This window comes from Euleptes europaea, chromosome 2, assembly GCF_029931775.1.
Source record: "Euleptes europaea isolate rEulEur1 chromosome 2, rEulEur1.hap1, whole genome shotgun sequence".
Lineage (NCBI taxonomy): Eukaryota > Metazoa > Chordata > Lepidosauria > Squamata > Sphaerodactylidae > Euleptes > Euleptes europaea.
In genome coordinates, this window is record NC_079313.1 from 62,717,346 (window position 1) to 62,779,038 (window position 61,693).

Genomic DNA, 61,693 nt, shown 5'->3' on the forward strand with positions numbered 1-61,693 from the left:
GGTGACATCTCTCATCCTCTAGGCATTTTCCAAGTGTTCCTCAAAAACATTGAAGGTAGTCACTTAGGTAGCTCCTGATAAGCCTTGTCCCCGACACCAGTTATGTCAACATATGGGGTACCCAAACGGAGAACCCTATTGTTCAGGAAAGATCTATATGTGTGTATTTCTTAAAGTCAAGGTGGTACCTTCATCCTTAAAGGAAAATTCTCCTTTTATAAGAAACAGTGAATTCATCTTCTTTTATCTATCCACAGCCATAACTTTTCAAGGAGAAGATGTGACGCATGTTCGATCTACAGGTTTTATTCACACTCATACGAGGCACAACCAATCCATTAGAGGGTCTGATGTTTCATTCTCTAGTCAGACTGTCCTGATCGAAGGGAAAGGGCAAAGTCTCGAGAGTCCACCAGTCATAATATCGGACAATGTATCAAACAGGCATTACTGCACACTCTACACCCTGCACAGCCCCTTTTCCTTCAGCATTCAATAACCAAGCCTTGGCAAGGGAGCTACATATACAACAATGCAGTCTCCCATGTTTACCTTAGTCAGAAAATACTGACTACATTACTTCAATTTAGTGGATGCACCCTTTGCACGAAGAGCTCTGCTGCAAATGGTGGAAGACTCGTACCCACCCAATAATGGGACACAGCTCTTGGAGGTCCTAATGTTGTAAGATGCCCTCCTCATCAGAGCAAGAACAAACCTTGGATTACTTACTGTGAAGGTTCCTTCTGCTCTGAGGTAAGGAGGGCATCTTGCCCATCCAAAAATGAATAAAATGGATCAAGAAGTCAATAAAACCAGTAGGAATCACTCAATGTTGCAAGATGTCCTCCTCTTCAGAGTGAGAACATCATGGGGAACCCTGTCAAAAGCTTCACTGAAATCCAAGTAAACAATGTTGGCGGCATTCCCCTGTAACTCAAGGATAGGCCACAGGTGTTATCGCTGCCCAGTATAAATTGGTTACCTCTTCTTAAAATAAACTCCCCATTGGCAAAACTAACATTTCTGTAAGCAAAGCTCATTACTAATAAAATGTATTCTAACAAGTTTGCAATTACAAACATCTGCTTATTTGCTATAGTTTCTTTGTGTTACCGGAATTCAGTTTAACTGAGAACAGTGTATTTCAAGTGTAAGGTCATGTTAAGATTAATCATAAATATTGCCCAAATATTCTATAAAGTTTAATGACACAAGATTCTCTTAAAAGAAACAGAAGTTCCAGTCTTAAAATATTCAACAATTGTATTTATATAAGCATATGTTTAAAAAAATACTTTAATAAGCTTTTCCAGAATTGCAGACAGGGAGCCAGGGAAGGGACGCGGGGATTACCAACAGTGCAAAAGTACTATGTGAAAAATTTATAAAAACTAATTTTGCAAATTTTTAAATTTCTTTCAAAATATCACTTTCAACTCATTATAAAGCCCAACAGGTCGACCTGTTGAATTGAAGGTTTGAATCAGACTGCACGCAATGCACTTCATGGATCAGGACACATCGTCCAACTGGACACAATAGTGCTTAAAAGTATACCAGTACTATACACAAGCTGCACTGACATTCAATTCAATTTGGAAACAAGTGGAAGTTTTTAAAATATTCCAAACTGTCTTGAAAGTTTCTTGGACAGGTTACTATATTACTAGATTTTAAATAGTACTATTAGTGCAATGTCTTATCAAGTTATAGTGGCTGCATTTAAAGAACATGAACAAAATATTGTATAAACATACCTGCATAAAGAAAATGCACATTACAATTAAATACTTAAAGAACAGCTGAGCATTACATATTGATTACGGAATGTCAGGACTTTTCTTAGGCATACCTTTAAAGGTAAGATTAAAGATCCAAGTAATTTCTGAACATGTACACAGTGCTATATTTTACTTACAAGCCTGAGAACAATATATTTATAAATTTCCTATGAACTGTTTTGCAGTCATTTCCAACTTGCAAAATATAACAGAAAAATAGGTTGCAAAGATTTCTAAAAGCATTGCACTGCCTTGCTCTGAAACATTTTCTAAAGACAATCTTTGATACCAGGCTGTGAAAACTTTGGATTCCCATATTAATAACACTGGGATTTGTCAACCATGGCAGCTCCTTAAAGCAATGGGATTTACAAGGGTAAGGATGTAATCTATAAATCTGCAAATGATGTTTACTGAGATACACTGATTTGAGCTGTAGACAGAATAAATATTAGCCCTGTAATGTGTTGTTACAGAATTCACCCATAACATTTCATAAAAACAGGGGGCTAAATTAATCTTTAAATAATTCCAGTGATGTCTACAATGAAACTACATCAGAGGTTCTAAGAAAGGTTATTTGGGGTTTATAATCAAGGACCAAACACTGCTGAAGGACTAAACATTCTGCCAAGTCCACCACAATAATCAGGCCAGTGTGGTCAGAACTTTTAAAGCAAGCCACAGGACAGAAGATCGAACACAAAAAATGTTTTTAATGAGTAACTTTACATGGCTGTATTTAGCTATCAACAGATAGATGTTGCAAACCTCCATCATGGCCATAATCCAATTACTTTGTGGGATATTCCTAACCACACTGTCAATTTTTTTAAAGAACATTAACAGCCCTTATGGTACTGCAAATAGACACATGAGTGTATCCATTCACATATGCAACAATTACCATTCACAGATTCTTCTGCCTCCCAAGAAGTAGCATGAGTCTCACTAAATTTCCTTGAATACTAGTACGGGCGCTGCCTACAAACCGCGCATCTGTTCCTCCTCAAGGCAGTCAGAATCATGTGACCCATTTCCTAATAGTACTGTGCTCACTGTAATGTAAAAATAATAATGTAATGTTTCAACTTGGCTAACAAGATTTAGCCCCATTAAAGCATTTAGCTGATCTGAAGGTTCTGTTATCATAAAAATAAATCTAAAAAAAATTATAAAAGCAAGAACACTTGTGCAATCAAAGCATCGAGCTAAACTCTAAAATCCCAAGTCACTATCTGTCACAAGAGAAGTTTTCAGTATTCATAACTGGGTGTGAATTTTAAATATTTAAATTTTTTACTGCTTTCTGAAATATGATTTACTTTTAATAAAAAAGCTTTAGCAAAATAAAATGAAGCTGACAATTCTTCTGAACATCTCGTAAAAGTTTACCATACTGTACAAGTTACGAAAATTACACACTCTTGTTTTTAGAAATGACACCTCAATCATGACTTAAGTATGTAAAAATCTTTCAAAGGCTACAAAGAATCTGGAAAAATACAGAATGTATTTTTATATCCAGATAAGAATATGAAAAGACATCACTGATGTCAACAATTTTACATATACAAACCTGACTTGGTTTATTTTAAAATATTTCTATATATATATAAAAATAGTTTTTCACATACAACTTTCAGGATTTACAGGTATTCCTTAACCATCTGATGCTTTCTCTTCCTGTGGACACACACAAAAATCAACAGCTACTTGCATTGCCTTTATGAATTTTATGTTACCCTTTTGATACATGACCTTACAAAATTTACTTTGAAGCTCACTACTTTGACAGTTCAATGACTTGAAGGTGATCTGCAGAGAACAGCATGTATAACAGATGTTTCCTTCACAGACTAAGCAGGAAGATCTGTTCAACAGAATGTTCTCCCATTCACTGCATCTGCATTACAGGATTAAAAAAGCATACCGTAACCTCATCTGGCCAAAATTCAAAAGCACTGAAAATGTATTTCAAAATCTCAATAGCATTATGTTATGGAATCTGAATCAGTAAGGTAACCTATCAACCCTGAAAATTTCAGACACCCCAAAAATACTCTAAAGAAATAAAACCAAACACTCAGTCATCCACAGTCTCCTGTTCTTCAAACTTTCCATGAGCCACTGGTTCTTGGAAAATCTCTGAGGATCCTGGACTTTCCTTTCCATTACTGTTGACTCTTCTCCTCTTTGCAGGCCTTTCATTTTTTTCTTCAAAATCATTTTCATTCTTTGCATTTGAATGAGCAAGTTTCGAATGGTTGGAAATATTTTCTGTTTCATAACCATTTGAATCAAAGTCCCCAAGTGGCATTTTTTTGCCAGTTGTTGGTCCATTCATGTGCAATCCTTCAATTTTTACTTCTTCTTTACTGGATAATTCACCAGGTCCATTAGTGGATATACCTACATCAGAAAAAACAACAACAAAAAGAGCAATATGAACTGTCAAAAGTCCATCGCATCAGTCTGTGCAACAAGTTTGATTTTTTTACATATGTAACAGGAAAACTCTTAACATTACGTAGCTTAAGCAAAAATATCAATGAACTTCAGCATTTCGGAATGGATCCAAGCTACCTAGAACTGAAATGATCTTGCTCATCTTCCCTCCCTGTGGTTCCCTGGAAAAACTACTTCTGAAGGTCAACCCAGGGGACTCTTGGGGATAACATGAGACGTGGTGTGTGAGATTGTGGAAAGAGGGAAGCATTGGAACAAACCCCCTCATGCTCTTGCACAAATGGAACGAAAGCTTATTTTTCCTATTTATATGCCCCCTTTCAATACCAAGATCAAGAAACCACAGATAATATAGAATCATAACCTAAACACAGATATAAGAGACACAATTAGCCAACAGCAGGTTAAACCTACACAGAAATCCATTAAATGACCCCTTACAAAATGTTCAGAATTGCTCAATTAACTACCAACCAACTAGCCAAATGCTTGTTGGGGAAAAAAAGGGTTTTACCACCCTCCTAAACACAAGCATCCCTCAGGAGGAAGGCATTCCACAAACTCAAGTGTAATTAATGAGAATGCCCTATTATGTATTGCCAGTCATCTAATTCTAATGGGCTTCTAGCACCTGCACCTCAACCAATGATGTATCTGGAGAAGCACATATCAGCAGAGGTGGAAAGCCAAACTGCAAAGGGGCTGCCAGTCAAACTGGAACAAAACAGGTATACTAGCAAGCTCCAGAAAAATATTAAGGCACCTGTATTGTGGACTAACTGAAGTCTGAAAACTCTTCAAAGGCCATTTCATGTAGAATATTTATAATAATCTAGGCTAGAAGTATACAAAAATGAGATTAGATCAGATTTCTCCAAGAAGGGCCAGAGTGATATACCTGGCGGCTTGTGCAAAAATGATGGAAGTGGTGATTTCCACCAGTTTCCCCTTATTACTGCAATCAAAGGGTTCCACAACATTCAGGAGCAACTAGGAACTATAGGGGGGGACTAGCAGAAATCTTGTCTGCAAACTCCCTGCACTATATTGGACCCAAGTCAATGTAAATGTTTCCCTGGTGAGTTTCCAGAATGAGACAGCACTAGAATGTGAAATCAATACACCTTACAATAAACATGGCCCCACCTGCGGTTACTGAAATTTGAAGGGGAACTTGCACAAGCAATGAAAACCGACTGTGCGTGGGGTGGGGAGGAGAGGAGAAGCTACCCTAACGGAGCTGCTGGAGAGCTGGCTGTCCACCCTCACAGCCTCTCTGCAGGCAGGCACAGCTGCCACCCACTGAGGCAGTGGTCTGCAGGCGGTGGCGGGGGGGAGTAGCAGGAATTGCCGCTGCTTCCCCACCTCCAAGGCTGCCAAAGCTAGGCGCACCATTTTTCTGCTGGCTGGCAGGCCAGAGGGAGGAACAGCAAATACTACCACTGCTTATCAACAAGGTGGCAGTGCTGCATGTGAGAGGGAGGGGAGAAGGAGCTGCCACTGCTCAGCTCTGAGGTCACCAGTGCCTCCACTCTATGAGCAGGGCCCCCAAGGTACAGGAGTTGCCACTGCTCCATGCTGTGTGAGCCAGGTGAGTGGGTAGACAGAGGTGAGAAGGAGTGGGCAAGCAGTGGTGGCACAGCCAGCAAACAGGCTGCCCAGTAAGTAACTAGCCCAGCAGGCAAGTGGGGGGAGGGTATGATTCCCCCCACCCCGCATCACATAGCTCACTAATACCTGCTTGTTCAAGTATAATTGAAGAATTATTTGCAACACTGGTTTGCACAATATTTAATTCCTATGATAGAACTTTAGCTCTTGAAAAATGTAACTTTTAAGATAATCACTGCCACTGTCTCTGTTCACACACAAACAGGAAAAGCAAAAAAGAAAAGAAAAAACGATCAATAAGTTCAAAGGCATTTTTACAGTTTACACAGTTGCATGGAAAATTCAGGCATAAAGAAATATTAAAATTTTAGATACCGTTTTGATTACTGTTGCTGGCTGTACTGTCTTCTCTCTCTGAATGGCTGGTGCTGCTGTTAGAATTTGTGGGCGGAGGGGAGGGAGCCCGGCTGGATGCAGCACTTTCACTTTCATCTAACAGACGGTCCATATAATCCCTTAAAATGCAAAGTAAACATTTGGCACTTCAGAAGGTGTTCTACTCAGAACAGGCTGGATTGATTTAATTACAGCCGCTTAAATTACCAAGGGGAAAAATGCCAATTTGAATCATTGTACTGTGGCTACAAACATCTATTGATTCAAAAATGAAGAAAACATCTATGCAACTTCAAACAAGACAAGTTTCTTAAATATTTAAATTCATATTTTTACTATTTTAGAAATGATACATACTGCTTATTTTTAGACAACATAGTGCTCATGACCCCAGATAGGGTGGCTTTTACAATCTATATTCAAGTTTTTCCCAACAGCCACTAGTTGGAAATAACCTGAGAAGGCACTTGTTTTCTGTGATACTTTCTGCTTTTGTCTGTCCCTTCTGCTTTGGCATAAAACAGCCCTGCCTCACCCTTCACCCCCAAAAGTAAACAATCTCAGCCAGAAGCAAGGGTTGGTAGAAATTACTCGGCACAGTAGGTTATTCAAATGCTTCCGTGCATAACTCCCATTGCAACAAGCCAACCCCTGCCCCCCAGTACCAAGACTTAATATAACTGCATACATGACTGTGGTGTATGACTGACAGATGCTTCTCCCCTAGTTTACAAAAAACAGCTTCCATACATTTCTATATGGCTCATTAATTCAGAGATTTTATGCATGCATTAAAACCAGATTTAATTTTAAACCAGGTTATTTAAAAAGAAAATTAAAGCTGAAACTTTAAACAAAATGAAATTTTCCATTTTTAAAAATAGTTTATTTTTATCTACCCTGACAACTATCAATGCAGCATAATTTGAACAGTTAACATATTTCTATATGTGACGTGCTAATTTAAATTATATGCAATCAAGTACGCATAATAAAATCAAAATTTACTGCATAATAATCAAATCTATACAGAATTTGATTACACCATAGAAGTTCCACAGGTATTTTGTAAACATTTTGCTGCATGGTATCTTCATTTGTTGATCTGCATTCTCTACAGCATAATTCTAATAAGGAAAACTTTGATGGAATTTAGAATTTAAAGCCCAAACAGCACACAATATATACAAATTTATTTTAGATTTTGTCATGTGCAAAACAGGCAAATACCCGAATGAATACAAATATACTATTAAGTACTGGGGTTAAAAATCAAATTTCACAGAATAAGTACATATAGTAACCTGGATCCTAAGAAACATGAGTGGAGCTCTTTTCCCTGAATAGATTTCCCCCCTTCCCTGCAGTCCACTGTGCTCCTTGAAATGCAAGCCCTACAGCCCAATCCTGAAAGGGGGGGTAGATCGGCGGCACCTGGGAGCACTGCAGCCATGGCGCCTCCACAGAGTCTATTCAGTTGCCATGGAGAAGAAAACCCTTAAAAAAAATAGAAAAAGGGCAAAAGCCCCATTGACTTTAGCAGGACTAAGCCATCATAAAAGGTAGTGTAGCCACAGCGCCGAGGGGTGTTCCTGGGCTGAAAGGGGTAAGGAAGCTGCCTAAAGGCAGCTGCACCCCCGGGAACGTCACCCTTGCGCATGCACTCTTCTAGGAGTTAGTTCCCAGATTGGCTGTGCTGGCAGCGGGGGGCCAGCGGAGCTCCGTGGCTCCCAGACGCCGGCGTGTTTGCCCCCAGGCCAGCGTAGGTGCCACTTTATTCCATGATCAAGTGGCACCTATGCTAGTGTGTGGTCAGGCCGGCTCCTAAGGAGGTTCGGCCCCCTCCTTCAAGATTGCAGCCCTAGGGGGTTAGTGGACCTGTGGGTACAGTGTGAGGTAAAGTGGTGAGGAAATTCCGCCTCACCCTCATGGAAGAAGACATGGAATCCAATCCTTTAAGAACTATTACCATATTTACTCAAAAGGAAGATGGCACTGATTGTATGATGACCTTCACAAAAATGTTATACAGTTAAAAAAAAATTACCATACATACTTGTAACTTGTACGAAAATGTAAGATAACTCCTCTTTTTCTTGATGGCAGACCTGGGAGGGGGGAAGCCGTCTTTCTTTTGAGTAAATATAGTATAGGAGTTTGGACCCCACTGCAACCTACTTCTGCTCCACAATGTCAAACTGTTTAGGAGTATGTAAATTGGTACCTGATTTAACCATCCAGTTTCGTACTGATTTTATTACACAGAAAAACAAAGAAAAAAGGGGACATGTAAACAACGCTGCTTACGTTACACCCGGATGCAGATTGTACTTCTTTTTACCAAATCGTGTTTGCTGAGCAAAGAAGTCATATCGTTCTGATTTTTTCCACATGTAATAAAATGCTACACATTCACCAACAGATCGTGTTCGTACCTATGAAAAGTAAGCAATACGACACTTACAAGTCCAGTCCTAAGCATGTGTAATGACTTATAGCTTACTCCCAAATACGCACACACAGGATTGCAGTCATAATCAGTTTTCTATCTATCCAATTTTTATTCTGCCCTTCCTCCAAGGAGATCAGGACAGTGTACATAATTTTACCCTCCTCCGTTTTTATGTTCATGATACAAACACTCATTTAAGACCAGATCTGCAGTTCTGGGAAAACGCAAATGGGATTCTCAGATATGTGCGCAGTTTTCAGGTAACAACAGTTATCAAATACACTTGCAGAAATCAACCAAACACCAAGATTCCCTGCCCTCTCTGTCACAAGCCACCACAATGCTTGCTCTATAAAGCTTAGAGTGGCAGGCTAGATGGTAGCAAGCAGCATTCTCCTGTTAGGAAACATTTAGTGTTATTTAATGGCTGTGCTGCCTCACTCTTTGATGTATAGCTATTTATTTCAGCAATAAAAAGGCTAGATTAAGAAATACTCTTTTACCTAAAATAGCACTTGCTATGCTATACACCAGGAACAACACTACAGTACCAATTTTTTTTTAAAAAAGGATGGATCCTAGAAAAATAGTTAACACCTTTGTTAAGGTCTACACAGCATCAATTCGTGGAGCCAGCTCATGCAGTTTATCATGAGACAGGAAAAAAAACCTGAGCGATAGGTTCTATCAAATAGTTTAGTGCTTTAGAGTTGACTGCCAACAGGCTAGTGGAAACCAATGCATACACTGAAGACAATGGCACAAAATGCTCATGGAAGTACAAACCTGCCAGTGTATTTTTTCATTGGCCAAAACCTCTAAGTAATGGTACCACAACTTAATTAAAGTAAAAACACATTTCCTGAAAAAAAATTAGTGAAAAAGTCCAGTAGGCACACTTCTTACAGCAGCACCAACATTAAGCAAAGAATCTAATAATCCTTGGTGGTAATCAGGCTTGAAGCTGGTTAGCAAAGTAGTTAAGCATGAACAGGTTAGCCTTAATCATGGTTAAGATCCATGCCAAAATTAAAGCTGGCAAAGGGATGAATAATGGAAGGGGAGCGAGTGTGCTATCCAGCAAGCGCAGAAAATAGACCATACTATTGAACCCAAGAATGACAAGGACCACAAATCAAGATTCAGCATCACAACCAAACACAAAGAAGATTGCCAGGCCATCAGGAATATGCTACTGTCTTAGGGCTCTAGTTTCATTATAGGTATGACCAGCCACATTATTCAAACTGAAACAGCTGGAAATCCACCAGAAAATCATGTTATGGACTAACGTCGCTCTGAATCTTACGGTTAAGGATGTCTGGCATCTGATCTTCATAAAAGAAGAGATTGAATGATTGCTGCTGTACAACTGTACTAGGACATGCACAGGTCCATTTCCAAATAGTTTCTTTCTTACACCCTTACATGTGTAAGAATTTTTACTATGTGAAATATGAGCCAAAGTTAATCCAAACCAACAGGAGAAAAATAAGCATTACATGCCACTGACAGTCACCTGACTCAGTTTTTTTATTAGCTGGATTTTTGTACTCAGTGCACTAACCTTATTTGCCTGAATCAAGTGAAAATCCTTTCCATAGGCCTTCAAACCTTGTTCAAAATTTCTACATTCTTCTTCTGTCCACACAGATAGCTCCTCTGAATTAAAGAAATATATAATGCATACTTTCATGACATACTCCAAAAAGGAAAACAAAACCTGTGACATATACTGAATCTTAATCATAAGGAACTAGTCCAGATATTTAAAATATATCTACCTTGCTATTCTGTGCCAAGACCTGCAGAGCAGTTTACAATAAACTACTCAAACACAAGACAAGAAAATCAGTAACTAATAAAATTTAATCAACAAGTTTGTGGACAGATTTATATTGGCAAAAGTACCCTGGTCCTAAACCATTTGAGATATGCTGATGACACTACATTATTGGCAGAAAATAGTGAAGATTTGAAACAACTACTGCTGAAAGTTAAAAGAGAAAGTGCCAAAGCAGGACTGCAGCTGAACATCAAGAAAACAAAAGTAATGACTACAGGAGAATTACACAACTTTAAGGTTGACAATGAGGAAATTGAAATTGTTCCAAAACTTTCTATTCCTTGGCTCCACCATCAACCAAAAGGGAGACTGCAGCCAAGAAATTAGAAGGAGATTGAGACTGGGAAGGGCAGCCATGAAGGAGCTAGAAAAGATTTTGAAGTGTAAGGATGTGACTCTGGCCACCAAGACTAGATTAATTCATGCCATCATATTCCCTATTACTATGTATGGGTGTGAAAGCTGGACAATGAAGAAAGCTCATAGGAAGAAAATAGATTCCTTTGAAATGTGGTGTTGGAGGAGAGTGTTGCGGATTCCATGGACTGCCAAACAAACAAATCAGTGGGTTATAGATCAAATCAAACCTGAACTGACCCTAGAAGCTAAAATGACTAAACTGAGGCTGTCGTATTTTGGTCACGTCATGAGACGACAAGAGTCACTGGAAAAGACCGTCATGATAGGAAAAGTTGAGGGCAGCAGGAAAAGAGGAAGACCCAACAAGAGATGGATTGACTCAATAAAGGAAGCCACAGCCTTCAATTTGCAAGATCTGAGCAAGGCTGACAAAGATAGGACATTTTGGAGGACTTTCATTCATAGGGTCGCCATGAGTCGGAAACGACTTGACGGCACTTAACACACACACACCCTGAAGTCCATAAGCAAAAGTAAAAGGTGAAAGCAATAGAATCAGAAGTCTAAATGCAGCGTTCCAGCAACTTGCACACAGAGACAAGGAGAACTATTACAATAACCAGTGTAAAGAAATAGAAGAGAGCAACAAAAAAAGAAGAACAAGAGAGCCTTCCATAAGAGCCAAGAAATCAAAGGGGAATAAAGCAAGGTTAGGCATGTTGAAAGATCAACATAGAAATAAATTAACTGAAAGATCAACACAGAAATACATTAACTGAACAGGACAAAATAAAGAGAAGATGGGAACAATACACTGAAGAACTATACAGAATATAGGAAAGGATGACAGACTCCTTCAAAGAAGAATTATTTTGTAGAAGAACCTGCACTTTTAGAAAGTGAAGTGAAAGATGCATAATAGCAACTGGGAGAAACAAATCACCAGGAGCAGATGGGATATCAATGGAGCGATTTCAAGTAACAGAACTGGAGTCTTTCAAAATCTTAACAAGAATATGCGAACAAATATGAAAAACCAAACAATGGCTATCGGACCATCACATTATTGGACCATCACATTAATTTCTCATGTGAGTAAAGCAATGTTCAAAATCTTACAACAAAGACTGTTACTATATATGGAATGAGAAATACCAGATGTTCAAGTTGGTTTCAGAAAAGGAAGAGCCACTAGAGATCATATTGCAAATTCACAGTGGTTACTGGAGCATATGAAAGAATTTCAGAAGAAAATCAGTTTGTGTTTCATAATTTATAGCAAAGTTTTGACTGTATGGATTATGAAAAGTTATGGTTGGTTTTAAAAGAAATGGGTGCGCCACAACATCTGATGGTTTGATGCACAACCTGTACTCTGGACAAGAGGCTACTGTTAGGACAGAATATGGAGAAACAGAATGGCCTCCAATTGGCAAAGGTGTCAAACAAGGATGTATTTTACCTCCCTATCTCTTCAATCTATATGCAGAACACATCATAAGGAAAGCTGGATTAGATTTAGATGAAGGTGGAGTGAAAATCAGTGAAACGAACATTAACTACTGGTATTTGAAATATGCACATGACAACACATTACTGGCACATTACTACTGATAAACACATTACTACTGATGAAGGTTAAAGCAGAAAATGCCAAAGCAGGATTACAACTGAACATGATCCACCAGGGAATTACACAACTTTAAGGTTGATGATGAAGAAACTGAAATTGTTAACGATTTTCTATTGCTTGGCTCCATCATCAACCAAAAAGGAGACTGCAACCAAGAAATCAGAAGGAGATTGAGACTGGAAAGGGCAGCCATGATGGAGCTAGGAAAGATTGCTGGCGACCCAAATCAAGATAATTCATACTATTCCCCATTACTATGTATGGGTGTGAAAGTGGGACAATGAAAAGGCTGACAAGAAAAAAGTTGATTCATTTGAAATGTGGTATTGGAGGAGAGTTTCATTGATACCATGGTCCACCAAAAAGACAAACAGGTGGTTTCTTGATTAAATCAAACCTCAATTCTCCCTAGAAACCAAAATAACCAAACTGCGCCTATTGTATCTTGGTCTCTTTATGAGAAGACAGGAATCACTGGAAAATACAATAATGCTAGGAAAAGTGGAAGGCAGCAAGAGGAAGCCAACATGAGATGGATTGACTCAATCTGGAAAGCCACAGCCCTCAGTTTGCAAGAACAGAGCAAGGCTGTTAATGATAGGACATTTTGGAGGGCAATAATTCATAGGGTCCCCATAGGTCTGAAGCAACTTGATGGCACTTCACATGCACACAAAGTCCATATGAGTACTGATCTTAGTGTTTGAGCTTGCATAGTGAGATAAGGCTTTGGAAGACTGCAAACACAATGGTCCTAAAAAGAAGATAATATTAGTGTTTACAAATATTGTATTTTTCACAATGTATAAAAAACATTAAAGAACATGTAGCTTGTTAGTACATAACATATTTCCACAAAATTTTCTGACTAAATTCCTTGTAAGTCATGCGGAAACTTACTTGCTTACACCAACTAGGAGAACCTATTGCACAGTGCTACAAATGACTGCACCATTGCTGAAGTCTACAAGGCAGAAAAGGGCTTCATAATGCCACATAAGCTTAAGCATGGTACAGATTTGAAATATTAAAGTAACATCGACAGCAATCACAAGTTGTCACAACCTGATACTTGGCTTATGGAAAGGAAAACATAAGTGTTCTCACTAGCACTTCAAAAGTGACAACATATACCTACCTCGAGCTGCCTTCACATTAAATTTTAATCTTCTTAGTGCTTCTTCTGTATCAAAATCGCATTTCACTAACTCATACAAGGCCTGGGAAAGAGAAAAAAACTATGACTGCCCTATCAAGACTGTTATTAAACAATAATTGAATACAACAGCCGAACAATTTTATTTTTGATCAGAAACTGTTTCTGCAGTAACTTTTTTTCTCCAATAAATGCAAAATTCTGAATTCTCCAGCTAAGATAGTTTGTTAAAATAGAAAAGAAATAATATTTTATCTATTTTTCTAATGTTTTAAGTTTTTGTGCTTGTGTCCTTGTTTTACATTGGAAGCTGTCTTAAGAGCAATTTAGTCTATTTTAAAAATATATATAGTTCTAAATAAGGAAGTTATGGCATGGTTTGGCACTCTATAAATGAGAATCAAGCTTGCAGTATACCTGATCTCTTCATGCACAATTAACGTCCCATTTTAGCACATGCCATTGTTTGCCATTACATCCAAATAGTCAAACTATGGTTTGCGCTCGCTCTCAAAATCAGGAATGAAAATGATAGCTTACAATCTTCATCCAGAGGGAATGGCAAATCATAGTTTGACCATCAGCATACAGCTGCAAATTATAGTTTGTGCTGAAGTGGAACTTACCATTTACTTATGTAGAAAAATTTTATATTGCCTCTCCACGGAACCTTACCAGGTAGCATACAATATAATAAAAACATGAAAATATGAAAAGTTGCTAATAAAAACTACGAACAGTCCATGAGAACAGATAATTGAGCACATTAAGATGAACACCAGTTTTCAGACTAAAAACACGCTATAAAAATGGTGTTAAAATTAAAATCCTGGGTAAACACAAATGCTTTGGCCTTGTGCCTAGAAGAGAGTAACAGGTGCCAGGTGAGCCTGAAGAGGAAGGGCATTCCATAGGCAAGGTGCCACTACTTTTATTTTATGTTATTTATAATCTGCCTTTCTCACTGGGAATCCAGGCAGATTCCACAGAGTGAGTCAATACAATCAACAGGATGGGACATTCAATAAACAATGAAGTAAGAGTTGGGTTGTAGAACCAACCAGAAATCTAAAAAACAGAATTGAAGCAAAGCATAAATGTTAACATGACACATAATATGATGCAAGATTACATACAAAGATCCAACTTACAGCAAACTATACACAGTAGTGTAGACCACAGTCCCTGATAATTTGTCCAAGTAAATTTGTGAACCATTTTGTATAGCACTGTCCTACTGCCCACATAGAAAAGCCCTCTTGAATAATTCAGTTTCACATAGTTTGCAGAAAGCCAGGAGAATGGAAACCTTCCTGACCTCCTCAGGCAGACCATGCCACAAGGTGGGGGCCACAACAGAGAAGACAAGTGTATGGGCAGTTGCTGATTTACTGAAAAACCCATGCCTGGTTGCCATGCTCCTCACCTCTGAAGGCAGGAGAGGGAATATGGAAGGAGGTGGTCCTTCAGGTACCCTGGCCTCAAGCCTTTAATGATAAGAACCAGAACTTTAAACTGTGCCTGGAAACAAATGGGCAGCCAGTGTAGACCTTTCAGCACCGAGGTGTTACCATCCCTATATCCCACCCGACAATAGCCTGACAGCTGCATTACAGACTAGCTCAAGTTTCCAGGTTGTTTTCAAAGAACCATCCAAGTCTTGGCACACAATCACAATATGCATGGAGACTGAGGCAAGGATATGAGGGAACACACAAAAGAGCTTGTTCACACAGCGCAAACTATGGTTTGTCATTTCATCTGGAATACAAGCCACAAAGTATTTTTTTAAGGCCACAAAGATTCCAGTGAGTTTTATATACCTGCTCATTGTCTTTAATATGAGACCCTTCAGGAATAGCATCTATTCCTCTCTCATCACCAGTTCGTCTGGAGGCTTCATTAAGGAATTCAATCACTTTATCTTCAGTCAAGTAATCGGGATTCCAGAGCAGCTGATCATTGTTTTCATATACTAAATTAGAAAGAGTTGACATTACATATTACCTTGACAAACTAGCATGTAACTTTAGATGTTTTCTAGTCCTCATCCTTTCAGATTAATGCTAAAATCATGCCATGCAGTTAGATTTTCCTCTATTACACAAGCCGGTCACTTAAAGTAACAAACAAGTAAAAAGCCAAGGACCATGAATGATGGACATAATGTGTTTTGTTAAAGCAAAGAAATCCCCAGAGGCCCTTTGCAGAAATGAAGTAAAAATGTACAGAAAAGAGTGGTAAGCTGCACTACTGCAGTCAAAGCTCTGCTCACAACCTAAGTTCGATCCCAATGGAAGTAGTTTTCAGGTAGCCGGCTCAAGGCTGACTCAGCCTTCTATCCTTACGAGATCGGTAAAATGAGTACCCAGCTTGCTGGGGGTAAAGTGTACATGACTGAGGAAGGTAATGGCAAACCACTCCATAAAGTAGTCTGTCTAGTAAACATTGTGATGTGATGTCACTCCATGGGTCAGTAATGACCCAGTGTTTGCACAGGGGACGACGTTTACCTTTTACCACTACCACATGGTGAAACTCTCAGGTAGCTGGTTTCTACAATTAAAGCTGGCAACACATATTTAATCTTACTTATCAATGAGTGGTAGAGTGTTAAAACACAGAGCACATCCAGACTTTTTTTGTCACAGTTTTCAGGGCAAGAGACATTCAGAGGTGGTTTGCCATTGCCTGCCTCTGTGTCATGACTCTGGTATTCCTTGGAGGTCACCCATCCAAATACTAGTCAGGGCCAACCCAGCTTAGCTTCCAAGATCTGACTAGGTGAGGCTAGCCTGGGGCTATCCAGGTCAGGGCCCATCCGAACATTAGGAACACAAAGAGTTCTGCCATCTTACATACAAAATATATTTTCCTTCACTACCCATGACAAGTAGTTTTTCTAGCACCCAAGCAATTTGTTGTACTCTTTACTGGGTTTGTATGAAGGGAAGATCCAGTATGTCTTGGTTTTGAGTCTCATGACCGCTCTGATATGGAAAACTCACCAGAAACTATTGTACCCATATTAAATGAAAAGTCACATTACCAAATCAGATTCAGACACCTTTATTACCATGTTCTGAGGTGTTAGAGTTTATCATGCCAAATGTGGTTCTTATATATGAAACTTAAGCTAAGTTATTCAGGAAAAAAATAATCACCAAGTTTGTATGAACTTTTAAATTTGATGAAATCACTACAGTAACATTAACAGCAACTAAAAGTTTACCTTTCTCATTCTCTTTGTATTTAGATATTCCAGGTGGAATTTCAGCTTGAAACATTGAGCCCACCATAATTTCCTGTTTTAAAAAAAAAAAGAGAGAGAGAGAGAGAGAGAGATTTAATGCTCCTTTGTAATCATGGACAACATTAACTAAAAATATAACTGAAAGCCAGCAGGAACAAAACTATTGAAAAAAATAGATGGAAGATTGATACAATTAGCAGAATAAAGCCACACATGATTTTATACTCACTGGCATGCATGTATAAGAAAAATGGGCTTACTTCATGTGAATATACCCAGATTTCTAAAAGCCATGACCAGATGGCAAAACAGTAAGTAGTTCAGCTACCAACGTTTTCAATTTAATGAGATTAATGGTCAATACTGAAGTATTATCAATGCCTTTTACAGTGGGAGCTAGCTGCCAAGAAACACGAATTAATTCCTCAGTGAACTCTCACAGCAAAAAACCCCTAAAACATAAAACTGTAGGTGACACCATGTTTCGTGGTGCAATGGACACAACAGTCCTTTTACATGCTCAACGGCTTCTAGGCTTACAATTCCAGGTTTTCCATGCATAAAGTTAAGAGCACTTTCTTATTTAGAAACAAGTGAAGACTCCAAACAAAGTGATATGGGCTATTATGAGCCGGCTTCTTTATCTTCACTTCATCAGTGGTCATACAGCATCATTTCCATATATGGCTGCATTTCACAGCTTTGGGGCTTGAAGTAGCAGCCTGCCATTTCTCAAACATGGAAATAGCTACCTGCAAACCTCAAAACTGGGAAATTTCTCCAAAGATTTGCAACAGTCGAGGCTTAGAACTTTAAAAAATCTTGATTGTCACCTTTTAAAACACATGAGAAAAATCTGCCACTGGTGAGAGGAGAGGTGAACCTCCTTTTTCTTGGAGCCACAGCAAAAGCACCAAGGGCTGATTTTCCCTATGCTTGAAAAGGAGAGTGTAGCCCTGTTACTCACCGAGAGGGCTCTTTCCGTTCCGAGGTAAAAGGGGCATCTTGAAGGTTGGGTTTTCCCGCCCTTTGCTCAGGGAGGCAGGACTAAAAACTTCTCATTTCCTGTCTCCTGGGCGGGAAAGCCTGTAGCTTCCACTTTTCCAAGAAGCCGGTTGCTAGAGACAGGAATAAAAAACTAGAGAAGACAAACATGATAACCACAACCAAAAAACTTGGTACGGTACATTTCAACATTTAACATCCTATCCACACAAACAAGACGAACTACTTGGTGTGGCAGGGAAATAAGAACCAGAGGGTGAACTACCCTGAAGGCTAACAGCCCTACGGTAAACAGTGGGCTGAGGTTTCTTTTTTGCATGTGCTGCAGATAACCCTTCCTAAGGGAAGGAGTGACTTTTGAAGGGGAATGTAGTGTATGAACTGAATAGGTCCAGGTTAACTAAAACCTGCCCCTCTAATACAGGGGTGGGGCAAGAGGCCCCTTTTACCTCGGAGCGGAAAGAGCCCTCTCGGTGAGTAACAGGGCTACATTCCCGCTCCAGGCAAAAGGGGCATCTTGAAGCTTGGGATGTCCAAGAGCAAATTGTATCCCAGGTGGGAATTAGTTTTCCCCTTCCTCTACCACATGCTGCAAAATTCTTCTTCCAAATGCCGCATCTGCTGAAGCGTAGGTGTTAATGCGGTAATGTTTCACAAAGATGGAGTTAGAAGCCCATGTGGCAGCTCTGCAAATCTCGTCGACCGACATTTGTCTGTTTGCTGCTGCTGAAGTGGCGGCACTACGGACCGAATGGGCTGTGATGCCTGCTGGTATCGGAAGTTTGCTTTGTTGGTAAGCCTCAGAAATGCAGCGCTTGATTGCTCGACTTAAGGAAGGCCTTGATAATCTGCGACCCTTATTTGGGGGTGAAACAGAAATGAAAAGATAGTCTGTCGTCCTAAAAGATGCTGTCCTGTTGATGTATGTTTTTATAGCTCTGCGGACATCAAGAGTGTGCCATGATTTCTCTTTGGGGTTAGTAGGATTCGGACAGAAGGAAGGAAGGTATATTTCTTGCTTTCTGTGGAAGGTAGAATTGACTTTTGGGGCAAAGGCCAGGTCGGTTCTAAGTACCACCTTGTCCCTCTGGAACAGACACAGTTCTTTCCTGATTGAAAGAGCCCCCAATATGGGAATATGGGAAGTGGAGGAAAGGCAAACAGAATACCTGGTGGCCACAGGACTAGTAGAGTGTCTGTTTGTTCCGCGCTTGGATGGTAGAAGCGGGAGAAAAATCTGGGGAGTTGTCAATTCTGATCCGATGTAAATAGGTCCACCTGCAGTGGACCCGACTTCTGGTCGATCAGTTGGAAAGCTTGATGACAAAGAGCCCATGCCCCCTCGTCTAGTGTCTGACGGCTGAGCCAATCTGCCTGTACATTCCGCAGTCCTTGAATGTGTTCTGCTTGGATGTGGAGAAGGTTCTTCTCTGCCCATCTGAGGATCTTTTCTGCTTCCTGGTGCAGTGTGGACAACCGGGACCCACCCTGCTTGTTGAGGTGGGCCTTCGTTGCTATGTTGTCCGTCCAAATGAGGATGTGTTGGAATTGAATGCGACTGCGAAAATGGAGTAATGCCAGGTACACAGCTCTTAGTTCCAGAAGGTTTATGTGATGTTTTTGCTCCTCCCGGGACCAGGTACCCTGGATCAGTTCCTTTCCTAAGGTGGCCCCCCACCCTTGGAGGGAAGCATCGGTGAATATCTGCGTTGGTTCTGGCAAGATGAACAACTTGCCTTTCCGGAGGTTTGACGTGTGGCTCCACCACTTGAGACTTGTCCTTGTTACCTGGTTCAGGGGAATGATTTTGTTGACCTTCTTGGTGATACAGGCCTGGTGAGGTCTCAGAAGCCACTGTAGCGGTCTTGCGTGGAGGCGGGCCCAAGGCACGGCTGGGATGTAAGAGATCATTAGACCCTGGAGACTTGCTAGAGTAAGAAGACGTGAGCTTTGTGACCTGGACAGTTGTTTTGCAAGAAGAGATACTTTGGATACTTTGTCCTCGGGGAGGATGATGGTGTCTTTGGCCATGTTGATGATGACCCCTAGTTGCAGTAGAGTCTGCGAGGGCTGAAGGAAACTCTTGGTGTAATTCATAAGGTATCCGTGATCTTCCAGGGTGTGGATGACCCTTCTGGTATGCAACAGCGACTGTTGTTGTGAGGGGCGCACACTAGCAGGTCGTCGAGGTACAGGTGTACCTGTATCCCCTCGCGCCGCATCTCCACTATGAGGGTCACCAGCACCTTGGTGAATACCCTGGGGGCTGACCCCAAGCCGAATGGGAGGGCCTTGAACTGGAGATGGTCTCTGTGATAAGCGAATCTTAGATATTTTCAAGATAGAGGATGGATTGGGATGTGGAGGTATGCCTCCATGAGGTCGATGGACGTCATGAATGATCCATGTTTCAGAGCCTCTATGATGGAGTGGAGGGTCTCCATCCTGAAGTGTTTTGTGGGGACATATTTGTTTAAGAATTTTAGGTCTAGAATGGCCCTTCAGTCCCCGTTCTTCCTCGGGACAGTGAAGAAGGTTGAGTACACCCCGGTGAACTGCTCTAGGAGGGGTACTCTTTCTATTGCGCTGATGTGAAGAAGGTGGTTGATTGCTTCCGTAGTCCGAAGATGCTTGGATTCCGATTGGGATCTTGGAGAAGGAACAAAGCGGTCGGGAGGGGTCGTGCGAAGTTCGATCCTGTAGCCTTCCTGTACCAACTGGAGCACCCAGGCATCCGCTTGGGAGCCCACCCACCGTGGGTAGAAGTGTTGGAGTCTTCCTCCCACAGGAATCACTTTGGCGTCACTGTTTGTTGGTCTTTGTGAACTTGCCAGTCTTATCTCCCCCTCTGAACTGGGATTGCTGGAAAGGTCGGTTGTTGTAGCGTCCCTGTCCCTGTCTACGAAAGGGCTGGTTGTGAGACCAGGATGGTCGTCTCTGGTCCTGTCTGAATCGATGAAGAGTATGTGAGGAACGAAAGGAGTGAGTGAAACCCTTCTGTTCCTTCTTGGAGGACTTAGGCATGGTTCGCTTTTTGTCCTTGGTTTCTGCCAACATCTTGTCCAGACGTTCACCAAACAGCTTTCCCTCTTGCAGAGGGTAAGAGAGAGGGACAGATTTAAACTTCGAGTCAACCTGCCAGGTTCTGAGCCATAATGCCCTGCGGATAGCCGCATTTAAGGACATAGACCTGGCCGAGAAGGTGAGAGCATCTAGAGACGCATCCGCAAGGAAAGAAGACGCTTTAATAACTCTTTCCATGCCATCTGTAATTTTTCTTCTCCTGTGAGTAGCTGAGAAATCTTTTTTGCCCATGCGATGGAGGCTCGGGCTATGATGGCAGCAGTAGCATTGGCTTGGATAGTGAGGGCTGTGGACTCATGTAACTTCCTGGACAGAAATTCCATTTTGCGGTCAAATTGGTCTTTTATAGTCCCAACACCCTCCTCTGATAAACCATCTGGGGTCTGGAGGGATGCTACTGGGGCATCCACCACAGGTAAGGCGAGTAACTCCATGGCTGGTGGAGTCATCTCATACAGTTTTTTGACTGATGATGGGAATTGCCTGTTTTGGGTGGGTTTGTCCCACTCTGCCCTAATAAGACTTACAAGTAATCAGGTAGAGGGACTCTCCTGCTCTTTGGGGCACCCTGTGGGAAGTAATCCTTGGTTCCCACCGGCCAGACCTTAGGTGTAGTCTCATCTGCCTTAGTTGCTGGTTGTTCAGAGAGTTCTAATGCAATTAGTGCCTTAGAAAGTAAGTACTGGTAATCCTCAGGAGAAAAAAGCCTAGGTTGTTCTTCCCCTGTAGTGATATCAACCTGTCAGAATTGTACTCTCCCTCCTCTCTATACCCTTCAGAATAGTTGGATTGGGAATCATCAACTTGCTCCCCTTGCCCTTGAGAGGCGCCACTGGAAGCCTTTAGGGCAGCCTTGGTGGGCCAGGGGCCAAAGGTCCGAGACTGGCTGCAGCAGGGTTCGCTTGCCAGGGACCTGGAAGGAGAGGAGGACTGCGCCCTAGGCTGAGGGACCTGTGGGGCCTGTAGAGGGGCGTTTGTCTGGCCTGCCTGCGGTCTACAACTCTTTCTATGACCGCCTCCATATCACTTAAAGTAAATACATTTGCCCCCGTCTGCAAGTTCCCGGAGCCCGCTACGTTACCATCCGGCGATCCGTGGTTCCTGCATGGACTGGAGCGGACCGACTGCTCAGCACACCGGGAGGAGGAAGAGAAGTCGGTAGATGCGGTCGCGTGGACACCCGAGCTCTGCTTTGGGTCCCGCGACCGCTTGCGGCTCTTGTTACTGGAGCCGCCTGAGCCTGCATTCTTGTGTTTGACCCCCACCTTTCCCGCCTTCTTTGAGGCGGTGGTAGGGGCGGCAGGCTCCGTATCCTCTGAGAGTCCGCTGTGGCGGCTGACAGAGGATCCCTCTTGGGATTGTGTTCCTGGAGCCTTGAGGGACTGATCGTAGTCCTTTAGTGAAAGTAAATAGTCCTCTCTGGGGACGTTCTTTGCCACGTCCTCCATTTTGAATGGGATCAGGCAAGAACTAACTGACTAACTTTTTTTTTTTAAACAGACGACGAAAGACGAACGGCACAAGGAGCACAAGGGAGACAAAACAGATACAACGAGGAAACAAACAAACAAGCTGAAGAGGTAAAGGCAAAGGAGCTCTGCTAACTGCGTGCTCTCCCCGCAAAGGCAGGAGGAAAAGTGGAAGCTACAGGCTTTCCCACCCAGGAGACAGGAAATGAGAAGTTTTTAGTCCTGCCTCCCCGAGCAAGCTTCAAGATGCCCCTTTTGCCTGGAGCGGGAACAGAGATTTTTAAAGGTCTAAACCGCCTTTGCAACTTTAAGGGACTATTTGTAATTAGCACACTAACAGAGGTGAAAGGGTGAGATTAGAAAACTGTTCCTCACCTCCTACTTCAGCCCCCAACTGGAGTGCTACAAGCAAACAGCTCCACAGCATTGGTAAACTGAACTTTAAGGCCTGGAGTGTTTCAAACCCCGTTTTCAGCTTAGCAGCATTCTGAAGCTTTTTGCCTACAGCACTCTTGTTAGGAAGGTATGCAGAGGTCTCCTCACCTCTTTCTCCATTCCCCAACAGGTGCATCACAGGCAATTTGCAGGATGGCACCTTTTTAAAGGGAGGTCAGGAAGGTTCCCGCACTTCTTTCATTTCACAGAATGTGTAGAACAGAATTGTTCAGAAGGACATTTTACAAAGGGAATAAGGTTATACTTTTAATGTCAGATATTTTAGGCAATTTTCATTGCCTTGTTTATTGTATGTACCACACTATTGTCCCACAATTTTCTTATACAGTAGCCCAACTTTACTGCATTGTTTGTTCTATGCATTATACCATTTCTACAGCATTTCTCTCAGTTTTTTCAATTTTGTATTATACCATTTCTACAGCATTGCTCTCAGTTTTTTAAATCTTGTTTTATTGCATTGTTTGTATGTATTATATTGTCATTTTTGCATTGTTCTCCAATTTGGTAATCAAGTTTTAATGACTGTATGTGTTATACTGTCTTCATATATGCTGGTCTCGGACCGTATTAAACTCTCTTTGTACTTTGTACTGTCTTCATTATGTTATTTACTTCATTGTGTATCTGCCTGGTTTTGCCCTGTTCTTTGTGAGGTAAGGGGTTACAGTCCTGTTTTTCAGTATACTTAGGGATTTTTCCAGACACACAAATCCTGCCCACTCTGTGACTAGCTGCACAGTGCTACTTTCATTAGCATGGAGGCCTTCTACTTAAACAAAGGGAACAAGGTGGGAACTTGAGACGCATCATGGAAGGATGGAAAAATCTCTACCCCACCCCCAAAATCTTCCCTCCAGTATTCTACAGTTCTTAGGGCATGAGCTGGCCAATTTCTCTTCTCCCCTTTTTGTTCCTTTAACTCTGAACTGTGAGCATTGAAGTGCATTCACTGCTTAGCAACACATTTTAATGGCTCCCCCTTCTGATTAAGCTATAAAAACCTTTGCAACTGCACCAAAAATGTAGAAGGTAGGGATGAGTGGCATGGTTTTGTTGCTTTCATCATCCAAGCAGGGGCCAGTCACTTTATGTTTAGATTTAACTTGTTTTTTTAGGCCTCATGGTAGCCAAGAAATTTTCAGGTGTGGGGGTATTAAATACACCCTGTGATAGGAGCCTTTTCAACATAATTTTCAAACTAATTACATATTTGGGGGAAGTTAGCACTGCTAAGTCTTGTTGTCTGGCCTCCTGTATAACTCTTAAGTGGGTAAGGGGAATTTTTCTACAGTCTTACAATGCACAGGAATTGTTTCCTAAAAACATTTCCTGTTCTGGATGAGGCTATTTATATTATGTGCGCAAAATGTTCATATAGCTTTACCAGAAGGCCTGAGACATTTACCTTTTTCCAGTCTTCTGAAGGAATATAATCTTCGTCTTCTTCAGATTCCTCTTCTATTTCACTATCTATATAAAAATTAATAACTGTTACTTAAATGGGATTAGCTGCCCTGAAACATATTCCTCCAAATAAAGTATATCCTAGTTACAGGTTTCTCAAAGCCAAATCTGGTTGGTTAACTAAGCATGGAGCTATGATGTCACAACCACCTCTATGTGACTAGATGTGGTAGGGACCTCCTTACCAGGTAATCCTGAGAACTGCAACAAGATTTTCTGCTAAAAAGCCTTACATACTCCCTCCTGCATACAAACTTTAAATATCTGAACTATTTACTGCTGCAGAGTTTATATTCACTGCATTTGGCTTACCTAAGAATGGCTTCATTTTGAAAGTCAGAAAAAGCATGTATTTTCATACCAGAACAGAAATGAACAGATCTTTTTATATCTTTAAATCAGACAGAAGACTGTTAGAAGCAGCCAGTTGATGAGGATGACCTTTAAAAATAATTCTAGCAGCTACCAACACTTTTGTTATTTTACCTTAAAGTCATCAGAAAACACTTAAGAGTTCAAATGAACAAAAAAAAAAGGATGGAGTCAAACACACCTGAGACAAAGTGATATGAGAAGATTATCAATGAATAAAAGAGATTATAATGTAAAAGAAGAAAATTCAGGAATGCAAATCCTACGGTGTGTGTGTGTAAAGTGCCGTCAAGTCGCAGCTGACTTATGGTGACCCCTTTTGGGGTTTTCATGGCAAGAGACTAACAGAGGTGGTTTGCCAGTGCCTGCACAGCAACCCTGGTATTCCTTGGTGGTCTCCCATCCAAATACTAACCAGGGCTGACCCTGCTTAGCTTCTGAGATCTGACGAGATCAGGCTAGCCTGGGCCATCCAGGTCAGGGCAAAAGCTTTTTACCAACCTTTAAAAATACATATGCAAAGAGATTAATCAATAGGTTAAACCACGTGTTAACCATCCTATGAACCCAAAACCTCTCTCTTCAACTTGATCCTATGGTTTCATATACAATGAAGGAAGCAAACCCAAAACATGGTCTCTGCTTGCTCGGGGTCCTATCAACCTTAAGCTATAACCTGCGTTTCTGATCATACTTGCTCCTAAATAAGTAGAACTGAACTTAGCGGAAAGCAGCTAGGGTGCAAGCATCCATACAGAAGCAGAAACATAAATTAATATTATTGTGGCAAATGGTCCACAGGAAACACCATAAACACTTTTTTTTCTTCTATCTCGTTATCCAAAACATAAATATTTGATTTGACAAGAAAACATTTCACTTTCCACAAAGAAATTAAGAGCACACTAACTGGTTCTGGAATTCTGTACCCTGTTAACAAGTACACTTTGGTCTAAATCCTTGTGACACCGCATTTCCATCAAAGAAGTGACTTAAGAATGAGTATCAAAATTGTACTGCAAGAAACCATATCCGTCTATACACTGTCTTTAAAATTCTAGCAGCTTAAAAAAGGTTTAATATATAACATGGGGGGATTAAAAAGCCTAGTGCATAAGCACAAACCATTCCAGATCCTGAACCACTGTCACTTCCCACATTTGTTCCAATTTCTATCTATACACTCAATACACAAAGTTCATATTTGCAGGCAACCCCAAAATTGCAGCTCTCATAGTTCAATAATGTTTCTAGTCCTCATGAGAAGCTAATAAACAAATAATAAATTCCAAACCTAAAACAAAGGTTGCATTCATTGGGGTGTGAGAATGTGCAGACATTCATGTAATATCATGAGTTAAAATGTTTGGAAACTGGTTAAGATTACAGCACTTAGTACTTGAAGAAATCACATACTTGCATCAAAGTATTTACTCCGACGTGGTCGAATTATCTCCTGTACGGCAGATGGTGCTGGGTCATCATTGGAGGACTGGGTTTCATCCTCCTGACCAGATGAATCCTTTATGGCCTCCTCCTTACAAAGAATGAGACAAACAAGGCAGAGTTACTCTTAAGGTCAAAATTTTCTTTGTACTGCAGATTTTTATTCTGTCCTTCCTCCAAGAAGCTCTGGACAGCATACACAGTTCTTCCCTCCTCCATTCTGCCCCCACAACAACCTAAGAGGTAGGTTAGACTGCCAAGGTCACCCAGGGAGCTTCATGACTGAGTGGAAATTTGAACCTGGGCCAAACTACACACCACATTGGCTTGTTTTTTTTACAATTATATTTTCCCACCCCTAAGTTTCACTGCCAGAGAGAGACATTTTACACATGAGAACAAGAAAAAGACTTGTTAATACTTATTGTAAGTTGTACAATTTGCCATATAGTTTGTCACTTAGACAAGCTGCTTTTTGACACAAGTAAATGGGCTAGTAAATGTGTTGGTATTTCTCTGCATGACATACTGGAAAAATGAAATGTATTAAAATGCATGTTTCTCAAAGTCTGAGACAGGGCACGATACCAAAAGCCATTAATAGCCTGATCAGAAGCAACAGATCTGCTTACTTCTCTGCCGGTGCCCTGTTGCAATTGTCCTGCAGCATTGAGTAACAGCCATGAAGTTTATCACAGCCACTGTAACTCATGAAACTACAGAACATTCCGATTAAGTGGCAAGACCGGAATCAAGGCTCTCTAACAAAAGCAGAAGGCGAGTGTAGCAGATTCACACAAAGAAATGCTTTAAAATGAGAGAAAATATATCAGTTTACACCTGAAATGCCTTATGTTATGCTTAATGATGCTAAGACACTGTGTTTGGGATGGGGTTAAAATGAATAAGACTATTAATATAAACTATAGCTTGTTTATAATTCTTAATGGATTTATTCTAAAACACAGCAATATAAGCAAAGCTTCTTATTGCAGGTGATAGGGGGAGGATAGCAATGTACTTTAGGAGCAAAATTTACCAGTATAAGCATGGAAGCTTCTCTGTAACATTTCACTTGCATTATTCTCTTTGCTGTGCTTACCTTCAATCTATTCTACAGTCATCTTCACAAAAATATGGAACTTTTGCTGTTGCATATTTTTCTCTAAAACCGCTTCACATTCCTATAGTAGTAAAAATAATGGCTTGGATCCTAAGGTGCCATGAAGCAGCAGCTTCTCCAACAGCATGGCTTTTTCATTTGAAGAGGAGGGAAGGGGAACTTTTGCTGATTTCCTCCCTTGTGTTGCAGGCTTCCAATTTGCACCCCAAACTGTTTCAAGTCCACTGACCCAAAATTTCGAGGATAAAGCACGATGCAGCAAGGAGGGGGGATGAGCAAGCTTCCTTCCTCTAGCATGACTCACCTTGCTCTGCTTAGGATCCATGCAATTGTTTTCATCACAAACCCCTAAGATAGCTATGTAATTTGGTACTTACCTGCATTGCCTGAGGCAAGTTGCAAACACCTATGTGCAATTCTCTGAAAGATTAACTGCCATCCCTCTTTTCACTGAGGACATGCCCTTGCACTATTTCTGCTAGTATGCTAGCCAAGGTGTTATTCTCAGTGATTTAAAGCCAGTCCTGGCAACGTCCATAGGGATGCACTCACTGCTTCCTCTGGGACTGTACAATGATAACTTGGATTGTATTTGAGACTGGGAGTAGACCTTGGGCTTGCACACTTTCCCTGCTGTTCTCTTTGGAAGTCAGATAACAGAGTTAAAAGGAAAAGCTAATGATTTCATTGGGAAGATCACACTTTCTAGTGACTTCTAGCTCATAAAATCAGGGAAATCCCATATTCAGCTGTAGGATGTCTCCTGTTCAGCTGTGTCCTACCTACATGAAGGGATGGGATGTAGGAGAAATGTAGAAGGGCAACTCTTAACCCAAGAGCATTCACCAAAGTCAAGTAACAAGTAACCACCTGACTCTTCCTTATGATTTACTGGCTCTTTAATGGCAGAGGTCTCCAAAAGGTACTTTGCTGGCTGCTAAAGGGCAGTTTGCACAGCCTCAGAAGACTTAGGAAAAGATAATGGGAGAGAATGCTCTCACAAGTCTCAAAGATCTGGGAAGGCTCAATCAACTGGCCTAACGTGTCTCTCTACGCAAAGGGTATGACAACCTGCCTTTAGTGGAAGGGGGGCAAATGAAATGTATTAACAGGGAACATATCTCATCATAGCAGGGGTTGTCAACCTTTTCTTTATACTTATATACAGCCACCAAAGCACTGCACTGGGTTTCTACAGCACAATCCTATGGTCGTTAGTTCTAGCTTCTCCTTCTGGCCTTTAAGAGACAAAAGCTGGGAATGAAAAGCACACTCCAGGTTTAAATGCTAGTCTTTAATGCCAATTGTACATACCAGCTTGCCACAGGCAAATGGCAGTCAACAGCATGGACCAAACTTTCAAATGCATAAGTCTAACTCACTTTATTTTCTCCACTGAAGCCACTGTTGTCATCATTATCTTCACCCTCACCCTCCTCCTCCTCCTCTTCCTCTTCTTCTGGTAGCGGTACAGTACCATCATAGCCATAAAGGCTAAGTAGTTCATGAATTGGCATATCACCTTCCTAACAAGAAAACAGGAAATTATCATAATTTCAATCTATAAAGTGTTTTCAGTGAGTTATTTTATACCAGTGTCCTAATCGCCAGGTAATAGAGACAACAGCGGAAACCGAAACTGGTCACTGGAGAGCAGGTTACAGGCTGAACACATGATTTCATCTGACTCAAAGACTACTAGCCCTTTATGACAGCAGACATAAACTATGCCTGTAGTATGACGTAGCAATGGCATGGCTGTCTATGAACATATGGAACTGCCATATATCACTGGCTCATCTAGCTCAGCATTGTCTATACCAGTGACTCCCATCCTGGTTTTGCAACATCCCACTGTATTCCCAATGATCAAGAAATACTATGAAATTCTCAAAAAGTCTCAAAATTAATTTTAATTCATTTTAACTTGAGAGAAGTATATGCCATATGGCACATTTTTCTGAGCAATTGTCAATATTGCACATGTATCGACTTGAACTTTAATAATCCTTGCTATTCTAATGAACCTTTCGTAAGGCCCACCAACCTCTAGAAGTTGAATTTCAGGGAACATAGCTGCAACAGGAAAAGGGAGCCTGGAAAATTCCATTCCTCAAACAGAACTTTTATTAAGTTGACATATGTAATTTCAAGCAAAATACCACCTGAATATTATTTCTTAATTATTATTTTTCTTTTATATAATTTCAACTTAATTTATTCTATTTAGAAGTTAGGTGGGAAATCACAAAATCAAGCAAAAAACAACAGGATGTTACAACTCCAAAAAGGCAATCACTGGTCTGCACTCAATAGGAAAAACTTTCCAGGGACTCAGGCAGGGAAGGGTCATTCTCAATTCCTGCTTCTTACAATTCTTCTAACTGGTGAGACCAGGAATCTAACATGTGCCCTACCACTGAGCCATAGCCTTTCCCTCCCACCTCAATTTTTCAAAAAGTTAAGATGTGGTCACTGCAATATCTCCCCATGGCATGACTCAGCCCTGTTTTTCATACAGTTTTCTTTCTACTGAAATACCAGGCAATTGCCATTCCTACATGCAAGAAATGCAAGAGGAAACAGTCATTCCGTGGGGCACTCTTCCTGATGTGGGAAGGCAGGGCAGTAGCTCAGGGACTGATCGCTGCCATTTGTACTGAACAAACAGAGGCAGGCAGAGAAGAAGAAACAAAGGACAGCCTCTTCCTCAGCGGTTAGTATCAAGGTTAACACACAATTTACAGCTACCTAAAGAAGATGGAGAAAAATGAAATTACTATAATGTTTAGCTACCTCTGAAAATCATCTGGAAACTTCAGCTCATCCAAAATGCAGCAGTCAGACTACTGTCAGGAGTGGGATACAGGGATTGTATCAACCCCCTGTTAAAAGATCGGCACTTGCTGCCCATTTGTTTCCGGGCACAATTCAAAGTACTGGTTCTTACCTATAAAACACTAAATAGTTTTGGGTTAGGGTACTTGATGGACCATCTCCTACCATACTGTCTAGCCCACCAGTTACGATCTGCCTCACAAGGCCTATCCTCTGTGCCCCGCCCCCCGCCTTCAAAGGCGAGGCTGGTGGCAACCAGGGACTTTTCAGTAGTGTACAGAATGCCCTTCCCCTTGAGGCTCACCTAGTGCCCTACTTTGCTTTCTTTTAGGTGCCAGGCGACAACACTTCTGCTCACCCAGGTTTTTAATTAAGCGGTTGATTTTTTAAACACCATTTTAGTATGGAAGCTGATATTTTAATCTGTCAGTGGTCTGTTTTTATGGTCTATATTTTTACGCTGGCCTGGGTTTTAATGTTGGATTTAATGTTTTGCTTTTATTGTTACTTTGTAAGCCACATCAGGCAGATTCCTGGCGTATTTCCCCCCAAAATAAATAAGCGCTTGAAAAAACATTAGGTTGATTATCTCTTGACCTGGATAGTGTTGTGACCATGTTGAACTGATGCCAAAAGCTGAAGTCACTCTATAAGTATTAAGGTTTGAGGAGTTTAGACATGTCACTTTTGTGTTATTTCCCCCAGAGAAAAATATTTACAGACAGCAATCATGTTAACATGTTGGATTGGCTTTGTCTGACCCGCAAGCAGGACAGAAACCTGTGAATCAAGTAGTTTTTTTAAACATAGAATTCCATGTGCTTTTCAACCTTTTGATGCTTTCATACAAGAACTGATCATGATTCAATGTTTTTCACATCATGTTGGTGATACTTCCAAAATACTGCAGAATAAGTGCAACACCTGCCCCAAGTGTAAACTGTAATCTATATTCAACAGAACAATACACATGTTATGTAGATTATCCATAAACTCTGGTCATCATACATCCTCAATGCTATTCTAAATATTACAGAAGTTACCCATCGCAGAGATGACTGCGTGCAATATCACTGACACACACACTGGCTTTGTGTTTGCCAGGCTACTACCAAGGGTCAGTTCTCTTAATCTCCTCTGTATACTCCAGAAACTAAAAAGTTGAACCACTTTAAAACAAGATACACATTTCCATGCTGCTACTTACCATATAAACAAAAATGGTAGTGGTAGGGTGAGAGTATAATAAATTTGGCTGGCAGTGGGATCCGAAAAGTTCTCATTATTATGCTTATCTTCTCATTGCCCTGGATCACCAACTAGACTTTCTCAACCACCCCCTTTGATTTAAAAAGAGTTTACCAGCCTAGGAACTCATTAACAAGCAAATAGTTTGCCTCCAAACTTTTGTACCTGACTCCCCTGACTAAAAGGGATATTATATTAATCTAAACACACACATTCATTCCACCAGTAGACAGCCAAACTTATTCTGACTCCACTTTTACTGACATTATAGCTTTTAACATTTGACATATGTATCCCCTTCTCTTGGTCCAAGAACAATAAGAACTTTAAACGTTACGAAAGTAAGTTATGTAAAGGATAAAAAAATCAGAACTTAAAAGAAAACTAGATGAATATGAACAATTTACAGGGCTTAGAGCTAAATTTTATTCTCCATCTGTGTGGACTTTAGATTAGATTTACACCATGAAAACCTCTGAACACACACACACACACAAACTTGTCAAAGCTTCCCTATACTGGGCCATCAAGGTCAGTATTGCCTACTCTGACTTACAGCAGCTGTCCTGGGTCTCAAGAGATCTTTCACATCACACATTGGTGGTGGTAAGAGCTGACAAGTCGCAGTCAACTTATGGCGGCCCCGTAGAGTTTTCAAGGCAAGAGAAGTTCAGAGGTGGTTTGCCATTGCCTGCCTCTGCACATGACCCTGGACTTCCTCGATGGACTCCCAGACAAATACTACCAAGGCTGACCCTGCTTAGCTTCCAAGATCTGACAAGACTGGGCTACCCTGGGCCAGTCTGGTCAGTGAATATCACACACCACACATTACCTGATCCTTTTAAATGGATATGACGAGGACTGAACCTGGGGCCTTCTGCAAGTAAAGCAGATGCTCAATCACTAAGCCATGGCTTTCCATATCCCCTATTTTTGGATACTGTGGAAGATTACTATAAATATAGGTTCAGAAACCCTACTTGTTGCCACAACATTATGCACATTATTGTATTGATCTGTGCGTGGAAGCAACCCCACATATGCCAATAACCTTCGGTTAGTAATTTGTTACACCTGGCTAGAAGGATTGACACAAAGTATCATCACACAGAACATTTCTACTAGGCTTTTAAAGCTAAATTAGAAGTCTTCCTTCTAGATTGTATGAGTTCACTCACCACCATGAAATCACCATGAAAACACTCAGAAATTAGATTTATTGCTAAATTGAAATGGAATGCCCCTGTATAGTGGACAGTGTCACATAATATGGGCTGCAAATGATGGCTGACAAGCAAGAGGTCCCCAGAGCAACAATTGACAGACCTTTTGCTGTAAAATTCTAAACGTGCAAATATATATGAAGGTAATAGATGAATAAGCCACACCCAAAATTATCCCATTCACTCACAATTAAAATGCAAATAAGTACAGGATTAGGAATTTGGTTAAATTATTTCTAGCATTTACCCTGGTAAGATCTTCAATCTCAGAACTGAAGTTTGTTTCACCTTCCATCATTTCTTCCTCTTCTAATGTTCTTTCATCATCAAAATCATGAACCAGCATGTCAGCCGTTGGGTCAAATTCATGGTCATCTGATGTTGCCGACCCTCCTAGAATTTGATTAATAGTCTGAGTATATCACATGATAGACTTGTTAAGGCTATTATCACTCTTATGTGCCAACAACTCTAAAATTAACAGTAATCTAGAAATGAATTGTTTTTGCAAAAGGTTTTATTAGGGGCTTGGTTTAACACTATTTTTGCCTGGTAATTGTTGTTTTAATCTGTCTGGGGTATGTTTTTATCATCTATGTTTTTACGTTGGGCTCGGGCTTTTTAATACTGGATTATAATAAAAACAAAACATTACAAGATATTAATTATTTTTATTTTGTAAGCCACCTTGGGCAAGTTCCTGGTTGGGCAGCATAAAAATGTTGTAAATCTCTGAAAAATCTCTGAAAAAATGATCAAATAATAAAAACAAATGACTTGGGTAAGATATATGCTACTTTAAGACTAGCCTTGAAAAACACAAACCAAAGGTGATACTAAATGCTTGTAAAAACTACACTTTGCTGTAAAGCAAGTTACAAGTAGGGGTTAATTCTCTCGTTTCCCAGTCAAAACTAAACATGTCCATGTGCATAAGGAAAACAGAACTATTCCTTCAGTATGCAGGCTTTCAACTGGAATAGCATGCATTCAGATTTTCAGTCAGAAAACCGGGGTGGGGTGGGCAGTATATTACCAGAATATAATTCTATAGCACAAATAACTCCCCCAGCCACCAACAGCAGAGGACTTTTGTTTTTTAAATGTATGTACATTATTAGCTATTCCTATTTAGAGCCAAAAAATTCCTTGTGCAAGCAGAAGACAAGCATGTTTCTGCAAAGGGAATATTCACCTGATTTCCCTCAATCTTACTTATCCACAGGCCCTCTTGTACCATGTTGTTCCGAAGGATCCCCTGACTATCAGGAACAGTTTTGGGGGAGTTACAGTGAGTTTTAGCAAGAGGAAGGGGCAAGAAAACCCCACATGAGCAGAATACCACTAACTATTCTTTCGATCCAAGCCATCACACATAAAGATCTGAAAAAGTGTTAATCCTAGACTGTATCAGAACAGAAAGTTAGAATCTGTCAACTCCTGTCTTCGTCAGTTTCCTATAATTTTATGGCCTGGCCTTTTTATAGATAGGAAGATTCATACTGAGCCCCCCTCACTCTCTCACTGGGGCATGCTGTTATAGCCTTTACACAGGATGCACAGAATGTGCTGCATTCCATATCAAAGTACAAGTCTTCTGGTGTATTTTGGAATGAGGATATGCTATGGACCATGTTGTTCTTCTGAATACACTGGATAAGGATCAGCAGAACAAGTGCCACATCATCCATTTTCAGATCCAAAAAAATGAAAAAAGAGTCTTTTGTCATGTTTGCATATGAAGCTCTGCCCCCTTTTGGAGTGGAGTTTCTGTGCATGAAAAAACAGAAAACCTAAAGTGGTGATCACAGTAGACATGACTATAATATGCTCACATATTAGCAGTAACCTTCACATTGCAAACACACATGGACTATGATTATTTTTAGTACAAACTGAAAAGCTGAAATAAGCAGAGTCAACCCAAGTGGCACAACTCAGAATACTGAGGGGCAGCCCATCTTCCCCCCTTCACATCATCCTTGTGTTAGATCTGTCAAGAGTTCTGAACTCACTTAAACCACAGATTTAAGTCATTAATGCAAATTCAAGTGATATGGGGAAGGAAAATTTCCAAAATGGGGATATATTTTTCTGTGGAAAAATTTCTGCCCTATATATGTAAATATAGTCTCTATCTATAGTTGTCAGGCTGTTGTGTAGCAAATTAATCATGCTAGATGGGCTCAATGTGGGAAATGAAGCAGTGCTCATACACAGTGTATCTGCCTTTTGCTAATGTTTTAATATATAAATTGATTATTTAAATTTTAATTGGAGAATTTTCAAGAAAATTTGCTGATTCAAATTTTCCTGGAACTGGAAAATTCAGAGGCATTTTAATGGAAACTAGGCCAAGAGCAGCATGACGTAGTCCCACTTGCCTTGTACGGGATGGCAGTTTACACTGCAATCTTAGGCAGAGTTACACCTCTTCTGAGCCCATTAACTTCAATGGCCTTACAAGGGTTTAACTCAGTTTAGATCTGTTTCTCACTGTTAGATCACTAAATAATTCTGTACTGTCAAGTTGCACCTAACTCATGGCAACCCCAGGACCATGGGATTTTCAAGGCAAAGAGATTAGCAGAGGTAGTTTGCCATTGCCTTCCTCTGTGTTGCAACCTCCATCTTCCTTGGTGGTCTACCATCCAAGTACTAATTGGAGCCAACACTGCTTAGCTTCTAAGCACTGACAAGATCAGGCTAGTTAGGGTTATACAGGCTGTTCTTAGATCACTAGAGGTCCCTTAAACCAGACTACCTATTGGAATGGAACACAACACAATGGAGTTACAATCCAGCAGCAACTATGTATCGTATAAAATACATCAATAGAGACAACTTTTATTAAACATTCGTTTTTCTTTCAAGGTTTGTAAACATCAGAATTATAACTTTACCTGGGCTTGCCGACTCAACAGAAGGCTATCCAAAAAAGAAAAGAAAAAAAAGTTATCCACAGTCAACCTTTTTTTTAATCAGTATACCAGAAACAATCTGAATTACATTTAATATTTCATATTCAGGTACAAAGAAAACTCATCCTGTATATCCAAACTGTTGCTATTTTGTTTAATACTGTGTATTGTTTTAAGCTCCTACTGCTGAATTTGGATCCAGACACTGTCTTAAGGCAACTGTATTTTTGCTACTGTTTTCTACTTCTGTGACATTTGCTATTTTTTTTAATGTATGTAACTAGTCTGGAATGTCTCGTTTGGGTAGGAAGGCAGAACACAAATGTTTTAAATACATTAAAATATTTTCATCTTTGAATTTCAAATCAAGCACATAATTGCCTAGAACACAAACAACATATTACATTTTGAATAGGTAGTATGTCCTCTACATTTTGGTTCCATTCTTATTTAAAAGCAGTATATTAACTATCACAAAAATGTAAATTTTTCAGAAAATTCTGCCAATTTGTTTATTACTCCTGTTCAAATATCAGAGTAACTGTCGACTTGTTCTTTAACAAATGCATGTGAAAAAGCTAAAATGGAAAAAATACCACAAAAACTGCAGAAGTAGTGAACTCTCTCAGATCTGAATTTCATACAACTCACATTTGGCTAAGCAGAGAAATACAGTGATCTGTCACTATTTCTTGAGATCTTTAACAGCTGCCATTGCAATTTTAGTTATTTATAGAAAATCATATAAATATGGAAGCAGTCACGTGAAGCACAACTAGGTAGTGTTCCATCATTTATAATAGTTTGTGTGATATCAACCACACTATGGTCATTTATGCAGGGGAAATTTGTGTTTGGTTTGCTACACAGTTTTCTGCTCCGAATTCTCATACATCATATGCATGAGGGATTCCCCCCCCCCAATTCCAGGAGTAGCCTTGTGATTAATTAGGCATCCTCACTGAATCATGGAGCTTCTGAGTCCCTCCCCCTGAAAACGCAACCTTGTTGCAATTTACTTAGAGGGGGCGGGTCAGCTCTTAAAGGGACTGCGTGTGCTTTTGCTGGGTATTCCTCCTCACCTTTCTTCAATAGGTCCCTACCGGGAGCTGCCTTCCAACCTTTGCCGCCTTCTCCAGTGTCTTCCTGCACATTTCAAAAAGGTTTAACTCCCTCTTTTGTGCTTTGCTTTGAGGAAAGGGGTTGGATGGAAGGGACAGACATGTGGGAGGGAAAAGCCAAAATGGGCGTGGGGAGAGATACCCGAAGTTAAGAGCTATGCATGGAAATAGGGGGAATTTGCATTGCTCTTGCCTCGAAGCAATACTTAAATTCATCCTAAAACAGGATCCTAAAACTGCGGGGGAAGAATGAGGCCAGAGCAAAGTCAGGTCTGAAGGTCAGTAAAATCATGAATAATGCAAAGCAAGCCTCAAAGCAGTCCAGCAGGGACTGTGAAGTAAATACCCATGCATAAATGGCCTATGAGTTTTTGCAGCATTCAACTGAGCAGCAGCAAGCTGCTAAATCCACTTTTTACTATGTATGATGAAAAGGTTTGGTATCTGGTTCAGTCTGCCAGTCATTCACACTTACAGCTTCAATTACAATGCACTGTATTTGAAGCTGCCAACAAAGATTGCGAAAGTTATAGCTGATATAGTGTTTTGTCTGTGAAAGGAGCAGATCACCAGAAACACATCTATGCTAGCTTTACCAGATACAATTCAATGTATTTGTTTTGAACCCCTCACAATCCAATAATGCCTGTTATTTTTCTCCAGGCATCAAAGTAATCAAGAGCTGCCTTTTGATATCCATCATCATACATCATGAAAAGAGGAACATAGCAGAAAAAGGCTCTCTTAATCCAGCTCTGAAGCTCCCTTGCAACGATGAAAATGGAAAACAAGATGGCTGTACTGGGTAGCAAGTTTTATATCAAATCTGTATTTAAAAACTGTTACCTATTCAAAGACTGAGTCAAAGAGCAAGTTAAAAAACCAAGTAATAGGCTAAATATAACCAACATTATTTTTAATTTATTGCTGTGGCTGTTTATCTTCTATGATATGTAACCCTCCTGTCCATTTTTTAACTAATCTGTTTTATACATCACCCACTGTAGAAAGAATAACTAAAAGACAGCAACACTTCTTATATTATCTCTGCTCAGACAGTTGGTAGACTGCACATAACATTTTGTCTCCCATATGCTGAAGATACAATGCACAAACATCAGACTAATACTCTACTACAAGGTCCACTCAGTTCATCTAGTAACAATTTCACTCTTTCTTTACACTCTCCTAAAAGGTGTGCGCCCTGACCTGGATGGCCCAGGCTAGCCTGATCTTATCAGATATCAGAAGCTAAGCAGGGTCAGCCCTGGTTAGTATTTAGATGGGAGACTACCAAGGAATACCAGGGTTGCTGTGCAGAGGAAGGCACTGGCAAACCACCTCTGTTAGTTTCTTGCCATGAAAACTCCCAAAAGGGGTCGCCATAAATCGGCTGCGACTTGACGGCACTTTACACACACACACAAAAGGGTGTGCACAGCTTCATAATAATTACTCCCATCTTCAGGCAAAATACATGTTTTTCTACGGCAGCACTGGCACTCAAACTCTTCTAACTTCTCCATGACATACGTCTCCCAAGGTCACTGCGGTTCATAAATTGGATAATACTGCTTTATGCTTAGCTATATACAATATTAAGCATAAAATTATTATCTTCTCAGCCTCTGAAAGAAAATAATGTAACATTCAAAAGGTCAAAAAAAATGAAATTGTGAATTCAGAAATCTTAATTTATGTTTATAAATGTCCATTCATTTTAGGCTCAAAAAAGCTGACTTTTAACCCAGGTCACAGAGATTGTCCTGAACCATGTAGTATTTCTAAATAGCATTTTTAAACCAATTTAGTAAAGTCAATTTATGAAACTTTTTGTGCAGAAAAAGCATGGGGCTACAAGGTCACCATTGTTTTTCAATCGTAACACCTGGGTATCTTGAAAGACCTATGATTAAAAGGACAGTTTTAAAGGACTTCAGAAGGTTAACTAGTTTCTTTTCGTTGCAGAATGCAACAGCTTTATATATTTAATCCTGCCTAAAGCAAATTATGACATCTGACCTGGATACATGCTTATATTGTTGCCAATTACAATTTAATTCATGTCATAATAAGCTCATTTTGACAGTCATCTATTTGCAAACAACTTTGTGTGTTGGGGTTTAAGTTTACATTTTATCCGAAATGAGCAAACCATAATCCTTAACTTCAGGATTATTATTTTGTTACATTTTTATCCTGTCCTCCCAAAGAACTCAGAGCCTTATGATCACTGTACTAGGTAGCTTGCATACAATCCTAAACAGAGTTACACCCTTCAAAATCCATTGAAATTTAAATCCATTCAGATTGCACTGTTGGGCTGGGAAAAACAATTTGCCCAAATTCACGCAGTAAGCATTAAACTTTGTGGAGTTTTGAAATTCGCGGTATTGTAGCCTCTATTCTCAGCTGGTTGTCTCCTTACTGTGGCAAGCATCCTAATCTTCATTTTTTAGATATCTATAATCTTCATGATTGAAAAAAAAAACAATTTTCAAGACAAAATATTATCCTAAAAAATAAATACAGATGTTTAGAGCTTTCCTTTTGTAATTATTCAAGTTTATATTATCATGGGGACTACTTTCATTTCTGAGCACTTGAAAATGGTCAATGCCATTAATATGATAAAGCCACAATCATATATAATTTCAAAAGAAATAAACATTTCTAGAGCTTCTGTATATACAGTCATTCTTCCCAGACACCGAAGGAGTCTTGTGTCACCTAATCAGAGTCACTGAAACATTAATAAGCTGTGGTGGACTACAGCCCATGACACCAAATGTATGAAGAAATTATCTGATAAAGTGGGTGCTAGGCCATGAAAGCATAATAAATCTTCAATAAATCTCGTAAGGTACCATGCACCAACACTGCTACTGCGTTTGGATTTCTAACCATTCTACACCAGGAAATCAAGTCTTCTTTGCCTTTGCCTTTACTTACAGGAAACCATGTATGTGTTAATGTATCAAAATGAACACGTGTTTTTGAAACCAAAAGTAACCCATCATAAGAAACCATGAAGAAGAATATATAGAAAGTGTAACTAAAATCCATGTTGGTTTTTTTTGTAATTAAAGAATAGTTCCATTTTCCAATAGGATCTGCCTTTGTGGGTCTGGCAGTATAGGTACAATAAGTCATTTGTTTTTTCACTGTTGGTTATTTGAGGATGATAGACAGAGACTGGTTGAATCATTTGATAATGGAAAGAAGGCACTCACTCACCCTGATATTTTTATAACAAATCAGAGATGGTAAAGACTACAAAATTTATATATATTGACTGCCTATTTTAAAGAATAAGGGAAATATAATAAAAAATTTAGCCATTGTGCTTTAGTGTGGTCCTGCTTAAGACCTATTGGTCATTCGAGCAGAATCATTAAAATAACAAATTAAAAAGTATTTGGTTAGTTTGTCCATGGGTTGATTTTCAATTAAAATAGTCCCCAAGATAGTTTACTGCAGACTTAATAGATACAAGCAAAGCATTAATATAAACAAAAAACAAGGAATCCAATTAAAAAAACACACATCAATTTACAGTTTATTTATATTTATTTTATGTATTTTGAACATGCATATACTGCTTTTCTCCTGCAACATAGGACCCAAAGCAGGTTACAAACTTTAAAGTCAAACAATTGAAACAGCATGACAACTCAAAATCCAAATACATCAAGACATCCGTTACTAATGCCGCTACAGATTCTAACTGACAGTCTCTTCTTGACATCACCTGAACCTCAAAAGCTTCTTTCAACAACTGTGAAAAAAATCTCCAGAGCAGCACTTGATCTTGGAGAAAAATATTACACCACTGAAACACTACGGACAAATATTAGAAGAGGTGACAACCATCAGGCCAAGATGGTAAGAAGTTGTTCCCTTCCCAGTACCTGGTAGCAAGTCTTTATTTATACCATCTCTAGGCAGGGGGTGAAGCTCTGTAGGTTTCAGCTAGAGATGTGAAGGCGTGAGTGGGGGGAAAGAGAAATTTGGGGGGAGCCCCCAAACAGACTCCCTCCTCCCAGTTTTTCTAACAGAAACTAGGACGTTTTAGGGAGTGCTGAAAAAACTTCCCATGAAACAATTCTCCTTTTAAAGAGAGAGAAACATTGTATTAAATGTATAAAATGAACATGTCTGACAACTTTTGGGGGAACACTGTAAAAAAAATCCTCCTGTTTTATCCCTTTTATTTTATAAACTAATAGAGTTAATTTAGAAGTAAAACAGCATAACTGTTTCAGATAGGTACCTATGTGTAATGGTTTCAAATAGGAACAGTTCTTTGTGTGTTAAGTGCCATCAAGTCACAGCTGACTGAAGGTGACCCTAGCCTAGAGGGTTTTCAAGACAAGAGATGTTCAGAGGTGGTTTGCCAATGCCTACCTCCATATGGGCTGAGAGAGTGCTAAAGTTCCTTAAATAGACCTGCTACTTAGGCTAACAATTTCCACACACAACACAGATATCTCCCACAGCATCTCACTCTTCACCCACTCAACTTTCTTCTCCCCTCTCTCACACCCAAACCCTCTCTACAAACCTGTCAACTCCTCCCCCTAGGGTACAGCTACTACCCAATCACAACACACTTAAATCTCCCATCCAGCCCCCCTCCTTCTTACTCTAGAAATCTTGCTTTTAAACACAGCAACACATATAAACATCCCACATTAAATCACAGAAGAAGAAAAAAACCAAGATATTTTCACAGCAAAACACCACACTAGTTCATTAGCATGGCAGGCTTTTAAATAATACATCAAGCAGGCATTAAAAAAAAAGTACAACCCTTGAAGGGCAGAAGTGAACATTATGAGAAAGCCCAGGTCACATCAAATTGGCCCATTTGTAGTTCCACTGTTGTGCATCATAACCAGGCGTCCATGCTGAACATGGACTGTCACATGCAATGCTACCTCAGATGTAGCTTTTCCAAGACAAAAGTAATCACTGTACATAACAGTAAAACAACTGAGCTCCACGTGGATGATGAAAGCAGTAATGGGCCTCTGCTTATTCACGAGACTCTCCATGTATGCAGGATAACATAACTCTAGAATTCAATCAAAAGCAAAAATATTACAACAAAAAATTTGTTGGAACTGAAAGTGCTCTAGAAAGGGAGGGAATGTTGAGAGTGGCTGAGTGTGAATTAAAGAAAAACTAGGGGCGGGGGGAGGTCAGCTGGTACAAGATAACAGAATCCCACAAGGGAAAATGGTGGAATGGGGTTTCCAAGTTGTCTCAACTCCCATGATTCTTCATGGACCTCCAGCTTGTACTTTACTAAACCACAACCCCAATGTTGATATCTATGGTTAATTGGGGATTAAAAATTTGCTTTCATTACCACAATCCTTTATGGATTACTTTGTAGCACTACAATATTCATATCTTACCATTTGTTCTTTTGTGTTGTCAAATCACAACTGACTCAGGTGACCCCATAGGGTTTTCAAGGCAAGAGATGTTCGCAGATGGCTTGCCATTCCCTGCCTCCGCATCATGACCCTGGAACTCCTTGGAGATTGCCTACCCAAACACTAACCAGGGCTGACCCTGCTTAGCTTCTGAGATCTGACAGATCAGGCTAGCTTGGGGCTATCCAGGTCAGGGCTATCTTACCATACCAGTATGTAAATGCTAAGGCTGAACACTAACAGCTTACTCCATTCATGTCTACTCATATGCAGGCATACACAAAGTAACACTTTGTGCATATAGGTTTGTTATAGTACGAGGAATACCAGAGTGCATCACAGGCAGATACTCCAGCAAAAATATTATGATTGAAATGCACAGAATCTCCCTGTTGGTTCTTCAAACCATCTGAAGGCTTTCTGCAATTTGTGTCCTCTATATGGAATAATATAGTAATATCAACCTATTTGCCCAAAAGATAAATATCTAGGGAGAGAAGCACATACTGAATCTTAATAACTTTGACCACTATTTTGCAAGAGTAATTCCTCATAGGAAGCTAATAGATGATACAATGCCAGTACATTTGGCAACATTTTGCCAATACCAAAATGTCCACTTCTCTTAAACTCACAAGTATGCTGTAAGCTTTTCAATCAAGTCTAATGCCTACCTATGTAGTAATTTTTCTAAGAAACAAGTAAGATTTCAAAATATTGTAATATCTAAAAGGAATCGTTGTCATCCTTGCAAATAGAATGCATAAATGTACATTTATGCTTCTATCTTATATGAATGATTGTGTGACCTGTTGGCCACAGCAAATGAAAGAAACAGGAAGGCACCACTCCTTTTCTTACCATAGAAACTGAAACAGGTGGTTTCACTAAAAATGTATAAAATTATTGGTAGCTTTACAGTAAGCCATAGCTTACAGACAAAATGTGAAGTTTATTTTGTAAGGATACATTTGAACTACAATATGAACCCTCAATCAAAACTAAAGTTACAGGGAAGAATTATTTCAACTTCACACACACACCCCGCCGCCAAAGACTTCAGTGGACTGAATAACAATTAGTCATTAAAACGGAGCTTCCTGTCTTTGATCAAATAAGAGTAATTTGCTTTTTTGCAAAAAAAGAAAAGCTTCCCAAATAAAGCCAAAAGTGACTAGTCCACAACACAACACATGTTACTAGCCTACACATTTTTAGGTCAATCACTTGTGGCCTAAAGACAATGGAAACATTATAAAACCTGCTGAAGTAAAGGTTTCAAATTAAGTGTGTGCCCCTTCTCTTTATCACACACTTGAAGAACAGCATGGCAAGGACATTTCTTGTGATGGTCCAAACATGCACTATGATCTGCTCAGCCTCTACTCAAAAAAGAAAATTGATTGAAATCTAATAAATCAGGCCACTGTGCATACAGGACTACATGTGAAACACCCACACCACTTTTTTTTTTTTTAAGGTACATCATAGGAGCTGCATCACAGTCCTGATAACTGGGCTCAGGTAAGCAACTAGGAACTTGTTTTACGGAACTATTTCCTGAACCAAAAAGACTGACATTTGTGTTTCAAATGTGGTTTCTATTTCCCCCAGATCAATTCTACTTTCAATGAGAGGGGAAATCCTTGACAAAGCAATTCCTTAATAGGCAAGAGAAGGTAAATGAGTAGACTATTGATGGATGTGGGACACTCAAATCCAGGCTCAGACACTAGGTGTATTAAGAGAATTGCACCTCTCAGCCTAACCTACCCCACAACAGTATTGTGAAGCTGAAACAACACTTTTAGTCCCTTGGGTTGAGCCAATACTGATTTAATACATTGACATTCACGACAAATAATATTCCAGGCTAGAACTTGCATTTAGAAAATGTTTGCAAGGATACACAACCTCTGTCAGAACTTAACTTGCCCCAAACACACATTGCCACTTTCTCTAGCAGAGGCAAGATTTTCAGAGCAAAAGAACTCCCTCACCCTCTCAGATCCTCGACTGTGGAAAAACAGGGGCTTGGGGGGGGGGCAGGATCAGCACCCTCCAACACTATTAATATGTCTCCGTCAACCCCCCCGCCCAAGCCAACGAAAGTAAAGCTTGCACGATTTCACAAATATCATCCCTCTTCTCACACTTGGTATATTTCCCACTCGCATCCTAAGAAAGGAAGGCGGCGACAACTTGGCTAAATCCTTACTGTCCCAAACAGCAAGAGACCATCCCTGCCTCCCTGCCTCCCCCCGGAAAGAAACCGACCCTTCTTCCGCCTCCCGCAGGGTCTTCCTCCATCCACCCAAGTCCCAGGAGGCCGGCGAGCCCTCCGGAGCCCTCCCGGCGGCCAGGCGCCAGACGTCACACGCCAGGCCCGTCGCGGGACCTTCCTCCCGCCCCCGGCAACTAACTTATGGGAAGCGAAAGCAACGAGGTAGGCGGCAGAGGCGGCGCAACAAGTTCCCTGCCGGGCCCGGACTCGACTCCCCCTTCTCCCCTCGGCCTCCTCCTCCTCCTCGCCCTCCCTTCCCTCGCCCCACTGCCGCCCGCGGCTCTCCCTCACCTCCGCCATGTTCGCCGCGCAGCTGGGGCGGGCCGAGCCAGGAGAGGAGAGTCACATCGCCGCCACGGCGAAGGAGGAGGAAGGAACGGCGCGGAGGGGCAGCGGGAGCGGCGCCCACCGTCTCCGAGGAGGCAGCGGTGGAGGGGGGAAGGGAGGGGGAGGAAGAGCCGCGACGTCACCGCGCAAAGGGGGTGGGCGCGCCCGCGACACCGCCCCCCTCTCTCTCTCTCTCCCCGCCCCCCCCGCCTCTTTCTGTGTGAGCGCGAGCGGCTCAGCGTCACGAGACGGCAGCGCCCGCTTTCCGGCGTTACCTCAAGCAAACAGCCCCCCCCCCCCGCATAAACGGTTTCTTCCCAACGGCATCGATAGTTTGAACTCGCGCCGAAGGGAGCGTTTATGTTCCTGATGTCTTCTTTAGGTCGTCACTCCCCCCCATCCTTCCCCACCCCCCGCGCGGACAAACTCACTTTTTTTTAACCAAGCGGACCCGCCAAAAAATGGGAAACTCCCTGAAGTTCGGCCAGCCAACCATAACCCGGTCAAGACAAAGTCATAAGCAAACGCTTAGTGAGCCGCTTTACCTCCCCTGTAGGTGTCGTACATGGTTGTCACCCACGTCCATAATATTTCCTGTGTGAGGACTCCAGTTTCCTTCCAGATTTCTGTTAAATTAATGGAGGAAAGTCTTCTGAACTGAAAATGGGGAACACTGAAGTTCAGTCCGAGTCTCACCTCAGCCGCTAAAGCAGGCCCCTCACTCCGCGTCTGGTATTCGAATGAGCGGCGCTCAGACATGACGGCGGCTGGTGAGAAAGGCACAGGACAGGAAGTTCAGCTTGTTCAAATCTGACGAAATTAAATTGCTTGTTTGTTATTTTCTAAGTAATCCCCCCCTCTCTTTTTTAACGCATCGCCTCTCCTCCTCCTAAAAAGTTCCCTTTGCTAAGGGAATTGCCTATATTCTACACAACTCCACTGGATCAGTGCCATCCTAAGAAGTGTTACACCCTTCTAAGCCGAACGACTTCAGTGGACTCAGGAGGGTGTTGTAATTCTGTTTAGGACTGCGCTGTAAGGTAGGCCGCATTTGATCTCGGGACTGGTAGGCAGAGACGTGACTGGATTTAACACTCCTCAAGCAGAAACGGATGGATGCGGCATAGAATACAGCCTGGCAAAATCTTTTAGGCCCCAATTCTAGTTACATGACCGAAAACAATTTTATTGGTCAAAGCTGTTTGTGGGGAGGGGGGGACCCCTCTCGTGTAGGTTGTTTTACTTTTTTTATAAGAGCTGCTTGGTTGTTCCACCATTATAAAACAACCTCCCAAGGGAGGTGTGCCTGGACCCCTCACTTTTGATCTTTAGGAGGCAGCTGAAGACTGTTTTATGTAGGACCACATTTTATTAAGTTACTAGCAGTCCTAAATTGTGATTTAAAATGTTGCTTTTTATCTATTTTATATATTCTGTTTTATGTGTTTTATCTATATTGTAAGCCGCCTTGAGCACCATAAGGAAGAAAGGCATCTAATAAATGTTTTAAATAAATAAATGTTTTAAACAAACTCCAGGACACTCTGAGGGGCAGATTCACCCTATGACCAAATGATGCCTGTTAACTTTGAGTGTTAAGGTTGCAAGAAACATATTTTAAGCATCTCTTGTCCAGCTGACTGTGTAATCCACATTCTCTGCTCAACACACTTTTGCCAATTATGTGGCTACATCATGACTAAGAAAAGAAGATGGCCTCCCTAGCCACTGAATCCAGAAGGGTGACTTTGATAGTGACATGGCCCAAAGGAAGGAAGAGAATTTATTAGTCTAAAAAGGATACCGGTAAGCTTTGATGGCCGAAAAATGGGGAATCATGGGGCGGGGGGCTTTTATTCTAACAGGTTCTTTGCTTTGTGTGTGTTAAGTGCTGTCAAGTAGCTTCCGACTCATGGCGACCCTATGAATGAAAGTCCTCCAAAATGTCCTATCTTTGACAGCCTTGCTCAGATCTTGCAAATTGAAGGCTGTGGCTTTCTTTATTGAGTCAATCCATCTCTTGTTGGGTCTTCCTCTTTTCCTGCTGCCCTCAACTTTTCCTAGCATGACTGTCTTTTCCAGTGACTCTTGTCGTCCCATGACGTGACCAAAATACGACAGCCTCAGTTTAGTCATTTTAGCTTCTAGGGGCAGTTCAGGCTTGATTTGATCTATAACCCACTGATTTGTTTTTTTGGCAGTCCACGGAATCCGTAACACTCTCCTCCAACACCACATTTCAAAGGAATCTATTTTCTTCCTATCAGCTTTTTTCACTGTCCAGCTTTCACACCCATACATAGTAATAGGGAATATGATGGCATGAATTAATCTAGTCTTGGTGGCACATTAATTAATTAATCTAGTGACACATCCTTACACTTCAAAATATTTTCTAGCTCCTTCATGGCTGCCCTTCCCAGTCTCAATCTCCTTCTGATTTCTTGGCTGCAGTCTCCCATTTGGTTGATGGTGGAGCCAAGGAATAGAAAGTCTTGAACAATTTCAATTTCCTCATTGTCAACCTTAAAGTTATGTAATTCTCCTGTAGTCATTACTTTTGTTTTCTTGATGTTCAGCTGTAGTCCTGCTTTGGCACTTTCTCTTTTAACTTTCTTTGCTTTAGGACTTTGATAATCAAATAAAGCTCCCCTAATCTGTTTTTTTGCCCTGACCTGGATGGTCCAGGCTAGTTAGCCTGATCTCATCAGATCTTGAAAGCTAAGCAGGATGAGCCTTGGTTATTACCTGGTTGGGAGACTGCCAATGAAGTCCTGGGTGCTACACAGAGGCAGGCAATGGCAAACCACCTCTGTACATCTCTTGCCTCGAAATCCCTATGGGTGGCTGTTACTTGAATGGCACTTGCCTCCACCATCACCAGTTTGTTTTATGAACTCATTTTGACTTTATTTGGTTGACAGGAACCTTTGGGAATGGATTCCAATCCAGTGTGGAAATAATTGTTTGATATAGAATATTGCTTCAGGCAAGATTTTGGATAGATGGGACAGAAATATTTGAAATATATTATTTTTCCTTTTACCCTCATTCCACAATAAACCTCCTTGTTCCAACCTTTTCCCTCTCTATCTGGATGCTAGTATATGGAATGATATAGTATAGCCTAATCTCATAATTTCTTGGAAGGTAAACAGGGCCAGTACTTTGATGGGGGATCTCCTTTCCACCTCTATGTGTGAAACAGTGAACCAAAAATCCCTGGGAAATTGTTCAGCCCAACTTTAACTTGTAAGTGAATTCCACTGAGGTTAGCTGGATTTACACTCTCTCAAATAGGCATAGGATTGAAGTTATTCAGCCCAAACCTGTACATGTTTACTCAGAAGAAAATTCCACTGAATTCATCAGTGGTTATTCTCAAGTTAGTTTGTTTTGCCTTGGAGTTATCTGCCTTGACCAAGTTGGTATGTAACAACTATGTTTTGATATAACCATACACACATGCTTTAGCACAGTAACTCTTCTTAGCAAACAACAGAGGTGTGGTTTTAACTTGTCTGAACACTGGAAAATTATCATTCATGAATTCTTAATTATGACAAAGAGAAATTATGCCAGTATTACAGGCAGATATCTCAATACTTATATTTAAGATTGGGGTGCCAGTAAGTCTGGATTCAACCAAGAATCCTAGTTCAAGCTGAATTATCATGCATATAAAGTGAATTATAGTTTTATGGTTATATTTCTGTTTTGCTCTGTACACTTAGATGCAATCCTAAAAGGAGTTAAACCTTGGGTTGCCAACTCCAGGTTGGCCAATTCCTGGAGATTTGAGGATGGAGCCAGGGGAGGGAGGACCTCACAGGGTATAAAGGCCACCCTGCAAAGCAGCCATTTTCTCCAGGGGAACTGATCTCTGTAGTCTGGAGATCAGCTGTAATTCCAGGAGATCACCAGGTAACACCTGGAGTTTGGCAGCCCTAAACCCTTGATTTCAGTAGTTTTTTATTGTGCATTTTATAGTCATTTAATAATTGGGAGAAAAAGATCTTAAAAGGAAATCAAGGGAGAAAATATGGCAGCGTGGCTCATTAGGAGTAAATACCCTATTTCTTGAATGGCTATGTGTGTTTGCATTATGTGAATAAAGGAATTTTAAGCCTATTGTCTTCCTTTATAATAATAATATAAGCTTATCTTATTTCATGGTTAAGGTTAAATAATGTTGGATAGACAATGTTTTTTACAATATAATATATATAATGTGAAGCTTACAATATTACAATGCTCAGAATGTAAGTACACAAAAAATCCTTTAAAATGATTTCCTTAGTCTATTCAAGTTTGAAAGGGTGTGACTGCTTAGAATTGTACTGCAAGTTAATTTTGATTTTAGATGTTTGTTGACTCCACTATGTTCTTACACTGGCTACCATGTTTTTAATTCTCAAAATATAACTAATTTCTTTTAAGAAAATTTCAGGGCAATCAGCTATTGGCAGATATAACACCATGCATGAGCCAATTTGCACATACAGCATCTATGCTAATGAGCTTCCCACTGAAACAAATTTCAGCTGAGTATTCAAAATAATTCCAATTTATGTGATACTCTAATTAAAGATTGTGCTGTAAAACTAGAAACTGTTCATGAATTGGTTTCATTTGTTATAATGTTTTCTTTGTGTTGTACTCTGCTGTAAAAAACAGCTATACCCATAGTTGAATATTAATCAGCTTCCCACCCTAATGCTCAATCCTATGCACATTTACTTGGAAGAAATTCCCTTAAATGAAGTGGATCAAATAAACATGCATATGATTGGGATATATGTGTGTTTAACCACACACACTTTTAAGAAGCTTCTAGTTCTCAAGCAAGAAGGGTCTCAAGCAAGAAGAACCTTCTATCTAAGACGCATTCAACTGGAGACGCTAGGGATTGAACCTGTGACCTTCTCCATGAAAAGTGTATGCTTTTCCACTGAAGCCATTCAATTAGGATCACAGTTTTTATACGGTGCACCTATCTGGGTTGAAGCTTGGGAATCTATTGATTCCCTTTTGAACTATTTTCTTCATAAAATCACCGGTGCTCCTAACTGTATTGCCGGGGTTTCACTGTGTGCCAAACTGGGCCTTAGCTCCCTTGAAGCTTGGATTTGGGCTGCATCTTTTAGATTCTGGGTCAAGATTAGGGTTGCCAACTACCAGTTATTAGCTGGAGATCTCCTGCTATTACAACTGGTCTCCAGCAGATAGAGATCAGTTCACCTGGAGAAAATGGTCACTTTGACAATTGGACTCTATAGCAGTGAAATCCCTTCCCTCCTCAAACCCCGCCCTCCTCAGGCTCTGCCTCAAAAACCTCCCGCTGGTTGTGAAGAGGGACCTGGCAACCCTAGTCAAGATTAATTTCTCCACGGAGTTGAATGGATACTTACATCTACTTCAAGCTGATTCTTATCAGACCTCATGGAGTAAACTGGTTGAATGTCCTATCCAGTCTTTAGGAATCTCTCTGACCTAAAGGAGTGTGGGCCATCGTAAGCTCTTTCTTCAGTCCTGAGCTGCTGGATTTCAGAAATACTACAATAAGAGCATGTAGACTATGTTCACCTCTATACCTAGTTCTAAACTTGCCACAATCTCTCCCAATATATTTTGATTTTCTGACAATCACACAATAGAGACGATTATTTATGTTGGCTAGGCTGAATGCCATTCCATCAGGGGAATTAATGGGTCATTTAAATAGAGTACTGTATGGTGAGAGAGTATGTCAATGTGGTTCTGGCCGAATAGACACTCTTCAGCATTCCTTGTTTAGCTGCGACCTGCTCAATGAAGCTAGAGACAGATGGATAAGGACTTTTATCTGGCAATCTGTCTGTGAATTGGATAATTTGAGGGTTCTTTTAGCAGGGGTGGATTTTAATATTACATTGGCAGTTGCCAAATACTAATTTCTTATTGGTTATCTAGGTGTGTGTGTGTGTGTGTGTAGTTCTTTTTCTTTAGTTTTGATCTTAGACCAGGTCCTTGGTGTGGTGGCATCTGCTGTTAAAAGCAACAGTTTTAACCAATCAAATATCAAATGGCCAATCAAATATCCAATGGCCAATCAGAAGCCTTGCTGAAAAAGAGGTCCTCCTGGTCCTTCTCAATTTCTAAAAACATTTGGTGGGTACCAGGAGAAGTGTCAGTCAGCACTATGTTGCCCGTGGACACCACGTTGGGGACCCCTGTTCTACATGCACTTTTGAGGAACACTATTCTTTTCTGCTTTCTGCAAGTGGCCCGTGATACAATAAATGATAAAAGCATGGTGTTTAGAGTTTGGCGAATCATGCCTTAGGACAGTGAGAACTACTATATGATGTACAGGCTACTTGCAAGTGTACCGTTCTGTGTAATCTAAATTATAATAGTTTCGCCCAAATGGAAAAGGTTGTTACTAGACAGAATTGTGGAGAACTGCTGAAAACCAGTCTGTGAAGTGAACATTAAAGATGGAATGTATCCTAATAGGTCACCATTTTTGTATAAAGCTAGACTCCTTTTTACCAGTCCGTTTGAATGTAAATGTAGGATTGTCTTCTGCCATTGTTTTAATAAATCATATTTTATGAACACATGAAGCTGCCTTATACTGAATCAGACCCTTGGTTCATCAAAGTCACTTGTCTACCGACAGCGGCTCTCCAGGGTCTCAGGCAGAAGTCTTTCACATCACCTACTTGCCTAGTCCCTTTAACTGGAGGTGCTGGGGATTGAACCTGGGACCTTCTGCATGCCAAGCAGATGCTCTACCACTGAGCCACGGCCCCTCCCCATTCAGCCCATTCCTGAGAAGAGGTTGCTAATAGCCACTACTATTAATAAAATCAAGGCATGTAATAGGTTAACATTTATTTAACTGGATAAACTTTTCTTGATGGAGGTACAAAATATAGTTGGATACCCAAAGGTTGGGTGGAAAATGAAATATATTTATTATAAAGCGCTCTTGCAGATATTAAAAACAAGCCTATATGGCAACAAATACAAGATTGATATAGTCTAAAACCACATGCCAAATGTGTTTCGACCCTCAGGCCTGCATCAGTGGTCTAATAAAACGTCTTATGCACACATACACATTAATAAACAGATAATTTTGTAACAGCCCAGGTATGTATTTAAGGATGTATTCCAAATGAACTCTGTGCCTGCGATGTCAGATTGTTATTAAAATATGTTTTAAATTGTAAAGGCACACAAACGTGGAATGCAGTCTGAATATTTCTGAGCTGACCGGTGGTTGGTTGGTGGATATTTGGTTGATACTGTTATGACACAGGGTGCATAACAGTATCAACCAAATAGACGGTTGTCTTTAGGGTAGGTTCCCCTCACCTGTTTTGGTACGAAATATAGTTTTCACAGGCAAAGATACTGCAACATAGAAAATTATAACCAACAGTGCTAACAAACTGCCAAACTGTGTTGGAGATGCTAAGGTGAGAAGGCATAGCCTTCTTCAGACATTATATTCACAAATTATATTCAGACATTGTATTCACAAATACCAGGAGTCTGCCAACTGTACATATCAGGAGCACGCTACCCATGATCTGCCTGATACGCATGGTCATCATGTTGTCTGAAAGGGGCAATACCTAGCTTTTGCATGCCTCTGTACATGCTACATGAAACGGTGATTTTTCAAGGTTCTGATTTTTGTATGCTAAATTCATATGTTGCCCTTTTCAGACAACTTGGTGACCGTGTGTATCAGGAGGATACCTGTGGGGATGCCAGCCTCTCAGTACATATGATCACAACTTCTGAACTGGGCCCATGTGTCAGAGTTATCCTAATCATGATAGTCATGATAAAGTATAATAAACCAGGAGATGCTATCATAATAATGTTGGTGAAGAGCCAATAAGGTTGCATCTGGCAACACAGACACTTTTAAATATCTAAAGTGGGGAAAAAAGACAGTGGTGGCTGTTCTTGGCATCTACCTCCCCCAACTGTTGTGGCAAGCATGATCCCATGATTATATGTAGGGTTTCCAGGTCCCTCTTTGCCACCAGCGGGAGGTTTTGGGGATGGTGCCTGAGGAGGGCTGGGTTGGGGGAGAGGAGGGGAGGGACTTCAATGCCGTCGAGTCCAATGGCCAAAGCGGCCATTTTCTCCAGGTGAGCGGATCTCTATCGGCTGGAGATCAGTTGTAATAGCAGGAGATCTCCAGTGAGTACCTGGAGGTTGGCAACCCTAATTAAATGTCTAGCTTGTCAGATGGCAACTTATCATTTGAATTCACAGAGGAATCAAGTGGTGAAGTCCAATAATTTATCTTTTTCTTTTGCTTAGTCTTTTGTGTAGCAGTTTAATTGTGTTAAACCAGTGAAAAAACTGGTGGAATACACAACCCCAAGACTGTTGGAAGTGAAGGACTTTGCGCTGTCTCTTAACCTCACACTTCAGAGGGGGACTAAAGAGAGAGTGAGGGAGAGAGGTCAGGACACTGAACATCCTTCCTTTCTACTGCTCTGTTGCTATCCCTTTGATGTGTAGATTGCTACTCTCAGGGAAACTTCCTTCTGGCTGACACCTTCTCTCCACACTTCTCTCTTCTCCATTTTGGCACCATGAGGGCAGGACATGCATCCTGCATCACTATCCATCCTAGTTAGTTAGACTGGATTAGAAACCTATCTCTAACCTGTCTAGAATGGAGTTCCTTACAATAAAGAACTCACATTAGTTTTGTAAAGATAAAGAGGCTCCGTGTGTAACTTTGTTTCTTAGCAGCAGACACAAACCTGATGGCACTCTGCAGCGCATATGTGCCTTGATCACTCGGCTACTCTAATATAATAATCCCAATAAACACAACCCCAAGATTTCTCCCTTTTGGCTAAAGGTACAATCCAGAACAATACTTGGTTTGTGCATTTTGATTAAAAGTAATGGACTTCAAATAGGATTGCCAACTCCACGGTGGGAAATTCCTGGAGATTTGGGGGATAGAGCCTCGTAGAGAAGGGTTTGGTGAGGAGAGGGACTTCAGCAGGGTATAATGCCATAGAGACTACCCTCCAAAGCAGCCAGTTTCTCCAGGGGAACTGATCTCTGTTGTCTGGAGATCAGTTGTAATGCTGGGAAATCTCCAGGGGCTCCAGTTGGAGCTTGTGAATCCTGGCTCCACAATGCCTAACTTTGTCCTGGATTATGCCCTATTAAATGGAAGAGACAGGAATCACTTACATTTTGATCCTGAAAAGCAATTCACTTCTGAGTACCTGGAGAAGTGTTTGCTTACATTCTTTTATTGCTTTACTACATGGTGGACAAATAAGAGAATTACCAACAGCAGCTCAGGGAAAGCAGAGAAAAGGACAACTTTCCATCTTTTATATCAGTACCCCTTCCAATCAAGACATGATCCTACATCACAGAACTCAAGCTTGTGTCCAATTTACTTCAGCTATGCTGTCTCAAGAAATGTACTTTTTAAAGCCATTATTAAATAATATCCATGGCATTTCATGGGTAGTAATAAACAACATCTTCTCTTTATTTCAAAGTATTTCCTTTGTGGCTTTTCTGACATGAATTTATCATTTCTTTGTATGAAGGTTCTTTTCTTAAATCAAGATTAATGCTGATAATTGGCAGTCCATATAAATGATCCAAGCTACAGCTGACTGCCATTATTGCTTTCAGCCCCAGAAGAACACCATCATTTCAGTCTGATTTTCAAGTATAAAAGAGAAAACTTCAAAGGTAGTCAGTCATCTTCTGCAGAATCAAATTGTCTGTGGTTAAAATGTCTTGTTCATTTCTGTTGAGATCCAATTCCACTTTGAAGCACAAATTCATTTGCAAGTTAATGCAGTATCCTCTTAATTCTTTAAGAATATTTCAGCTGTCTCAAATCTAGCAATATTGTAAACTTGACTTTCTTATTCTCCTTAGTATTGACTCTGTCTTCATTTAACGAGATGGCTATAAAAAGAAACTTGATTTCCTTCCACCCAAAAATCAACATAATGCTTAATTGTGTTTATTTGTTTATAAGTCCTCTGCCGTTTTTAAACATTACAGTTCCCAAAATGCTGTGCAATAGAATTATAACAATAAAAGCAATAAACAATAAAACTACAGTTGTTACATGTAAATAGTAGCTAGTTAACATATAAAACATATACAACCAGAGATCGATCAATCACTTTAATGGTTGTTGGGAGCCAGTATAGTATAGTGCTTAGATAGACAGACCCAGGTTCAAATCCCCATTCTGCCTTGAAACCTTACTGGGTGACCTTGGGCCAATCACACTCTCAGGCTAACCTACCTCACAGGGTGGTTGTGAGGATAAAATGGAGGAGAGGAAAACTATGTAAGCATTTTTGAGTTTCCATTGGGGAGAACAGCAGGGTATAAAGGAAGTTAAAAAGTTGTCAAGATGTTAACAGGATATGCAGTAAAGGGATGCAGTTGGTGAATCAGCTTGAAACTCTAGTAGTTCTGGTCACTTAGATATAGGAAGAAGATCAGATCCAGATTCCTGACACATGCAGCTCCATCCTATTTGGACGGTGTTTCAGTTTATTACGTCCATTACTAACTCTAAAAAGGTATTTAAATGCATCTGTAAGTGGTCTCTCAGGTGCCTTTAAAAGAGAGTAATTTTCATGTAGCTCATTTGTTCACAGATATTCTTAGCTGAGCACTATGAATTTTTTTTTGGTAATCTTTGAGTACGTTTCCTTGCATATTTATCGCTGGTTCAAGTTAATAAGCACAGGAGCTATTTTGTGTGTGTGTTTGCTTCTACATTGTCACATTACCTGCTCAAATTCATAAATAAACAAAACATTACAGTAATAATGGTCTCTCTGGTGTTCTTTCCTCTACATGTTGAGCGAGCCTGTAAACACTTGTTTTTCTCAGCCACTTTGGACTGTAGCTCCTGAATTATGGAACAACCTTCCTAATTGTGTTGGGAAGACATCTTTACTCGGCTTTCATAAGTTGTTTAGAAAGGCCTTCCTGTTGATGGCTGAAGGTGAGAAGTATAGATTTTAAGATATAATGGATTTGTATGTTATTTATGGTTGATTATTTGTTGTATTATATAATTTTTGTGGATATCTTTTAACTTGCCATTGGAATCTGCTGTGAGTTCCCTGTGTGAGAAAGTCCAACTGAAAGACTTTTAAATAAATAAATGCATGTAAAAATTATCCTTCCGTTCCACAATAATCAGCCTCCAGGGTGGCTTGCGCTAAAGATGAAACAAGTCATTAACCCAGGTGTTACATCTGCTGCATAACTAATTTTGGGGACCATTGTTGCAGGTTTCATATATCCAGTTGGAGTTAGACTTATCCTTGAGTACGAACAACCCCCCAACCTGAAGCAACTACCTTCTAGCAGCAATGGACTGGGCAATGCCTAGGGATTAATCCTTGCAACAAATCCTGGTACAAAATCTGTCCCATCTCCAGTTAAGAGACATTATCACAGAATTCAACAACATCAGCTATGGAATCAGGGTTCATCTACACACTGGCCAATGTGATATATCAAGTGTCAGCAATGCCTTCTGTCATTCATATTTGCCAAACTAGACAGTTTATTCTCTATATAAAATAATAAATGGACATAAATCACACATTAAAAAACAGTGGGGAAGCATTTTGACCTCCCTGGACATTCAAGTAATAAAGGTTCCACTACTTCAGTACAATAATATTTGAGAGAGACCTAAGAGAGAAAGCTGCTGAGATGGGGATACATGCCAAAATTTCATATGATCAGTCTTAGACTCAGTAAAGTGTATGGCTCATAACTCATTACAAAAAAGTAATTGTTCCTTCTTTATGTACACTATTCATATTCATCCTACTATGCTAACAGCGCATTCCTGACTTCTGAGGATGAAAGTCCTCAAGAGGCCAGGAAGGGGCTGTGCTGGTGTTGGGGGCCCCCACGCTAGCATCCGGGCTACTTACACCACCATAATTGGCCCCAATGCTGGCGGAGAGGCCCAGATGTCGGTCTCCCAGCACTGCCACCCCAGGTCGCCAATGGGGCCTTCTGCTGGCATCTCACCACTGTAAAGGCCCCCGCAGGCATTCTGGGGGGGGGTGTCCCGGTGTCACCAGGGCATTCCGGGGGGCAGGGCTGCCTGTAGGCAGCCATTGTCCCCTTTCGCCCTGGGTACGCCAGCGGGGGGGAGCTGCTTTTTAGCAGGCGCAGCCTCGCTATTTTCAATGGGGCGAAAAGCCCCGTTTTAAAAGAAAAAAGCCTTTAAAAGCAGCGGCGCCTCCTTCCTGCCATCCCCGGCCACCGAAAGCTCAGGAATGGGCTGTAATTCAACAGCAAGTGGGCATGGCCCATACCTGCTCTGTTTGAATAATTTATTCTGTTGCCTGGATTTTGTTTTCATCTGTGTTCTGTAATGCAATATAGCATATCCTGTCCTGGAAAACTGGGCTTCTGTCCTCTGTTTGTAATAACTCACCCCTACTACACAATACCATGCTGCTGATTGTAGGAGGGTTATAAATGCCTCTTCAAATTGAATGTGACACTTCAAGCATCTAATGAAGTTGACTCCGGCTCATGAAACCTTGCGCCTCCATAAATTCATTAGCTTGAAGGGGCCACAAGACTGTTTGTCATTATGAGAAGGAGAGTCACTGGAAAGGAAGTATGTGAATACCTGGAAATAGTCTCCAGAATACCTGGCACCACTCTCTAAATGTCTCTCACTTATTTTTTTCTGTCATGATGAGGTTTTGATTTAGTCAGACATATAACTATGAGAATCAAACAATCCAGAAAGAGAAAAAAAGAGGGAGATGAGATGGCACTGCAGTTTATGAGACTACAAGGCACAATTTACACATGTGGTTCAAATTTACAAACAGGATGGATTGCATGTTCTTCCTCATATCTAGGGTTCCCAGGTCCCTCTTTGCCACTGGCGGGAGGTTTTTGGAGCGGAGCCTGAGGAGGGTGAGGTTTGGGGAGGGGAGGGACTTCAATGCCATGGAGCCCAATTGCCAAAGCTCATCTCTGTTGGCCGGAGATCAGTTGTAATAAGGGTTGCCAACCTCCAGGCACTGGAGAAATAGGCACAAGTACCAAATGCTAAGCTGAGGAAATAAATAGTACTAGGCTCTTGCAATGCAAACAAACATCTATTATACAAAACTGCAATAAGTGAAAGTGTAAACTCTTACAAACGGAACAACAACATATACAATACAGCTCCAAAAGGCTGCTCAATGTTCTACAAGAATTATCACAGAAGTGTTGTAATCAGTCAAAATTAACTTGAACTAATACATAAATTATCTCGAGAGTGAGCACAAGACGAGAACACGTCAGTGGGAGGCTCTGCAGCTAAATACCTGGATCATCATTTACGTCAGTTTGCCGTTGATACTCCATCCTACCTTCAAGATACTAGAGACTTTATTAGATTTGTTGAAAATTTAGAAATTAATCAGGACTGTATTATTGCCACCATTGATGTAACATCATTGTATACCAATGTACCGTTAGATGACACTTTGAACATTATTCTTACCCTTTTGGATTCCAGAATAGAACAAAAGCCTCCCACTGAATTTCTGCTTCAACTTATTGAATTACTGTTTAATAATAACTTTTTTCGTTTTGAAGATCGCCTATACTTGCAGAAATATAGTATAGCTATGGGATCAGCTGTTGCTCCCACTGTTGCCAACATTTTTATGGCTGATTTTGAAAGGTTATATATATACAACAATATATATATACACAACCCTTTTCTGAACATATTCTGGGGTACAGGAGATATATTGATGATATGATTTATTTATTTCCTTATGATTTTGATTTTGACTCATTCCTCCATTGGCTTAATACACGCTCCTCCATACACTTTACAGGGAAATTTGACTCTCAACAACTGCCCTTTTTGGATACTGTGGTCTACCGTAGTAGTTCTAATAGCCTCAGCGTTCAATCCTATAAAAACCCATCAGACAGCAACGCTCTACTACACTATAGTTCATACCACCCTAAACATCTTAGGGACAATCTACCCTATAGCCAATTCATAAGACAAAAAAGGAATAACTCCTCTATGAATGACTATATAATGGGAGCACAAACTCTAACGTCATCATTAAGAGACCAAGGCTATCCCAATACTGTCATTCAGAAGGCAAGAAATAGAACAGATACTAGAGATCGAAGCGAATGTCTTTATTATAACAGCACTGAACATAGTACAGCCAATTGCCAACTTACCTTTGCCTTTGTTAGCCGAATTGCTCTTTATATGGGGAAATTAGCTGAGCAATCAGTAACTATGTATTTATATCGCGGGGTCGCACTCAGCTATACCAGAATCCGTTTAATGAGACCTTGAATAAAGACAAACAATGGATTTCAAATTAAATAGTGTTTATGTCTTTCTCATTCAATTCAGTGATGCACACAAACATACAGAGAGTCTAGGAATATCAAGAGAGTAGTACAAGCACAGATGCCAACGTGGCAGGAGGTCGTTGGTTGGGTATATTTACCGTATCTAGATGAGGTGTTGTCCAAATTCACGTAGACTAAGACAGATTGAAAAGTAAAAGCCGAGATAGGGGTAGGGGATCCCGTAGACTTGACCAGCAAGATGGGAGGGAGCGTGGCTAGGCTGCGCAAACCAAGCCAACAGAGTAACGGCAAAGGTGCCAGGAAAGACCTAAGGTTGGGATCCAAGAGAGCGATATGGGCTGGGGGCACCCCAGTTGTACTGTTTTTCTGGGGGAAGGGAGAGGGGTTTCATCCCCTCCTAGGTTCCCAGGTGACAAAAAGGTGACAAAGGACTAAGCTGTGGCTACCGGGGCGGGGTAGTAAGAATTTGGAAATCTATTCTGATTCCAATGACTTTTGCAACCCGTGATGGACTGGAACTTCTCTGCTGACGAGATTAGCATACTGGAACAATGAGTGCGGTCTGTGTAAATGTCCTGGGGTCGCTGCTGCGGGGCTGGAGGAATGGCTCATATTGATATCTGGATGGCTGCTGACGGCCCATTAAGCAGTGGATGTTTCAAGGGGGGGTGCTTGGCACTGACTACATGACATTCTGCTTCTCATGACATGGCTGCGGCTGGAACAGAGTCTGTACAGGAACATGGCTTCCCTCTGGTTCACCGGAGGCTGCCCCTGCATCTGTTTCCTGGCTGCTAGCTGCACGGCGCTCGCAGGAGCGGCCGAGTCTGTGACAACGGAGCGCGCAGCGACCGTCCTGTAGCGTTTGGGGCGGGCGCGCGGCCAGCACAGTAGTCAAGTGCCTGCATAGCGACTTGTCAGGTCCCGTCCGGGAGGTTTAGGCAGGCCCGTATGCTATCACCTTCCTCCCACATTACGGCTATCATACGATGCCACTGGCATCTGCTATCTAACATTCCTGGGTGCCAACATACTCCAAAAATAGGCTGCAGTAGGACCACATCAATCCGTGATAAATTAATACACACTGATACATTTATTGATAATGATACACATAGTAAAATCAGTGGGCACTACCGGTGCCATAAATGCTTAGCCTGCACTTTGGCACTTGAAGTCAAGGAGTTTAAATGGCTAGATAGTGATTTTGTTTTTAAACTCAGACATTTTTCCAACTGTAACACTAAATTCTGTGTTTACTGCTTAATTTGCCCTTGCCAAAAATTTTATATTGGATCCTCCATACGCCCCATTAAAACTAGAATACTTGAACATAAATCTAGAATAAGGGCGGGCATTTGCTCGGCCCCTGTTGTGGAGCATTTTCTCAGAGCACGTTATAATGAGAATGAACTCCTTTTTTTGTTCTTTGGCGCTTGAAAGGTAAACCATTTGACAAAAGAAACACTGAAAGATTACTAAGAGAAAAGGAAGCTTATTTTATTCATTTATTTCAATCTATGGAACCACAAGGTTTGAATCTAGACAATGATTTATCATGCTTTATTTAATCCTGTATCTTTAAGACACTGGGACTGCATATGCCACCTGTGGCTAATTTAACTCCACACACTTTGCAGCTGAGGCAGTTACTTGTAGTATCCCGGTGGGAACAGTTGAAATGTTGAATTTGTCTGTACAATCTGTGTATTGACAATGTTGTATCCTGTATTGGAACCTTAATTTGAAAGACCATACACAGCTTGATCTCCTATCAGTTTGAGAAAGAGACTGTATTTAAATTGGATAACCTTATGTGCATATAAGAGAAACTTGAACTGTAAGTAACACTCATTATGTTATTATCATAGTAAGAAATTTTAAAAATGATGTAAATTATATAAGCATCTTTTCCTATATAGAAATGGAACTGATGAAGAATACAGAAACGATCGTCTTCCTAGCAACTTCTATATGAAGAATTCCTTGATGCTTGGCTCTTAAACTAGCATTTTGTACCTTGGACTTTGAAAGAGTTTTGTATTATATTGTGTGTTTGTTATATGTTAATTTGTACACTTGATACACTTTGATACACTTTGTCACACTTGTGTGTTGTCCGTTATATCTCAGTAATTCCAGCAATTCCTGCACTTTTCTTCCTTACCTGTGGTATCAGTGCAGTGGTGTTTATTTTGGTTGCTTAACTGCCAGGTAGTAGCAGGAGATCTCCTGCTAATTCAACGGATCTCCAGCAGATAGAGATCAGATCATCTGGAGAAAAATGACCGCTTTGGCAATTGAACTCTATGACATTGAAGTCCCTCCCCAAACCCCGCCCTCTTCAGGCTCCACCCCCAAAATCTCCCGCCGGTTGAGAAGAGGGACTTGGCAACCCTACTCATATCTATGACTGACCATAGCAATAAATCTCTGAAAAGATTCAGAAAAGATTCATCTGAAAAGATTCAGATGTGGGGGGAAAAC

General features: G+C 40.7%; 1 protein-coding gene across 2 annotated transcripts; it reads right to left on the reverse strand.

Annotated features, from left to right (window-relative positions):
* Positions 1-3,712: 3,712 nt before the first annotated feature.
* MIER1 (MIER1 transcriptional regulator) lies at positions 3,713-44,868 on the reverse strand. Of its 2 annotated transcripts, XM_056843965.1 has the most exons (13): positions 44,756-44,868; positions 35,598-35,622; positions 32,942-33,087; positions 28,765-28,908; positions 26,230-26,350; positions 24,383-24,447; positions 16,940-17,012; positions 15,531-15,682; positions 13,690-13,771; positions 10,280-10,374; positions 8,568-8,695; positions 6,240-6,379; positions 3,713-4,196 (listed from the first exon to the last, which is right to left on the reverse strand). In XM_056843965.1, the coding sequence occupies exons 1-13, from the start codon at positions 44,762-44,764 to the stop codon at positions 3,871-3,873; spliced, it is 1,506 nt and encodes a 501-aa protein (XP_056699943.1). In that variant the 5' UTR covers positions 44,765-44,868; the 3' UTR covers positions 3,713-3,870. The 2 variants fall into 2 exon arrangements, with proteins under 2 accessions (XP_056699943.1, XP_056699944.1); XM_056843966.1 differs by lacking the exon at positions 28,765-28,908.
* Positions 44,869-61,693: the final 16,825 nt, after the last annotated feature.

Bases quoted from the DNA above. Each gene is read 5' to 3' on its own strand.
- MIER1 (XM_056843965.1), bottom strand. The intron at 13,772-15,530 runs GTATATAAAACT...TCTCTTTCCCAG, and splicing joins ATATTAAAGACAATGAGCAG to GCCTTGTATGAGTTAGTGAA. The intron at 4,197-6,239 runs GTATCTAAAATT...TTTCTGATGTAG, and splicing joins CAGCAACAGTAATCAAAACG to GTATATCCACTAATGGACCT.